The 72,089-nt window shown below is 38.4% G+C and overlaps 1 protein-coding gene and 1 non-coding gene across 2 annotated transcripts; one reads left to right on the top strand and one right to left on the bottom strand.

Annotated features, from left to right (window-relative positions):
- Positions 1 to 39,124: 39,124 nt before the first annotated feature.
- On the top strand, positions 39,125 to 56,098 carry LOC145575521 (uncharacterized). Its single transcript, XM_081633381.1, has 5 exons — positions 39,125 to 39,251; positions 53,801 to 54,075; positions 54,286 to 54,342; positions 54,706 to 54,918; positions 56,042 to 56,098. The coding sequence occupies exons 1-5, from the start codon at positions 39,125 to 39,127 to the stop codon at positions 56,096 to 56,098; spliced, it is 729 nt and encodes a 242-aa protein (XP_081489507.1).
- A 12,283-nt stretch (positions 56,099 to 68,381) lies between these two features.
- On the bottom strand, positions 68,382 to 68,487 carry LOC145577314 (small nucleolar RNA R71). The gene has a single exon (XR_014098759.1). It is a non-coding gene; the product is annotated as a small nucleolar RNA R71 (small nucleolar RNA).
- Between the last annotated feature and the right edge of the window lie 3,602 nt (positions 68,488 to 72,089).

Here is a 72,089-nt window from a genome sequence, read left to right as displayed (position 1 = left end):
TATTGGACCTCTTCAAGATCCAGCACCCGAAAATAGGTCACCTAACTGGGATTCTAACGCTCATTGCAAGTACCATCAAGGTAGGGGGCATACTACCGAGAGTTGTTGGAAGATAAAAGAGGTCATCCAATATTTGATCGATAATAACAAGCTTCCCATACCTCTAGCTGGCAAGAAGACGAATGATGATAGAGCGCAAGACACGAGGTGAGCTTCAATGACAAGATTTCGTGACCTCTTTTTCTATATTTTTAGTCCTCCTTTGCCCAATAAGTTTAGCATAGCATTCCTCATCTTCCTCATTAGATTTATTAAGAGTTTGTTTTTTATCCTTTTTCATTTTAATAAAATAAGCATTTCTTTTCTTGCATATGATCATTACATCGCATTGCATTAAAAAAATAAATAAATAAATTTCCATGTCGAACTAAGCACAAGGTATACTAGTGATTTGAGGCACCACTTGTATCCATATCACATCACTTTCACCTTTCAAATTTACAATCCTTTCTTGATAAAACATTTTGAGCCTTGTCTAACGAAATATCTTTCTTTTTTCAACCCACATCTACCTAACCTTGGGATGGGATGGTGTGCAACTTATGCAAGTACTAAATACAGAAGCTTGAGTGATTTTACATAGATCTCAAAAATTAAAAAGCAAAAAATAATAAAAGTGTGCAAAAGGGCAAGTGTTCCAATGTCATTGATATGAACATGTCTTTGATATGAACACCTCTCAGATTGCGTCTTTTATCGAGTGCTCGGTACCGTGCCTGAGAAACATGAATGCCAAGTGAGTGATAGACCACATGATCGGGATTGCCCACACTTATCACAATAAAAAAAATGCAAAAGAAAAAAAAAGAGAGAGCAAAAATATAAACAAAAGAGAGTTCAAAAGTGAGGGAACCTCAAGCATACAATACAAAGATTCAAAAGCAAGGTTACACACCTTTGGGGGCTTATCTAGGGTCTTGAGCCTTTATCCCCTTCTTCTTAAACCTTTAGCCTAACCGCGTTATAACCCTTAAAAGACCTCTTTGAGGTATACACACACTTTTGTGAGGTTCGACTAGAGCTACATTCGGCTTGATTCCTAACGGATACATAGGCAACCTCACATTTGGGTGCGACTGTAATAAAAATGCATTTACATTCACATTTACATTCATACATGATCATATCAAGGGATCTCCAATGCTCATCCCTATCCATTTAGAGCTAGACATGGGGGTTTGATCCCTACATCATTAGCCTACCCAAACTAAGAGTCACCATCATTTGACTCTTCTCAAATACTTTTCCACACCGTTAGCCTTTGCAGCCTAACTTTAGTGTCACTTTCACACACGTCACAGATACATGACTAAATAAACTTTCCCATAGGAACCCTTTGTCATGAAATCTTACTACAACGTTGAAGCATGCCTTGTCATATCAAAATCACTCATCATCATAATCATCATTGCATCACAAAGTATAAAGTACTTAGCCTCCGCGCCTAAGTTACCCAAATACTTTCATTATCGAGTTGTAACACCCCCAAATCTCCCTCTACGGAAATACTAGTATAATACGTATAATTATACCGTAGAGATAGACTTAGGCGTATTACCGCCGCGTGATTACGCAAGGCTACTCAAACTCACTAAATAAACCAATACTTTGCAGCGGAAAATTTCAAATACTCTTCTCTTATTAAGAATAGACTATAAATAGTAACCATTGTCATGAGTACTCAAAATAAAACACAAGACCAACATTTCCTAATCTAGGTGAAACCATTCCCGGGACACCATATGCTCAATTATTGACTCCACCTGAAATTAGTCAACACTACTTACCATTAAGGTAAACAGGGCGAATCAAAACAAAATAAGGAATACGGATTAGCAAAATATGCTAAGTATGATAAGTGCAAGATAATTAAACTCAATTTATTAGCAAACATGCTTTTAAAATCAATTCCATCCTTTCCAATGATTTAACCAATAATTCCAACTCAAAATTCCAAAACCAATTTCAATAATCAATATCAATAGTCAATTCAATAAACCAATTCCTCTTTAAAACCAATTCCTTTTAATCCAATTCCTTTAAAACCAATTCCTCACCCAAGTGTGCACATCCCCCAAGCTAGTCTCCTTATGTTACAAGGCTATTCTTGAGGAAAGACTCGGTCATACAAAGTCCAAGGCCTTATCAATAAACCAAATCCGTATAGTGGGATTACCAACATGCTTATAAAGCATTAATAATAATAATTCAATGGTTCGATAAATTCTTTTAATATCCAATAAATTCCAATATAATTCAAACTCCTTTTTAATAATTCCACATACTTTCAAAATTAAAACCTTTTAAATAGATACTTGAGAATAAAATCTCATATTAATAACTTTTCAAAATAACTCTTCCTTGAAAAACCTTTTATTTAATTCAATAAACTTTTTAAAATCAATTCCTTTTTTTTTAAACATGATAGATAATCCAAACCATTCAAAACATGATTTAAAAATCAATCATTCAAAATACTTTTATTAAAATCAATACCTTCAAACATAATTTATTTCAAAATCATAATTCAATCCATTTAATTCAATCACCAATCAAATCATGTAAAACATGCTATTCAAACCAATCACTTTCAAAGGTATCTAGCCACCTAAGCGTACCTTGATCCTTGCTTAGCAAAAACACACTAAAGGAACCTCAAGAATCTTGATCGAACACACCCTACAAATAAATATAACCTTAATCAATATAAGGTTAACAAATAATCACAATAATTAAATTTAAAACCCCCAACTATATGTACATGAACCTTTTAAATTAATTTTCATAAACATCAGGAAAAATCTGATATTATATAATTAAAACTACTCATAATAATTTTTATAAATCCCCCATAATAATAATAATAATAATAATAATAATAATAATAATAATAATAATAATAATAATAATTGAATAAGAGAAGAGAAGAAGAAAAGATCAGAAACCAAGGAAAAGAGAAAAATTGGATTTGCGTTGGAAAGAATAGACAGAACTTGTAGAGGCTGTGACTCCTTCGATATAACTCCAAATTGGGTGATTCTTGAGCCTAACCTCAAGGATTTTTAGAGAGGAACAATCTTCTGTGAAACATCAATACCCTAAAAACTGACCAGAAGTGCCAGAAAATTGGCTTTAAAGATAAAGAAGATGAAGAATGTGAGAGGTATGGAGGGGTATTTATAGGCTAGCTCATACAAAAATTATAGCAAGAGAATGTGGGAAGAATTATGGCAAGTAGGGTTTAAGGGATTACTTGGAGAAGTGAATAAAAGAATTAAGGAAGGTTTTGATATTAAGGTGATTGTGTATAATTAAATATGGAAGGTATGTTTGTCATGAAAAATAATAAGGAAATTGGAATTACTTGGGGAATAATTAAGAAGAATGAATGGCAAGAAAATATGATGATTGGATATTAAAAAGATGGAGAAATAGAATTAAGGAAAATAAGAGATTTTGGGAGATAATTAAAAATACAATTTTACTAAATAAATTCCCCTAAAAAAATTCAAAACAGCTGAAAATATTGAGCTTACCATAGCTCAAATTTTCGAATTCCTCTAGATATATTTAGGAAGATTTTGCTCGATTTTTAAGGAATAAAATAATTGTATAAATAATATAGAATAAATAATTAAATAATTAATTAATTAAATACCAATTATTTACCAATAAATAACCAAGAAAATCAGATTTTCCATTCATTGATAATCCGAAATTCCTTAACTCTTTATTAGGAATATTCGGCCATAATAATTAATTAATAAAATATTATTTTGCTTTAATTAAAATATCCGAAATATCTAAATAATCCAGTTTTTAAAATAAGATAAATGGATAATAAATCTTATCCAAAATAATGATTAGTTTTCAAAATACTTTTGGCGCCAAAATTCAAATATCATTTTGGCTCCAAATAATAAATTATTAAAATACCCTTTTTATAAAATAATTCCTAATTAATTAATTAGAAAATATGTATGAAAATACGGGGTTATTACATGAGTCATAAACTAAGATAGTCTAGGATGTTACAATCCTTGCACCATGAGATACAACATTAATCCATACATTTGATTAATCTCATTCAACATGCAACATCCAACACTCTACACTTCTTTCTTTTCACGTGTTTCTATTTCTGTAGAAAGTCGGTACCCTCCAAAAAAATGATGGAAAGTTTTTGCTTTTCTGCATTTTAAGTCGCACGAGCACAAACACAATGCACACACGAGTCTTGTACAATGAGTCATGTCATATCATATTGAGTTGAGTCTACACAGATGTGTCAAATCACCATGAGTCAACCTCAAGTTGACTAAACACAGCGAGTAAAAAACAGCATGCCTTAGGTCAACCCTAAGAAAAACATAAGCAAAGTCCTATAGTCCAAAACATAGATGCAGGTCCACTAAGTCCCAGACGGACAAGTGATCTTTACAAAGATCTAAGGCAAAAGACGCAAGTTTTCAAAGACATGCAAAACTATCACTTCCAAGGTGTGGAGATGAGAAAATTTGACAAGACGGCTCAAGGCATAGTGGTCCCAGCACACCATCGCGCCGTGATGAAGCCATCGCGTCGCGATAGCCCTGTCGCACCGCGATGGCCCTATCGCGCCGCGATGGTTGCACCTTTACTTCGATTGAAATTCGATCTTCCCTGATCGTTTCTGGATGTTTTTCTCTATAAATAGGGTCGCATTTCCCCATTTTTAATCATCAACAATCATCTTTCTATTCTCTCTCTCTCTTAAAGCTAGAATCTTGTTCTTTCTCCCTCTTTTTAAGCCTTCCCTTTTCAAAATATATTATTCATCCATCACGAGATTTAGACACAGGTAGCCAAGCTCGAAGTTGCCTTCGCCCTAGACGTGAAAGGTTGATAGTTCTGAGGGTTTGGTCCCAAATCTTATTTCAATTTTTTGATTAGATTTACTGTTTAACATTTTTATTGAAGTTATTAACGTGTGTATTGTTTTGATAGAAAGAGATACGAGGAAACAAAGTAAGTTGTTTTATTGCTATATATCTTAAGGAATCATCCTTAGATTATATAAATTCCTAGTATCATGTTAGGATGTCTTTATGATTCCTAGTATCATGTTTAGGGTTTAACTAATATTTCCAATATCATCTATGTTTTTAGTATCATGTTTAGGTTGCTTCCTATTTCTTATATCATGTTAGTATCATGTTAGGGCTAAAGCTTTGATCTTTAATACTTAGTGACATGCTAGGATTTGTTATTAATCTTGTTTGTATCATGCCTAAGATCTTGCTAATATTATGCTTTGATGAGATTATTATGACGATTGTTGTCATTTATTATATGTTGCTTGATATTATTGTTATTGCTTGATCACGCCCTCTCTTGCAGATTTAAAGGGAATTTGTACTTGAAATCACGCTTAATAAGATAATTAATAATTTTATTTAGGCTAATGATATTTTAATTCAAGTGTTCGCCAATAATAGATTTGTTTGTGCATTAAAAATCAACCAACATAGATTAAACAGGTTTAGGATTAATATATTGATTGTATGTTAGTCAGAAAGTGCACATGAATATGAGAAGAATAAAGTAGAGGCCTATTTAGGGCAGGTTCAATCTCTTTTAGGTTGGATTTGTACCTTCATCCCCAAATTTCCAGTCATGGTTCCGGACCACTATAGAGTTAACGATCTCTAGGATCGTGAAGGGGTGTAACCTTCACCCTATGAACGGTTTACCAATTCTTAAAACTTGTTGGCGACACTTTTGCTCTAGCTTCCTTCGCTTTCGACGCCACCAAGCTTAAGTGTATGGGGCTCAAGTGTGGGATGCTTGAAATATTCCCTACAACCTCCATGCTTCGACTTCAATGTCATAGGTCTCCTCTTTGTGTACGAGAAAAATGAGTCTAAGCGTGTCAACAACAATTCCACGCTTATCCAAACGGTGTTACAAAGTGAAAACTTTGGCCCTACAAAGCTCATTACTCCGGCGGAAGGATTAGTTCAAGGATGGCAAAAAACTGTGAAGGTGACTACGCCAAGTGGAAAAAGAATCTCCATCACCACGGGATAAGGACTAATGTTCGATGAATTTGAGTCGTCAGAGTCCGAGTCTGAGTCTGAGTCTGAATTCAAGTCTTCTGTAGTCAAGTCTTCTATATCTTTTATAATTGTGTCTCCTCCTATCCTTCCTAATTTAAAACCTACTCCTAGGATAGACAGTAGTCAAGTCCCAACGGACGTATCACTTTTTGATGTAATGGTTTCAAAATTCAATAATATGTCTCCTTCCGCTTACTTCTCGTGTCATTCTCTCATCCAAGATGACGAGCAATGCTTTGCTAACAATGAAAACGATAAAGAAATAATTAAAGTAGTGGAAACACTTGAAAATAAAACACCAATTATTGAAGACATCGAAACAGTTAATATTTAAAGGATCCAACTATTAAAAGAGAAGTTAAAATTGGCTTAACCCTTAATCAAGAGGAAAGAACCAATTTAATAAATCTACTAAAAGAATTTATCGATGTTTTCTCTTGGTCATATGAAGATATGCTAGGAATAAATAGAGAAATTGCTCAACACACTATACCACTAATTCCAGGAATGAAACCTGTAAAACAAAAGTTACGTCGAATGAAACCTGACGTAGCTCTTAAGATAAAAGAAGAATTCAAAAACAAACAACTGTAGGTTTCATTATGGTATCCAAATATCCCGAATGGGTCGCAAATGTGGTACCAGTTTCTAAGAAGGATGGTAGGGTAAGAATGTGTGTCGACTACAGAGATATGAATAAGGCAACACCAAAGGACGACTTCCCTTTACCACACATCGATATTCTAGTAGATAATACAGTAAATCACGCGCTTCTCTTGTTCATGGATAGGTACGCGGGATATAACCAGATTCTCATGGCTGAAAAAGACATGGAAAAAACTACCTTCATAATACCTTGGGGCACTTACTATTACACGGTGATGCGATTCGAGTTGAAAAACGCGGGTGCCACTTACTAAAGAGCAGCAACTGCTTTACTCCATGACATGATGAATAAAGAGGTTGAAGTATATGTGGATGATATGATTGTAAAATCAAAGGACCGTCCAGGACACCAAATACCCTTAAGGAAATTCTTTGAAAGATTAAGAAAATATAACATGAGACTAAACCCAGCCAAGTGTGCATTTGGAGTCACCTATAGGAATAAAGATAGATCCAACCAAAATCAAAGCAATCATGTCAATGCCGCCGCCTAAAATCGAGAAACAGATTCGAGGATTTATTGGCTGATTGCAATACATAAGTAGGTTCATATCTAAGCTCACAATGATATGTGAACCAATATTCAAGAAGCTTAAAAAGAATGTACCAGCAATATGTGATGATGAGTGTCAAAAAGCCTTTAATAAGATCAAAGCCTATCTTGCTAATCCACCTATATTAGCACCTGCGCTTCCAGGAATCCCTCTTCGGTTATACCTAACGGTTACCAAAGAAACAATGGGGGCTATGCCTGCACAAGAGGTAGAAAGTAAAGAAAACGTCATCTACTACTTAAGTAAAAAGATGCTCGAGTATGAAGTATGCTACACACCGCTTGAAAAATTGTGCCTCGCATTATTGTGGGCTACAACCAAGCTAAGACACTATACGGTGTATGTAGTATCTCGAATGTATCCTCTTAAGTACCTCTTTGAGAAATCTACACTTAACGGGCGATTATCTAGATGGATAGTTAACTTAGCTCAATTCGATGTAAGATTTATTCCTCAAAAGATAATCAAAGGATCAGTGGTTTCATAATTCCTAGTGGATTTCCCAATTGAAGATTTGACACCAATGCATGAGAGTGACTTTCCGGACGCAGACTTAATGGTCACTGAAGATGATACTTGGACATTATACTTCGATGGAGCCTCAAACCAGAAAAGATGTGGTGTAGGAGTCCTACTAGTATTACCTATGGAAGACCACGTCTCAATCTCAATAAAGTTAGATTTCGATGGTACCAACAATGCGGCGAAATACGAAGCATGTGTGGTAGGCCTTGAAACTGCTTTGGCATTGGGAGTAAAGAAGCTTTGAATATTTGGAGACTCTTCCCTCATCATCAATCAGATCTCCAAAAGATGGAAAGTAAGGATTGAAAGCTTGGCTCCTTACCAAATATACTTGGAAACCCTTACAGACCAACTCAGGAAGGTAGAATACACATATCTACCAAGAGAAGAAAATCAGTTTGTTGATGCCTTTGCAAGACTAGCCTCGATGGTTAGAATTTCTAAGGAAGTTGAGCAAATGCCTTTGACAATAGAATAAAGACATAAACAAGCTTACATCTAAGCCATAGAAGCTGATGAAATAGTCCAAGAAGAAGAGGAGGAAGATGAACCTTGGTACATTGACATCCTTAATTATCTCACAAAAGGGGAATATCCACTTCATCCTGATAGGAGAGCAAAACGAGCTCTAAGACTTTTGGCTTCACAATACGTGCTCATAAACGATGAGCTACACAAAAGGGTACCCAAAGGCAGAGCTCTCCTATGTGTAGGCAAAAAGGAAACTCAAAGGGTGATGAGAATAATCCACGAAAGTACGTGTGGAACTCATATGAACGGCAAAATGCTGGTCCAAAAGATAATGCGCCAAGGGTATTATTAGACTACCATGAATAGGGGTTGCCACCAATATAAGAGAAGGTGTCCTAAATGCCAAGTATACGCTAACTTACAACATGTCCCTCCATCTCTACTTTACACTTATACATCACCATGGCCATTCTCAACATGGGGAATAGATATCATCGGGAAAATTAGCTCTCCTGGGACAGGAGGCCATGAATACATCCTTGTTGCAATTGATTACTTCACAAAATGGGTTAAAGCAGCATCATATGCGAAACTTACCGCAAAGCATGTAGCACTCTTTATCGAAGGAAATATCATATGTCGATATAGAGTCCCACATGAAATGATAAGTGACAATGGAACTCACTTTCAAGAGGAATGTGAGGAATTGCTGCAAAAGTATGGCATCCAACATCATCACTCTTCTCCATACATGCCTCAAGCAAACGGCGCAGTAGAAGCGGCAAATAAAAATTTAAAGACTATCATCGAAAAGATGTCAGAAAACTACAAGGATTAGCCTGACAAACTCGATTTCGCTCTTTGGGGTTATCGCATGTCAATTCGCTTATCCACAGGAAATACGTCATTCTCCATAGTTTACGGAATGGATGCCGTACAACCTGTAAAATTTAGAAATACCTTCCTTACGCATTGCATTGGAAAGTAAGCTTGATGAAGTCGAATGGACAAGAGCGAGATATAAGGAGCTAATTCTACTCGATGAAAAGCGATTACAAGCTCTACATCACACTCAATGGTATCAAACCCGCATGGAGAGACACTTTAATAAGAAGGTCAAGATAAGAAACATCAAAGTGGGAGACTTGGTGTTTAAAAGCATGAAGGAAAAATGTTCTAGATCCAAGAGGCAAATTTAGGTCTAATTGGTCCGGATCATACATCATCAAAACCATTCTATCAGGAGGTACCGCAAAACTAACTGACATGAATGATAACGAGTTCTCAAATATGACGAATCTTAACCAATTTAAGAAATTCAACCCATGATTGCTTGAGATTATACTCAAAAGAGCTACGTTTGGCCTGATTCCTTAGGAAAAGATATGTAGGCAACCCTTTACGGGGTGTGGCCACTTTAAATTTTACAAATTTAGCATTTTTACATCAGCACGTCGAACCAAAATCAGCATCGCATAAAAATTCAAATGAACGCGCCGCGACAGAAATATCGCGCCGTGACAGGAACATTGCGCCGCAATGGATCTTAATTTTCGACGTCGAAAACTATTCGTTGGTCTAGGCAAGTTTCGGTGAATTTCGAAAATTTTCAACTTCCGTACTCGAATTATTATTTTCCAAATTTTTTCAAGTTGTGTTCCACTGCTTAAATAAAATAAAAGAATTCAATATAAAGAGTTGATTTAATTTTTAAAAGCTGAAAATTGCATTAATAAATAAAGTTAAAATTACATTATTGATGGAATTAAAGAAAGCTTAAATAAATTGTAAACAAATTAATGCTCTAATTGGTCTTCTCTCTTCTAATTCTTTTCCAATTCTTGTTCGCTTCATCTTCATCATCCTCCACTTTCACCAATAGGGATCCATTAAATGATCTACAAACAACTTTAGTAGAGATAGTTTCCCCCTTAGCTAGTACACCAATCTTTTTCTCAACCCACACTTATTTCTCTGTAGGGTTAGCTTTTCTTTTCTCTTTGCCTCTAGATTACTTTTATTTTTAGGCATAATAAGAGTCTTGAATTCAACTCTTGAACCCAGACGATCTTTAGGAGGAATTTTCTTATCACCTAGGCGGTCTTTAATACTCGTTTATTTGTGTTTCGGACTTTGTTTTGTCCTTTTGAGATCTACAAAGTAGTCACTGCTTCACATCTCTAGACAAAGGAGGAGGAACTTTGTGGGAAAAAACTTCCCATAAAGGTCTAGCATACCAATAGTCATCAAAGCTTTCCACATCCTGTGAAACTAGAAATTCATAAGGGCGACGAAGATCTCCTAAAGGAATGGTTTGAGCAATACTATATTGTCTTTTTACCCTAGAAGGGTAATAAAAAGTCAACTTCGATAAGCTTGGAAGACGACAAAAGGGTTGAGCATTGACACCAACCATCTTCTCAATTCTCCACCAAGGAATGATCCATTAAATGGAAAAGTCACGAGTTTCAAAGATTCTACTCCACTCTCGACTGCCCATCTTGATGGAGAAACGCTTCTTCTTTCTTACAAAAAAATTAGGAGTGTATTTTTCAATATTGTCAGGAAGGCTAATTAGCTCTAGCCTTTCCATTAGCCAAATCTGCAAAACTTCAATGCAATAAATTATTATTACTATACAAAGTTATATATTTTTTATTTCTGTAATTAAAATTATTGATTTTCTACCTGTAATAAAATTGGAGAACCTCAGAGAGGTGCCTTTGGATCTTTTTTAGCTCATCTAAGCTAAGAATTGTTTCTCCAACGATTAGTGGCATGGGATTCCTCCGACATCCACTTGTTCCATGACACAAGCTAAAATAGCTTGGCCCTTATGCATACTACCATTAGTGAGAAAATATTGGATAAACATACAAAAAAGGAAGGCTCTTCTCTTATAAACATGAAAAGACTCCGACACGAGCTTATTAAAATAAAAAGATGCAAACTTTTTAAGATCGACTTCGGTGCCTTTAACTATGACTTTCAAATCATTTCCCTTGAGGTTAAGAAACCGCTCAAAATCTTTGTAGTAATACTCATTCAACTTAGGAACTACTACAAGATCTAGAGAAGGAAAACCAAGAATGGCACCAAATTCTTCCGGCAAGAGGAAATCTCATCATCTCCTAGTCTAAAACAATGGGTATCTGGATCCCAATATTCTAAGGTGGTATGGATAAAATCTATGTCAAGATCTACCCCCTTGATACCATATAAACCTCCCAAATAGAAAAAGTCAAGTTCTTTCCTCTCTTTAGCAGTCAGAGAATGACACCACTCACGGGTTGTATCACAAAAGTTCCTAGCCATAACTACTTGTTTGGGAATTAAAAAGCTAAAATTGCTATTAATTCGAACTATGCTGGAATCAGCATATTTGGGGGCTATTTATAAACGGATATCATCGCAAACTTCATCCCAATCGAATTCAGAAAACTTAGAATTATTGCGCTGCGATAGAATTGTCGCGCCGCGACAGCCCAGATATTGTACGATAGAGGAATGCGCTATGCTAGCCGCATTTTTTTCGACTTTGACTCGAATATGTACTTTGGCATTACGGTTTCTTAACCCCTCAACCCTTATTCAATCTTAATTTTTGGCAACTTTTTCAAACACTTCTCCCATATTGATTATTTTAAGTTTAATATAATATTAAGCTCATTTTAGTCAAACTCCATTTTATTTTTCATTTTTCTTTTTGGGGGAGAAAGTCGGATACCCTCCTAAGATATTAAAAATGACGAAAATGTTTGCGCAAAGATTTGTCACAATTTGTTCACACACTCACATGCACATAAAATGAAAAAATAAAATGCAAAAGATAAAACTTACATAGTAATACTAGTATGTATATACATTGCATCTAACCAAAGCATAAGAGTTAATAATATACATATAAAAGCAAAGTCCTACATAGTCAAAAATAAACAAATACAGGCACAAAGTTATGGCGCCGGAGGACGAATACCAAAGGTATCATAAAACTGCAAAGTACACGGAGTCACTTCCTGACCAGCGTCAGCCTATCTAGTCGTAGGAATCGAAAGAGTAGGGCCAGTCCATCCTGGCTCACCCTACTGAGGCTCCTACGGTTACTGGGATGACGAGCCAACCTCGTACGTCCCACCAGCCGTGAAAGGAGCAAGTACCGGCGTACCTTGACCAGGTGGTCTCATCTCTACACCCTCGGAAGAAGAGATCGAGTCGTCTAAAACGACGGTGTGGTCCGACCCCTCTCGCTCGTCCTAGGTCTCCACCGAGGTACGACGGTGCCTCGATCCGGATCTCTCCTTCTTACCCTCTGGCCTCGAACGTGTACGAGTCGGAGGAACAGGTTAAAATGAAACAATAAGCCGAATCAAATAAAAGAATAAAAAAAGAGAAACACAATACAACACAAGAGAGACATACCTCTGTCGCACCACCATCACGATGGCATGATGCCTGATGGCTTAACCTCACCAGCTAATAACGAAAGGCGTCCACAACTCTCGCCATCCTCGCCATTACCTCGCGAGTAAACTACAAAAGTAAAGGATTAGAAACAATCAAGATATACATATAGATCAAACAAGAGATAAATTAACCCAGGTCTGATGTCAAGGGATCGATCTTTCCACTAGACGCCATTCCTTAAGAGCCGGGGGTAACATCTCCTCGACCTGCCATACGATCCCTGATAGGTGATAGACATGGTTAGAGGTACAAATTCTACGGCCGCTGTTGCAGCCTGCAAAAATAAACTCCAACAATTTAAAAATCGTCATGGTATACCAAAAGACAAATCCAAAGATGCAAAACAAACCTCCGCCTCCTCCGATATGCAAGGTGGTGGAGCCAATCGCGGCAAAAGTCTCTCAGCATAATACTGGTTTAGATGGCTAAACCTCTGCCACTCCACAGCGGCTGGCGACGAGTCCATGTGAGTCCTAAGACTAGCCTAGTCCATCATATGCGATGGAGGGCGAGTCGGAATGATGAAATCTTCGAGGAGTGCTGAATCGCAACTCTCTCGCCGAAATACACCACAGTGTCGTACGTCCCCTGGAAATAACGCCGCTGAGCTGTATACTGGACAACCCGCATAGGATCATCCAATCCAACCCGTGGGCGGAAAAGGGGCTCAGGCTCCTGTAAAAGGGACCTCCATAAGTCAGAGTCCTGCAAAGAAGAATAAACAGAAGTAATGATAATGATTCGTACCGCAAGAAGAGACTCTCGCACGAGTCCGGTAGCAACTATGCCAGGAAAACGACCTCCCCAACTAGCAGCAATGGGGAGCCCTCAAGGCAAAGATCTGGCCGGAGCCAAGGTCGGAAGATACTCGTAGAACCAGATCTGAAGTTACAGAGAAGGTTTAAAGATTTGTAAAAATTAGTACGCACGAAACAGTCAACTTTAGTCGACAAAATAGGGTATACCTCTACGACCCTCTAGAAACTAGAAAGGATGACCTCCTCATCATAGCTCCGGTGACGACAAGCGAGTCGCAATATAAGCAGGAAGTCAGCATAAGCCAAGCTAGCCCAATCAAAAGTCTTGACCAGTCAAAGGTCGCGGAGAGCAGGGAGGTAGTAGAGGAACGCTCGGCTACCCTTGTCAAGGGAGAAAGTCCTTGACAAAAGAATCTAAACAAAGATGTGCACCCGCTGCTCTAGGGTGGTCGCATCATCTCGGAAGGTCTCCACTAGCAGAGACCGACAGATGGACCGACTGCTCATCTGTACTGACCTAGACTCAACACGAGCTCGGACAACGATAGGACCCAGCAGCTCGTACACCTCTAGTGAAGAAAGAGTGAGGTCCCTGCCAAGAGGAACTACAGTCAACCGGAACTCCAATCCGGTAATAACAAAGAAGTCGAGGAGAGTGATAGTCATCTCGCCCCAAGGTGAACGTGTTGGTGGTGTCCTAAAAGAACTTTACCAGAGCCCGAATTAGGAAACGGCTCAACTACAAAGAGTAAAGCGCCTGCGTAGTCCGGAGCAGAGAATTAAAGCCACATGACTCCCAAAGCGTGGACGGCTCCACATTGTTGCGAAAGTAGGTGTCATACAGGTGCCCAATGTCGTTGTTGCCTAAGCCATGGCAACGAACTCAATCATCGGCGATGCCACGCCGTACGTGCTTCGAAATGTGAAAAGTAGGCGCGAAATACAGATTGTGCCTATCCCACTCAGAGAACTCCCTAAGACTGGTAGACGTACCCTCGCATACATCGACAGGCTCTTCCTCTCGGTGAACCCCGCGAGAGCATGAGCCAGAACCACGACGTCGAGTCATACTAATTATGTTCCAAGCATGAAAATAGTAAATCAAAGGGTTCTATAGTATCTAAGGTTCTCCTAGCCGCATGATACTATGTTCGAAAAAAACAGAGTACGTAGTACTAAAACAGAGCATGTTTTTTGTTTAAGCAATAGCAATATTTCTGAGCAATCAAACAATTTCTTACAATATTATAGTTAGTATTATGACAAGATAAACACAAAAGCCAAGCAAAAGCATGAAGAACAAGCCACATTTTGTTTACAAACTCAAGGTGTTCAACAATGGAAAATTGTTCGTTTCTTTACCAAATTGAGTCAAACAAGTCTCAAAACAATCCCAAGGTGATATACAAGCATATACAAACAATTTTATGGCAAGAAATTTGACAAGGAAAGCAAATAAAACAAAATGAGTTTCGATTTTTTCGAAAACTCGCGAACAAACATGTGTAAAATTCGTCAAAAATAGGATGAGTTTGAGCAAAACTTACATAGATCGGCAAACTAGATATTGAGGGCTTCTATTTGCAACAAATTTGAGCGAATTCGCTTGAGAAATGAGCGAGAATGGACGACTCGAACTTTTCAAGCGAATTCTTGAGCGAAATGAACAGCAGCGAGAAAATGAGGAAGAAAGGGGTTTTATTCTGAAATCGCGATTTTGTCGCGCTGCGATTAAATTATCGCGTCGCGACAGGACCTGTGCATCGCGACGACACGTGGTAAAATGCGTTGGCTTTCCTTTCTTTAGTAATTCACCTCTTGGGACCCATAAGGAGCTTATGTGGACTTTCAACAGCATTGTGGGTTTCTTGGTATGCCAGTTAGCCCCTATAAGCAAATTGACATGATTAGTAGTCGGCCTGATTGCGATCGCGGTAAGTGATCGGCCTGACGACGATCATCTCACTTTACTTTAGCGCCTAAGTATTGGCTTATCATAAGCACCAAGGTATTGGTTCACAAGCAAGCGTAAGCGCCAAGGTACCGGCTCGTTACATCTACAAATGCACCGAGGTACTGGCACAGCAAAATCACAACAAAGTATTAACACAACAAGCATTCAAGCGAAGCATCAGCAAACTGAGGATCACAAGGCAACGAGGTCTTTGATGACTTTCACTAAGGTGTAAAGTTGTCAATTAAATGATCAAGTCAAGGTATAGATGAGATTTTGGAGACAGCTACAAGAAGCAGCCTTCGACGATGTCCTGAAGCAAGGAGGAGATGTCTACAGCGCCGAGGCACTGCCGTGGCAAGGTACTGCCACAACAACTGAAGATGGCTACAAGCAGCGATCTTCGATGATGCTCCCTAGCTTGTGGACAATTGTCATAATAAAACAACTGAAGATGGCTACAAGCAACACGTTTGGTCCCTAATATTTTATATTTTATTGAAGTTACTAACGTGTTTATTGTTTTGATAGAAAGAGATATGAGGCAACAAAGTGAGTAATTCAATTGCTCTATATCTTTAGAAAGCATATTTAGATATTATTAATTCCTAGTATCATGCTAGGATGTTATTTATTGCTTTCTAGTATCATGTTAGATTTTATTAGTTCCTATTTCTTATATCATGTTAGTATTATGTTAGATTTTATTAATTCCTATTTCTTATATCATGTTAGTATCATGTTAGGGCTAAAGCTTTGATCTTTATTTATTTGTTGACATGCTAAGATTTTTTGCTAATCAAGTTAGTATGATGCCTAGAATCTTGCTAACATTATTATGCTTTCATGAGATTATTATCGTTATGATAATGATTGTTGTGTCAATATTATAATATTGCTTGATATATCATTGTTATTGCTTGATCACGCCCTTTCTTGCAGGTTTAAAGGAAATTTGTACTTGAAATCACGCTTAATAAGATAATTAATAATTTTATTTAAGCTAATATGATTTTAATTCCAGTGATCGCCAATAATAGATTTATTTGTGCATTAATATTCAACCAACATAGATTAAACAGGTTTAGGATTAATATATTGTTTGTATGTTAGTCAGAAAGCGCACATGAATATGAGAAGAATAAATTAGAGGCCTATTTTAGGGTAGGTTCAATCTTTTTAGGTTGGATTTGTACCTTCATCCCCGAATATCCAGTCATGGTTCCAGACCACTATGGAGTTAGCGATCTCATGGATCGTGAAGGGGTGTAACCTTCACCCTGTGCATGGTTTACAAGTTCCTAAAACTTGTTAGCGACTCTTTTGCTCTAGCTTCCTTCCCTTTGGACGCCACATGCTTAAGTGTATGATCATAGTGGGGCTCAAGTGTGGGATGCTTGAAATATTCCCTTCGGTTTTTTGGCGACTCTACTGGGGAGAATTATTTATTTTGGCAATAATTTAGAATGAGTGGATAAGACTTGAAACGTTCAAAGTATTCATGTGCGTAATTTTTATTGAGATTAATGGCATAAGCACAAAAAGGTCCGCATTGGAATGACCATCCGTAATGCATCAGAAACATAGGATTTTTACACGTAAGAAATTTAGGAAATATCTTTCACAACTAGAATCGAAAAAATACTGCGAAAAATCGGAAGATTTTGAGAACACAGAACGCTGCCGAGGCATGTAGGAACTATCGTGAGAAAATAGTGCACATCGCAGTGTGATGGCTCTGTCGCAATGCGACAACTTTGTCGCGTCGCGACAGGGTCATCTCCTCACGATGGTCCCTTTTCTCTAGCGACAAGCTCTTCCAATACCGAGTCAGAAATCTGCCTACTTGCTTCGACCGATTCGAGCACTGTTTGGCCGATTCTCCTTCCTGATTGAGTTTTTCCTTCTTTTTTGAACCCATATGTGTTCTACATCTGGCCATAACCCTCTGGGAATTCACACTCCATCTACCCTAGAAAACGCTCATTGCAACGAAGGGTACATCAAAGTTTGTGAATTAACCAAACCATGGAAGCAAGTTTAACTTGTGAGGTCCCATCCATACGCGTCAACCCTTCCAAAGGTAAGGCTTCCGCGCGATGCATCAGGACTCATAACCATGGACCCTCTTTTGACTACCCCAATCCTTGAACTTTAGAGAACAAGAGCCATGATTAGGTTGCAAACTCATTGCATCATATTGTGACTATTTGACTACTTGTGCATCTCTTGCTTGTGCATAGCTTATCTGTGATTAAATTAACCGCTTGTTTGACGTGTGATCATAAATATGCTTAAATAAACTAACCAATGAATAAGAAACTTTGCTAATTAATTGATTAACTAATTTGAGCTAATAAATAAGTCCAAAATCGAGTCATATTTCCTTTGAGTCAACCCGGATTTTTATTCCCGTATCCTGCACAAGCGTCAACTTGGTTTGGTCATATCCGGTGTTCTAGGAAGAGTTACGTGTGGTACAACATATGGATCTGTAGCCCAGAGTTTTATCTTTCATTTGACATTGGTTTTGTTCAATTCGGAGACACAGATCAAAAGTTATGACTGAAATACTACAGCCTATCCACTTTAGTGCATATACATGAGGTCTTAACTTAGTCTTTACTCGAGTCTAGTCACATAGTCTAGTCGCATGGTCATAACACGAGTCTTAGCATGTCACTTAATTACACTCACGAGTCTTCACGCACTTTGTATATGTGTCACCATGACCATGTCTTAGATTCATAAATGAGTCGTCCTTTCCGTCATTTGAGTTGGGGGTCCACTCTATCCCTAAACTCTCCCATACCTCTCCATCTACATCATCTTCCCACTCTCCACATGCTTTCCTCATACATATCATTCCCCTCATTATTCCATGATCCATTCCCATCTATGCATTTTGAATCGAGTTTGAGTCAAATAATTAACAATAAACATCCATGACTTCCCTTTCCACAGCACTTGGTCAAGGAGAGAAGGGCGATTAATCAAGGATAACACTTTCGTTCAAGTTCTACTCTTCGACAAACCCATTAGACATAGGAAAAAGTTCGTAATAATGGCTTACCAACAAAAAGTTGATGAGTTGAGATAAAACCTCAATAGTCTAACTGAAATGATGAAAACTATTGCTCTTCAAGTCAACGATCCTAGCAAGCAACAACAGCTTGAGCGATGGAAGAATGCCTTAAGAAAGTTTCCAACGACTATAAGTATCAAGGAATTAGCTCGCAAGGGGTCTCAGTGGATAAGGAACTTCTTCCGCAGAAGTTCAATGCCAACGACATCCTTAAGTTCAAACCAACTAATAACCCTTAATTTCACTTGAGAGCTTTCGAGATTATAATGAATATTAATGCAATTGACAAGAAGGTCTTTCCTTCATTATTTCACTATCTCTTGATACTGTTTGTCAACAATGGTTTTTCTCCCTAGAAAAGGAGAAGATCTCTTTTTGAGACTCTATCACAAACGCTTTCATTGATAGGTACAAGTGCAACATCCAAGTTGAAACTGACCATAGAGAACTCAAGATATTGAAGCAAAAAGAAAACGAAGGGTTCACCTCTTTTTTCAACAAGTGGAGGGAAACTTCCGCTAAAATGGTCGAGGTCCCCACTGAAAAAGAATTTGTGAGGATGTTCATTAAGAATCTCCAAGACAAATACCAAAAGCACTTGAAATATCAATGTAATTTAAATACCTTCAAAGCTGTTTACAACATAGGAATTGATATTAAAGATGACCTTTTGAAAGTTGACAATGCGAAAGGAAAGAAGAACGACCATCCCTTTTCTTCCTCTCCCATTAATGAAGTCCATGCTACATACAAACACCTCTAAACAACTAATCCAAAGGTCGAAAATAGTGTTCACTTCACTTGGTATGTGTTACGAGACAGCCTTCGAAAAGCTACACCACAAGGGACTAGTCATGCCCGTAGGACCTATCAAAGACCCAGTTCTAAAAGCCAGGCCACCTAAGTGGGATCCTAATAAACACTGAAAATACCACCAGGGAAGGGGTCACGACACTGAGGAGTGTTGGAAACTCAAAGAAGCTATTCAAGACCTGATCGATGACAATAAAACTTTCAAGCTTTTAGCTATCGCGGAAGATCAAATATCTTTTGAACCTTCTCTCCTTATTACACCCGTAGGTGAGCCCATGATCGAGGTAGTCTATATAACCTCAATTGATGAAGTTACCATGATTGAGGAGGATGAAGGAGTTTTCTTAGATGATACCAAGGAAAACTCGACGAGTCTAAAAGAAGACGTTCACAAACTGCAGGATGTCATTACCATGCTCTTGAATATGGTGGAAGGCCTAACGAATCGGATGTCAGTCATCGAACAACGATATCATCTCAAGGACTGGAAGAATGAAAAGAACAACCACCTTTCATCTTCTTCCCGTCAAGAACACAAGGAAAAACTCAATGCTCCTAAGCCACGGGCAAAACGAACCATTGACGAATATACACCAATAGGAATGACTTATAATGAAGCTTTCGACTATTTTCATGGTCGAGGTCTTATTCATCCCATTGGTCCAATCCAAGATCTAGAACTTGAGAAACGGTCTCCCAATTGGGATCCAAACTCCTATTGCAAATATCATAGAGGCCATGGTCACACCACTAAAAAGTGCTTCACCCTCAAAGATCAAATTCAATACCTTATTGATTCAAATTGCCTTCGTGTTCCTCCGAGCGACAAAAAGGTCAAAATTAATAACAATGATGGCAAGAGCAGGAAGAACGATAATCCTTCTTTTGCTTCTTCCTATCAAAATAGGAGTTACATTGATAAAAATGTCTTAAAGACCAAAGAACTAGAAAGAAAGTTCACCCCAATTGGGATGAGCTACAATATTGCCTTTGATCAACTCCTTGCTAAGGGACTCATCACTTCAATTGGGCCTATGCAAGATCCTCCTCTTAAAAGGAGAACACTAGAATGGAACCCAGACTCCTAGTGCAAGTACCATCAAAGCAATGGTCATACTACAAATCAATGTTGCAAGTTTCAAAATCTCATTCAAGACCTCATCGATGCAAACAAGCTTCCATTCCGTCCAACTGGCAAGAAGACCGAGTGATGATAAGCACAAGACACGAGGCGAGCTTCAACGACAAGATTTCGTGACCTCATTTTCTAATTTTTTTATTCCTCCTTTCCCCAATTAGTCTAGCATAGGCATTCCTCATCTTCGTCATTAGATTTATTAGAGTTTGTTTTTTTTTTATCATTTTTCATTTTAATAAAATGAGTATTTATTTCCTAGCATATAATCTTTGCATTGCATTAAAAATAAAATAAAAATAAAAAATAAAAATCCACGTCGAACTAAGCATAAGGTGTACTAATGATTCGAGGCACCTCTTGTAGCCACATCGTATCACCTTTACTCTTTTCAAATATACAATCCTTTCTTGGAAAATCACTTTGAGCTTCGTCTAATGATTGGCTTTTCTTTTTTCTACCCATATCTACCTAACCCTAGGATGGGATGGTGTGCAATTTATGCAATTTTCAAAAAGAAAAAAGCTAGAGTGATTTTACCAAAATTTCAAAGAGCAAATAATAATAAAAGTGTGCAAAAGGGCAAGTGTTCCAATGTCATTGACATGAATATATCTTTGATAAGAACACGTCTCAAATTGTGTCTCTTATCGAGTGCTCGGTATCGTGCTTGAGAAACATGAGTGCCAAGTGAGTGATAGAATGCATGATCGGGATTGCCCACACTTATCAAAATAACAAAAATGCGAAAGCAAAAAAAGAGAGAGCAAAAATATAAACAAAAGAGTGTTCAAAAGTGAGGAAACCTCAAGCATACAAATACAAAGATTCAAAAGCAAGGTTGCACACCTTGGGGGCTTATCTAGGGTCTTGAGCCTTTATCCCCTTCTTTTTCAACCTTTAGCCTAACCACGTTACAACCCTTAAAAGACCTCTTTGAGGTATACACACACTTGTGCGAGGTTTGGCTAGAGTTACGTTCGGCCTGATTCCTAACGGATACGTAGGCAACCTTACATTAGGGTGCGGCCATAATAAAAATGCATTTACATTCATACATGATCATATTAAGGGATCTCCAATGCTCATCCTTATCCATTTAAAGCTAGACTTGGGGGCTTGATCCCTACATCATTAGCCTACCCAGCCTAAGACTCACCATCATTTGGCTCTTCTCAAATACTTTTCCACACTGTAAGCCTTTGAAGCCTAACTTTAGTGTCACTTTCACACACGTCATAGATACATGACTAAATAAACTTTCCCATAGGAACCCTTTGTAATGAAATCTTAATACAACGTTGAAGCATGCTTTGTCATATCAAAATCACTTATCACTTGTAATCATCATTGCATCGCAAAATATGAAGTATTTAGCCTCCAAGCCTAAGTTATCCAAATACTTTCATCATCGAGTCATCAACTAGGATAGCCTAAGATGCTATAATCCTTGAACCATGAGCTACAACATCAATGCATATACTTGACTAAGCTCATTCAACATGCACCGCAAACGCTCAAACACTTCACTTCTTCCTTTTCGCGTCTTTCTTATTCGGGAGAAAATTGGTACACTAATAAAAATAACGGTAAATTTTTGCTTTTTCTGCATTTTCGAGTCGCACGAGCACAATCACAATACAACGCACACACGAGTCATGCACATTAAGTCATGTAGTATCATCACATCGAGTTGAGTTTAACATATGTGTTAAAACACATTAAGTCACACAAGAGTCAAACATACTAAACCTTGAGTCAACCTCAAGTCAACTAATCACAATGAGTCAAGCACACCAAGCCTTAGGTCAACCCTAAGAGAAACACCGGCAAAGTCCTTTGGCAATCTTTGATTTTATAGGATACACAGCATCAAGCTCTTTGTTTAGAGACGCGTGGACATATCATTCAAAGCTCTTTGTTTAGAGGCGTGTGGACATATCATTCAAAGCTCTTTGTTTAGAGACACGTGGACATATCGTTCAAAGCTCTTTGTTCAGAGATGCGTGGACATATCATTCAAAGCTCGTTGTTCATAGACGCGTGGACATATCATTTAAAGCTCTTTTTTCAAAGACACGTGGACATATCATTAAAAGCTCTTTTGTTCGGAGATGAGTGAACATTCCTCAAAAAAGCTCAATTGTTCAGAGACGAGTGAACATTCTTCAAGAAAGCTCGGTTGTTCAAAGACGAGTGAACATCAACAGCGGCAAAGCACGACCACAACATCAACAGCAGCAAGATGGCGTTCACGTGGCACTTTGGAGGTCATCATAACAACATACAACAACAAAATCGGTTACTTCAGAGACTTGTACCCGACGGTGCAAGATACGCCTTTCTAAACTCTTTTATCTGCTTAACTAACGCTAGTTTGCAGGTATCGGCGTTACAAGAATGATTTAGGATCGCAGAACTTTCTGAATCATTCTCCGTCCCTATCGCTACTTTGACTTTTATTTTCAAAAATTACGTTTCTCCAAACTCAGTCAACGTGGGGGCTTCTATAGACACCAAATTGTGTCTCCCCAAAAACCAAACCCAATGATGAATATCTTTCATATCATCAAATATCGAGCAAGGTGAAATGTTGAAGAGTCTCGTGAATTTCCCCTTTTCTAACCTTTCCTAAAATGTTTTAAGCCAAAATCATTCATTTCGTGCATTTAAGCCCAAAATAATTCATTTCGTGTGCCTTAAAATCTTACTTTTCGTATCCTATTTATAAAAAATTTCCAGTTCAATTTTGGTCAATGATATGGGTCCAATAGTTGTGTAGTTTGATGGGGATCAAAAAGAGCTTTCCAACGATATATTAGAAGCCCAATTCCGATTAATAATGAGGAAGTTATGGCCAAAATACTAAATTGGATCTTAAATGTGTTTTATGGGCGGCCCAATGATCAAGTGGAGGGTCCATTAATTATCATTCCTAAAGGAATTAGGAATTAATTTAATCTTCTAGATTAATCTAGAAGGTTATTTTAAGTTCAAAAGAGATTAGGACTAATAATTATATTTTTATTTGATTTAGAAAAGATAAAGGATTTTAGTTGAAATAAAATAAGTGTTTTATTAGATTTAATCTGATTTTAATTAATGATAAGTACGAACTCTAATTATCCAATTATGTTGGAAAAAGGACTCCGTACAACAATTTTTATCGTACAGCGCCATCTCGTGGAGACAAGCCTATCGCATCGCGACATGCCCGTCGCTGTGCGATAGCCCTGTCGCGTCGCGATGGGAGCAGTTTTACTCAGATTGAAATTCGATCTGTTCTAATCGTTTCCGGGCAATTTCTCTCTATAAATAGGGTCGTTATTTTCCGTTTTCAATCATCAATAATCATCTATTATTTCTCTCTCTCTCTCTCTCTCAAAGCTAGAAACTTATTCTTTCTCCCTCTTTCTAAGCCTCACCCTTTTCAAAATACACCCTACGTCCATCACAAGACTTAGACACACCTAGCCAAGCTCGAAGTTACCTTTGCCCTAGACGTGAAAGGTTGATAACTTCTGAGGGTTTGGTCCTAAATCCCTATTTCAATTATTTAAATGAATTGTTTGATTTAATATTTTCCTTGAAGTTACTAACGTGTGTATTTTTTTGATAGAAAGAGATATGAGGCAACAAAGTGAGTAATTCAATTGCTCTATATCTTTAGAAGTATGCTTAGATTTTATTAATTCCTAGTATCATGTTAGGATGTTATTTATTGCTTTCTAGTATCATGATTAGGTTGCTTCCTATGTCTTATATCATGTTAGTATCATGTTTGGAATAAAGCTTTCATCTTTATTGTTTAGTGACATGCTAGGATTTGTTATTAATCATGTTAGTATCATGCCTAGGATCTTGCTAATATTATTATGCTTTTAAGAGATTGATGTTATGATGATGATTTGTTGTGTCACTATTATTATGTTGCTTGATATATTGTTTTTATTGCTTGATCACGCCCTCTCTTGCAAGTTTAAAAGGAATTTGTACTTGAAATCACGCTTAATAAGATAATTAGTAATTTTGTTTAGGCTAATATGATTTTAATTCAAGTGATCGCCAATAATAGCTTTATTTGTGCATTAATAATTAACCAACGTAGATTAAACAGGTTTAGGATTAATATATTGATTGCATGTTGATTGGAAAGCGCACATGAATATGAGAAGAACAAAGTAGAGGCCTATTTAGGTCAGGTTCAATATCTTTTAGGTTGGATTTGTACCTTCACCCCTGAATATCCAATCATAGTTCCGGACCATTATGGAGTTAGTGATCTCATGGATCGTGAAGGAGTGTAACCTTCACCTTCACCCTGTGAACGGTTTACAAGTTCCTAAAACTTGTTGGCGACTCTTTTTGCTCTAGCTTCCTACCCTTTGGACGCCACCATGCTTAAGTGTATGATCACAGTGGGGCTCAAGTGTGGGATGCTTGAAATATTCGCTACAATTGCACTTGCATTCTCCTTTGGATTTCTCTCTAGAGCTTTCTCACTATGTTAGCTAACTGAGAAACTTGGTTCTCCAAGTTCTTTAGACCACTTCTCTTTTCTTGCTGAAAATTCAAAGTATTGTTAGCCATTGCCTTAACGATATCTTCCAGAGACATGCTACCAAATTGTGATTGAGAAACTTGTTGATTTTGAGGTCGCGGCTAATATTGGTTGTTGATGAAAACTAGGTGGAGGGAAGATGCTTGTTGTTGCTGGAAGGCTAGTGGTCTAAGGTTGGAGCTACCTGTTTGCTGGTGAATAGTGACGGACCCACTCTTGTACATGGTGGGTCACGCGACCCAGCAAAAAACAGAGGTAATAAATGTTAAACATGGCAAATAATAATCATATGTTCCCACTAGTCTAGTGGTTGAGGCATAACATTTCTAAGCAACAAACATGGGTTTGATACCCACGAGTAGAATTTCCTTTGTTTATTTTTTATTTGTTAATTAACTTCATCCCACAAAGGCTCAATCCTACCTTTTTTTTTTTTTTTTTACCTTCTTAGTTCTTACTAGGTAACTTGTTGAAATTTAATTTTTATTTATTAACTTCATCCCTCAAATCCTACCTTCTTAGTTCTCACTAGGTAACTTGTTAAAGCTCATCGTTTTAAATGTTTTTGGTAATTTCATTGGTTATTTGTCATTATCCGTCACAAATCCTCCTTCTCCTCTCTCACAAGATATTTAATATTTTTTAAGTGACTTTTTTATTAGCTTTTAGGATATTTATGTTCCATTAATTATTGATTTGTATGCGGTCGATGGGAGATAGTGACCCAACACCCGTTAAATCCTGGATCCGCCACTGCTGGTGAACATTGTCATACCTCGGATTTGAATGATCTTTCCACCCTGGATGGATTATAAGTTTGGGAGAACGTATCATAACGTCTTTGCCAATGGAGTTCACTTGTTCTTCTTGCGTTGCATAGTGGGGCACATATTAGTTGGGTGTCGTACTATTTAACAGATGCCACATGCTTTTTCTTGCCCTTTTTCGATCATTACTCGCTCCACTAAGGAAGTGAGTTTAGCTACTTGTTGTGCGAAATTAGAACTCACCACTTCATTAACTTGACGTACAGAAGTGTACTTGATATTTTGACGTCCTCGATACTGAGAGTTTGCTTCCATGTTCGCTATCAGCATCTTTGCATTTGCGGGTGTCTTAATAACCAATGCTCCGCCACTTGCAACATCACTTGAATTATAATCATATTAACCTAAACAAGATTATGAATTATCTTATTAAACGTGATTACAAGTACAAATTCCCTTTAATCCTGCAAGAGGGGCGTGATCAAGCAACAACAATAATATCAAGCAACAATAATAACAACAATCATCAATCATAATAATCACAATAAAGCATAATAATAATAGCAAGATCCTAGGCATGATACTAACAAGATTAATAACAAACCCTAGCATGTCACTAAACAATAAAGATCAAAGCTTTATCCCTAACATGATACTAACATGATATAAAGAAAGAATAGGAAGCATCATACATGATATTAGAAATCTTAGTTATTACCCTAAACATGATACTAGGAATCATAAAGACATCCTAACATGATACTAGGAATCAAAATAATCTAAGCATGCTTTCTATATCGAAAGAATAACAATTGAGTTACTTACTTGGATGCCTCGTATCTCTTTCTAATAACAAAATACACTCGTTAGTAACTTCAAGGAAAATATTAAACAACCAATCAAATCAAATAATTGAAATAAAGATTTGGGACCAAACCCTCAGAAATTATCAACCTTTCATGTCTAGGGCGAAGGCAACTTTGAACTTGGCTAGGTGTGTCTAGAACTTGTGAATGTGGAATTTTGTAGGAGGGGAAAGTTTAGAAAAAAGAATAGAGAGAGAATAAGCTTCTAGCCTAAAGAGAGAAAAGAGAATATATGATTGGTGATTGTTGGTGAATGAAAACGGGGAGATACGACCCCTATATTTAGAAAAATAGTCCAAAAATGATAGAAAATACTTCAAGTTCTATACGGAATAAAACTGGCATCTGTCACAAAGCGACAGGCACCAGCGCCAGGCGACAGACATTAGCGCCAGCCGATAGACTCTATCGTCTGGCGCTAATTAAAAGATAAAACGCGCTTTATACGGAATCCTTTTATTAATATGATTAAGCAGCAAATTCCGTGTTTATCAAATTAAAATCAGATTTATCATAAAACACTTATTTTATTCCAAATAAAACTCTGTAAAATATAATTATCAATCCTAATACTATTAGAATTTAAAAGAACCTTCTAGATTATTCTAGAAGACTAAAATCAATCCTAATAACTTTAGGAATAATAATTAATAGGCCCTCCTCCAGATCATTGGGCTGCAAAAATTCATTTCGAGCCCAATTTAATATTTTGACCATAACTTCCTCATTACTCATCGGAATTGGGCTTATAATATATCGCTGGAAAGCTCCTTTTGAGCCCAATCCAACTACGCTATTATTGGACCCTTATCATGGAGCAAACTAAATTAGAATGGCTATTTTCATAAATAGAGCACATTTTCAAAAACAGAAAGAGAGATGTTTTAATAAAAACAACCGCATCACTAGAATTTTCACACTTTCACCTTGTTCGATAATCAAGTGACGTGAAAAGTATTCATCACTGGGTTTGGTTTTAGGGAGACACGTTTGGGTGTCTATAGAAGCCCCCACTTTGACTGAGTTTGGAGAAACGCAAGTTTTGAAAACGAAATTCAAAGTAGCGATAGGGACGGAGAATGATTCAGAACGTTCTGCGATCCTAAATCATTCTTGTAACGCCGATACCTACAAACTAGCGTTAGTTAAACAGATTAAAGAGTTAAGAAATACGTATCTTGCACCGTCGACCACACCTCTCTGGAGTAACCGATTTATTGCTGCATTTTTGTTGTGATGACCTCCACATTGCCTCGTGAATGCCATTGTCGAAGATCGCTGCTTGTAGTTATCCTCGATTGTTTGTGACAATCCTCCATAGTACCTCGGGAACATCGTCGAAGGTGACTTCTTGTAGCCATCTTCAGTGCTTTTCTTGAGTATTTGCTGTGTTGATGCCTTGGGGTGATGACAATCCTCTCTTCTTTAAGAATAGTTGCCAACACAACTCTTGAATGATGTATGACAATCCGATTTAGGGAAAGTTGTCAATGCCACGTAACAATCCATCATAGGAAATGTTGCCACGATGAAGCGACAATCCGTATCTCGGAAATTTTGCCAAAATCCAATTTTGGGAAAAGTTGCCAATGCTTCGTAACAATCTGTCATAAGAACCTTGCTATGGTCGACAATCCACGTCTTGGAATATAACTCTTGAAAGCAATCCACCTTGGAAATTTGCCAATATTAAGCGACAATCCTTTTGGGAAAATATTGCCACAATTGACAATCCGCGTCTCGGAACATTTGCAAAAAAGAGTCTACTGAAAATCCGTCTCAGGAAAATTTGCCACTACTGAAATGAATGACAATCCACGTTGGGGAACCTTTGCCGAAATGTTAAGATGAATAGAGACCTACGACAATCCTTTGGGAATTATTCCATAGGGAACTTGATGCGTGACAATCCAATCTCGGAAATATTGCCAAGGATTTTATGAATGTATGACAATCCGAACTTGGAAAAACTTTCCAAATAGAGAAGGAGCACGACAATCCATACTTGGAAACATTGCCAGTTTGAGATGACAATCCACTCTTGGAAAAGTTGTTGAAGATTTGATGAATGAATGACAATCCAAACTTGGAAAAACTTGCCAAATAGAGAAGGAGTACGACAATCCATGCTTGGAAACATTGCCAGTTTGAGATGACAATCCAATCTTGGAAAAATTGTCGAAGATTTGATGAATGTATGACAATCCAAACTTTAAAAAACTTGCGAAATAGAGAAGGAGTACGACAATCCATGCTTGGAAACATTGCCAAAGGGGAAAATCTAATCTTGGAAAATTTGTCGTTGAAGAATGATGCTCGACAATTCACTCTTGGAAATATTGTCGTTTTGGTGATGTGCTTGCTTTTGAACCAATGCCTTAGTGCTTGTAATGAGCCAATGATTAGGCGCTTTAGCTAAGTGAGATGATCGTCGTCGGGCCGATCACTGATTGCGATTGTAATCGAGTCGACTATTAATCATGTCAATTTGCTTATAGGGGCTAACTTACGTACCAGGGAACCCAATCAATCAATATGACCATTTGACTCTATTTGATTTGCTAAGTTGTTTGCGTCCTTTTGCTTCAAAATTTTTGTGAAGATCACCTGTCCGCTTGGGACTTAGTGTGCTTGCATTTATATTTTGGACTATAGGACTTTGCTCATGTTTTTCTTAGGGTTGACCTAAGGTTTGTTATACTTGACTCATCGTGATTGACTTACTTGAGGTTAACTCAATGTATTTGGACACGACATGACTTAATGTGCATGACTCGCGTTTGCATTGTATTGTGATGTGTTTGATCTAAATGCAGAAAAGCAAAAATTTTCCATCATTTTTGTGGAGGGTACCGACTTTCTCCAGAAAAAGAAAAACACAAAAAAGAATCGAAGTCGGTGTTTGAGGTGCATGTTGAATGAGCTTAGTTAAATGTATATGTCGATGTTGTATCTCATAGTGCAAAGATTAGTTCATCCTAGGCTATCTCAACTGTTGACTCGATGATGAAAGTATTTGGGTAACTTAGGCACGGAGGCTAAGTACTTCATACTTTGTGATGCAATAAGAATTATGATAATGAGTGATCTTGATAGGACAAGGCGTGCTTCATCGTTGTGTTAAGATTTCATGACAAAGGGTTCCTATGAGGAGGATTATTTGTCTATGTATCTGTGATGTGTGTGAAAGTGACACTAAAGCTAGGCTGCAAAGGCTAAGTGTATGGAATATTTTTTTGAAAAGAGTCAAATAGTGGTGACTCTTAGGCTAGGTAAGTTAATAATGTAGGGATCAAGCCCCCAAGTCTAGCTCTAAATGGATATAGATGAGCATTGGAGATCCCTAGATATGATCATGTATAAATGTAAATATGAATGTGAATGAATGCATTTTTATTACAGCCACACCTTAATGTAAGGTTGCCTACGTATCCGTTAGGAATCAGGCCGAACGTAGCTCTAGCCGAACCTCGCACAAGTGTGTGTATACCTCAAAGAGGTCTTTGAAGGCTTGTAACGTGGTTAGGCTAAAGGTTAGAGAAGAAAGGTGATAAAGGCTCAAGACCCTAGATAAGCCCCCAAGGTGTGCAATCTTGTATTTGAAATCTTTATATTCGTTGCTTGAGATTTCCTCACTTTTGAACTCTCTTTTGTTTATATTTTACTCTCTCTCTTTTTATTTTTGCTTTTGCATTTTTTTTTTCTTTTTGATAAGTGTGGGCAATCTCGATCATGCGGTCTATCACTCACTTGGAATTCATGTTTCTTAGGCACAGTACCTAGTACTCGATAAGAGACTCAATCTGAGACGTGTTCTTATCAAAGATATATATTCATATCAAAGACATTGGAACACTTGCCCTTTTGCACACTTTTATTATTTTTTCTTATTTTAATTTTTTGAAATTACTAAAGCTTTTGTTCTTTGAAAATTGCATAAGTTGCACACCATCCCATCCCGAGGTTAGGTAGATGTGGGTGAAGAAAGAAAGGTCTATCGTTAGATGAGGCTCAAAGTGGTTTATCAAGAATGGATTGTATATTTGAAGTGTGGAAGGTAATATGATATGGCTACAAGGGGTGCCTCTAATCATAAGTATACCTTGTGCTTAGTTCGACATGGATTTTTTTATTTTTTATTTTTTATTTTTTATGCAATGCAATGCAATGCGATATGAAGGATTTATGTCTTCGTCGTGTGCAATTACTAGATATATAAATGGATCAAATTATGGAGATAATTAAGTTCGTACATTTGGGTCATTGTTTTATCATAGCTAGAGGTACTAACGATCTTTGGGCTAGTAAAATAGCCCAAAGCCCAATTAGACGGATCCTATAAGGTCACACAAGGGGTCTAGATCGGGCACGAGAGGACAAGGCCCATGATGGGTCTCATCCTCTAGTATGGCCGGCCATATAGAGTAAGTTTAAGGGTTTTGGGCTTCCTAACCCTAGTCTAATTATAATGGGATTATTAATAGACTAGGTGCCTAGGGTTTGCTAAGTTGTATGCAATTATCTGATTAGTGTGATCAAACCCTAATTAGCAAACACGAGACAACCCCTCTTAAACTCTCCTCTCTCTCACGACACTCTCTCTCCTCCTCGGCGCCAGTGTGGTGGTTCGTGGTGGTGGTGGATCGTGGTGGTCGGCTCAGTCCATTAAAGGTGGTGATCGCAGTTTTCCTCAATCACTCGACCAATCTAGTATTGGTGGATGGCTCGTTCGAAGCTCGTGGACTAATTAGAGGAGCAACGCCTGGGGCTCTATTCTCTCCCTGATTTGTCAATCAATTGCTACATGGAATTCACGCTTCAAAGGTATGATTATGTGTCTTGTGTGTTATGCATGTGATCTTGGGAGTAGGTACTTTTATGAATATGATTCATAATTTTCTGTTGTGTAGTACCTATAAACTCCTACAATGGTATCAGTTAGCCTCTTGCGTGAACGCTCTTGATCATATTAATACGATTAATTTGAAGTCCATGTTAATTTTATAATCAATTAAGAGGGAGAAATTAATTTAATTATGCATCAATTGTTATATTTAATGTGATTAAACTTTTGGAATCGATTAAATGCGATTTAATTATGCTCAAAATAGCCATGAAGAGGACCGAATTAAGCCCTAGGTCATTCGAAATTTTCGAACCCTAGAACCCTAGTTTCGGATTTTCGAAAACCCTAACCCTAATTTTGAATTATTTCGAAAATTCCTAGCCCTAAAATGTGATTTTTGTGCTTGATTTTGATTTAATTCAAATTGTTTTATGCTTCATAATTTTAATCGAATTGATTTATGTATAAATATGTTTTGTATATGATCATCGATTTCATTTTAAGAGTTAAAATTAAATTGGGATTAATTTTATGATGAACCCTAATTTTAAAATTGAATGATGATTTAATTTTAATTTTTGGACTGATTTGATTTAATTTTGATAAAAGTTATTTTAATTAAATTGAAAACCAATAAAAAAAATTGTTTTAAGGTCGGCAGCCGCAGCTGGGTGGCGCAGCCACGGCGGCTGCCGACCTGGTGGCAATCCAAGAGGGAGGGGAGGGGAGGGCGGCGGTCCAAGGTGGCTGGGGCAGCAGCTGTGCAAGTGTTGCACGCTGCTGTCATGGCTGCCACTGCTACAGGGTGTTGCTGCCTTGCGGCAGTGGCTGTTGCGAAGCAGCCAGCCACCGTGGCTAGCCTCGCTAGCCAACCATGGTGGTCAGCAGCCGTGTAGTACGGTTTTTAAAAAATAAATAAATAAATAAATAAAATAAAATTTTGTTTTGAAAAATATTTCAAGATAATACAAAATTATTTTATTTGGATAAAATCTTTTATTTTAGGATAAAATCAAATCTTGCAAAAGTTGTTATATTCGATATTATCCATATTTAAAGTTGTTAAATTGGTACTTATCTATAGTGAAAGTGGTTAATTTTGGATAAGATTGATTAGGATATTCTGAGCATATTCCAAAAGGATAATAATTTCCTTAAATAATGTGATTATCCCATAATTAGATTAGGATATAATTGATTTTAAAATTATTTGATTGGCTAGTAATTAGGATAGAATCTCCTAAAGTTGTTAGGATAATCATGAAAGATTAAATATGATTTATCTTTCTAGATTAAAATAAGATTTGATTCTATCTCATGCCTAAATTAAAATATATGATATTTTTTGATTGGTCATGAATAATATGTGATATTATCTAATTATGATTTTAAATATGAGATATTTTAGAAAATGCGTTGCCTTAATTATGAACATTCGATGTTGTAGTTTAGACAAGCATGTTGAGCGATTTATTATATGGCATTTTTATAATATATGATATTATGTTGCTATATATAGACTAGTATGGCGCATAGATTCTAAAATACGATCTGCGCATCGTGATGTATTTTTGTAATCTAAATACGGTCTGCGTACCGTTAAGTATTTTTGTAACTTTTATTTAAAGTAAATAGATTAGTTATTTAAATAGTGTTAGTCCAAAGAAGCTCATGAAGTGAAGGCCCAAAGGAGCAAGGTGGATGGAGATCCATGATGATTCAAGTGGGAGCTTTTCATTTCTAGTTTTCTTAGGACTAAGGGGCCATGCTATGTCATGTTTTATTGCATTAGTAGATTATGCATGTTACATTTTATTTATGTTGATTGATGATGCGCTAGAGTTCACTAAATAATCACAACATAAATGAATCTAGGTCCCGGTAATATTGAGATTGCTTTTCCAATTAGATACCTAACAATCCTTTAATAGTAAGTGATGGGTCGGCCTTAGCAGAGCGTCACTTGTTATTTTAGGTAATTTGGGGTGGATCACGTTCTACATATTTAATTGGTTACGCTCAAAGAGGTTACCTAAAGAGTTTAGAACCTTGAAGCAAAGGGTAATAATTAAACATGTGATGGTTAATTATTCAGCCAAGAGTTACAAGAGTTGTAATCAGTAAAGAGTTTACTCACCTTGAAAATGTAATGCTTGATGGTAGGGCCTTAGTCCGGTCAACTATTACACAAATAAAGGATCTTGGAATCACTTAAAATTCAATTGGGATCATTTAATTATTGAATAAAGTGCTTTAAAGATACCTATGTAAATAGTTTATGGTACTTTAAATGTTAAATTAAACATAATTATTAAACTTTGCCTTATTTTGACATAGATGGGTAACCGTAATCACAATGACAACAACATTTACAATCTTCGACCATTCCTTGAGAAGGATAGGTTGACAGGAGAAAACTTTTCCACTTGGGAAAGAATGCTAAGGCTCGTTCTGAAATCTGAAGGTAGAGATGATGTCATTGACACCCCATTACCAGGACCTCTGCCAGAAACTACAACTACAGCAGAAGCCAAGAAGCACAAGGAAGCTCATGATAGAGCTGTACCTATCACTTGCTTGATGATTGCTACCATGGAACCTAGTCTTCAAAAGCGTTTTGAAGATCAGGATGTGTATACAATCATGCAAGAACTCAAAGCTTTTTTTAAGAAACAAGCTAGAGTTGAAAGGTACGAGCTCCATCGTGAGATTCTGGATTGTAGGATGGAGAAGGGTGTCACAGTTCATGATCATGTTTTCAAAATGATCGGCCTTATTCAAAATATGGAGAAACTGGGGCACCCATACAGTGATGAGATGGCAACTGACATCATTCTCCACTCACTTCCAGAAAGTTTTAACCAGTTTATCATGAACTTTAACATGACTGCGACTGCAAAGACTATGAATCAATTGCACGCAATGCTGGTTAGTGCTGAAAAACAAATCCCTAAGGAACCTAAGAAGGAAGTTCTTATGATTCAAAAGGGAAAGGGGTTCAAGAATAAGGGGCAAAAGGCTAGTGCCAAGAGCAAGGGCAAGCAAGTTGCTAAGGCTCCTGAGAAGCCTAAGGCGAATCTAAAACCCAAGGCTGCAAGTGAAAGTGAATGCTTTTACTACAAGAAGAAAGGGCATTGGAAACGCAATTGCCAGAAATACCTTAACTTCCTCAAGAAGAATGGAGCATCAACCTCAAGTATTATGTTATAAACATTTTAACTTTCACTTAGGTATGTGATACCAAGTTGTAGTGCATAACATTATGAATGTTGCGCAGGAACTGCAAACAAGTGAGGCTAGAATGGAAATGGAGCTTAAAGATGCGCTAGAAGTGTTCGAGTGACCAGAGATAGCTTCATAGTTTTATTTTCTGATCAGTTTATCATGATTTTAGAACAATTTCTAGTTTTTGATGAGACAATTTTTAGTGTTAGTTTGAATACTGATTTGTTTTTACTTGGCTTTGACAAGTGTTGAACCATGACCAAGGTAATAAATTGTTTTCATTTTGCTAGATACGAGTTAAATTTTGTTTTATGACATTGATAAAAGTAGATCCCAAAAGCAAAATTAGATGATTTAAAGTAAACTTACTTATAACAAAGTAAGATTAGGTCACATAAACCATTTTGCACATCCAAAGTTATATTGGGTGGACTCTTATTCTTATATGATTATGAATCACTTGAGAATTAGAAGTCATGCTTGATAAGGTAAGATGACCAAGTTGCCTTTTAGTTGAAAGGGTAAAAGAGCTAATGACCTTTTGGAACACAAGCATATGATGTGTGTGAACCAATAAGGTCAAGAATTCGCAAAGAGATTTAACTATTTCATTGCTTTTACTAACGATTTAAGTAACTATATCAATAATTACTTAATGAAGTAAAAGCTTGGAATCATTGAAAAGTTCAAGAATTCCAAAATGAAATGTAAAATCAGTTTGAGATAAGCAATTTAACACCACAATATGATTGTTGTGATAAATGTTTAACTCAAAATCAATGATCATCTAAAAAGGGATTGTTGAATTAGTTCACAATCCAGAAACATTACAATGTATGTTTATGAAGAAGGAATCAAACTTTGCTTGCCATGGTTCAATCCTAGATTAGCTTTAATGATTTACAAATATCGTTTTGAGGATATGCATTTACAACAACTATTGCGAATATACTAAATAGGAAACTTAACCAAAGCAGTAGAAAAGATGTCATAAGAGTTATGATTTGGAAATGTTCCAAAAGTTATCCTTTCTAAACAGTATTAAGGGTTATGAAATCGATGTAAAATGTTTACAAAGATGACATAATGCATCCTAAATCAGACAAATAGCTCTTCATGAATTATCCCATGGAAACTAAGAGGTATTATTCCTACAATCGCGAAGAATAACAAAGTGTTTGTTGCTCACGATAGTGTCTTTATAGAAAGAAATCTCTTCCTACAAAGCCAAGTGGGAGTAAAGTTAGATCTCGATGAGATTCCAGACGAGCAACAAATGGATATGGATAACACTACATCAGAGACGAAGGCATATGAAATCAGTTAATTTGATAAACCATATGTCGAAGCAAGCTAATTCCACTAGCGAGGCTTCTATCGTCCCACTTGAATGAAAGGCTTCAAAGAGTTGAAGAGAATAATTCTATTGTTGCTCATACCTATTGTAGGTTACTTGGGATCAAAACAAACAGTTTGTTAAAATCTTGAGAAAAGGTGGATTATAAAATTTTCCTATTAGAATGGTTAGAACCCATGCCCTACAAGCAAGCTTTGGATAAGTGCCAACTCAAGAAATGGCTTAAAGCCAAGAAATCTAGTATGGATTCCATGTCTGTAAAGATGTATTAGTCCATGATAGTCTTACAAATAAGGTCAAACCTATCAGTTGGGTAAGCCTATTCGGATTATTCTAGTTTTGGAGATCAAAAATCACCTTCATGAAATGTTCTTGATGGATGGATATGTATATGAAACAACCTAAGAATTTTGAAATCCAGAATTCACAGAAATTTTTGTTAACTTCAAAAATTCATTTAATGGATTGAAGTAAGCATCAAGGAGTTGGAGCATTCATTTCGATTAGGCAATCAAACAGTTTGATTTCCTTAGAAAACGAAAAGGAATCTTGTAGAGACAAGAAGTTTAGTGGGAGCAATTGATATACTTAGTCATGTATGTAGATGACATACAGTTCATATGAAATAACATATCAATGCTTGAATTAGTCAAGCAGTGGTTAGAGAGTTGTTTCAATATGAAAGACTTAAGAGATGTTGAGTACATATTGGGAATCATGATCCATGAAGTGAATCTTGAAGAATGATTGGAATGAATCAAGAGACTTATGTTTATAAGGATCTTGACAAGTTCATGAAGCAAGACTCTAAGAGAGGATGTTTTCCCATGTTTCATGGTATTACACTCAGTAAAACTCAGTTCTTTCAAAAGCTAGTAGAGTTGAGTTGTATGTATAATGTGCCTCATGCTTTTGCAAAAGGGTCCATTATATGTACTATGATATGTATAAAGCAAAATGTTACGTATGACTAGTGCATGTGTAGCAAGTTTTCAAGTACATTCAGAATAAGCATACTGAAAGTTGCCAAGAGAAAATCCTTGAGTACTTGAGAAGGACTAAAGGAATATTTCTAGCTAATAGTGTTAAAAGTAAATAAGTTGTGAAAGGTGCAAGTTTACCAAATAGGCAAGATGACTCTAGATGTTGATCTAGATGCATATTCGTGTCTGTATGAAGAAGGACAGTAAGCTTGAAGAGTTCAAAGCAGAGTACTGTTGCATACTCAATGTCAGAATATGTGTATTTAGCTACAGTAAGAGTAGTTAAGGAGGAAGTTTGGATCAAATTGTCTTGTGACTAAAAGGACACCTTTGCCAAAACAAAGGAGTTAGGGTCACATCACAAATCCAAACAAATAGATATGAGATATCACCTCATTTATGAGATCAATGACAAGCGGAATGTTGTGATCTGCAAAGTTTTATTATGAGTGAGAAATCACTAAACCCCTTCCATAGACTAAGATATGAGAGTCATATTAAAGACTTGGATTGAAGCAAGTTATGTAATTCAAGTTGTATATGTTTTGAGAAAACATGTCACATAAGGAATGCATTAATTTGCAGAATTATGTTTAAATAGAAATTATTATTTCTCTTATTAATTATGGTTTTGGAAATTAAATAAAATGTCCAAAATAATTATGAATTGATGGGCTCATCAGGTTGATGATCTGGTGAATGAAACCCCACAGGTGAACAAAACTGATATATTATTTAAGTTCCTAGTTAGAAATCATTAAAGTGGACATAAATGATTTCAATGAATGGACTAGCATGTAAGATTGATTGGATAGCGCAGTTTCATGGGCTATAGGGGCATAGTGATGCTCGGTCAATCACTTGTGTTTTGGGTGTTTTTGTCCCTTGGGAGAGTTACAACTCGAAGACTGGTCCTGCTGAATCTGTACCTGCAAAAACAACGGAGACACCGATTGGGTGGTGCTACGCCTCCAACGCTCAAGTTAGTAACTTGAAGGAAAATAAAAAGTGCGGAAATTTAGGTGGGGATCTGCTTGGATTCCAAGCTCAGGATTTCTCTGATGAGAGAGAAAGTAGGATGTAATAAATGATAGTAAATTTCTGAATGTCCCCCATTTTGGGGGAATATCTCTCTATTTATAGGGTCATTGGGAAAAGTGCCCCTCCCTAGGTCATTCTGACCTAGGACTGATGGGCTGCGCCGCCAAATAGCGAATTTTGGGGAATTGGGCCCTTGAAGGCCGCAATTCTAAGGAAGTATCTGGAGAGGCCACGTGTCAGCTGGAGATTGGCCAAGGATGACCTGCCAGCCTCTGACACGTGGCACCCCCTCATTGGTCCACTTGTCTAGGGTAAAAATTCCCTAAACATTTGCCCCTCACAGGTGGCACGTGGCGCCTGTGACACGTGTCATCCCATGAAGGGTGAACAGTGAAAACGGCTATTTTTTGACAGAGGTGACGGGGATTCGTGCCGTTTCACCCCTATAAATAGGGATTTACCCCCCCTCTCCTCTTCACATTTTTACAATCCTTGACTTTTTAGAGAGAAATAGAGTTTTCTAGAGAGAGGTGCGCTGATCCCGGCTGCGTTTAAGCAAGTCCAAGATTTCCGTGTGCTCTTTCGAAGTCACCCGGTCACTGGTTACTTTGCCGTTTTCAGATTTTCAGAACTCAAAGTAAGGTAACTATTCGTTTCCTTCTTTAAGTTTTCTTCTTTTTCTTTTTCTTTAGCCTGTATACACTCGTTTCCGGCTGTATACATTAATTTTTCAAAAAATAAAATGAACTCTCCATTTGCACACACGGCACTGCCTAGGACGCTCAGCCGGTCACCAGGGATGGCTGAGTCTAGAACCGGGGGTGCCTTGTCTGGAGTTTCTGGAGTACTTTGCTCATCTCCGGCTTCTTCCCTCTCTGTTCCTGTGCAGGACACAATGGCCAGAACTAAGCAAACGGCTACCAAGCCGGATGCTACTGAAGCATCGAAGGATGGCGAGCCATCTAAGGCTGCAGGTGGTGATGCAGTCGCAGGGGAGGAGCTGACGAGGGTCGACTCCAAAGGTAAGATAGAGATTCCTTGGCCGCTTGATTTTATGCGCGCCAAGACTATAACTGACCCTTCCGGGGGTTCCGTGAGTAGCCAGCAAAGAATGAATGCCAAATACGCTGCTAGTCTCTCAGCAAGTCCTTCTTATGCTGCAGATGCTACTTTTGGGCCCCCAGACCTGGCGGGGTTTTGCAAATGGATGGTGAGGACTCTCACCCAAACGGAGAAGAACTCCATACCCAACCGCCATGAGGTCGACTTCGACCAGATTCTGGGGCAGCTGGCGGAGGTAAATGAAACTTGCCCCTTATCTTTTTCTTTTCAATTCATTTCATTTTTCTTCATTTTTACTAAGTATGTAATTTCCCGGATGACCTTGCTCAGGTTATGGTCCGGGTGGATGGGCTCCGGGTGCCATTCCGGAAGAAGTAAGAAGAGGTAACTGATGCCAAGAAAAGGGCTCAAGCCAACCTCAACTCTACTGAATATGCATATATTAACTTTTATCTTGAGATTAAAGCCCTAGAGTTGAAACAGGAGGAGCTGGTAAAGACCTTGACGGCTGCTAATGATGAGGCTAACAGCCGGATCAGCGACCTGGAGCTCCAGCTGAAAACTGTCGGCTCAAACCTCAAAGCCTTGGAAGGAGCTGACAAAGAAAATGCTAATCTAAGGAAGGACAAGTCCCGACTGATTGCTGAGCTTGCCACTCTGAAAATTCAGCATGAAGAAGAGCTCAAGGCTAAGCAGGGACGGCTCATCAAGGAGAATGAGCGGGATAATGAGATCCGCCTCCGGATGGCTTGGGGGCTTCTCTACCCTGAGGTAGACTTTGAAGTCTACAAACTGAGGTACAACTACGCCACTGAGGCATATGATGCCAAGGTTCTTGGGGATCCTGCTCCGCCTCGCTTCAAGGACAGGGCCTTGGAAAATGGTGCTGAGGTTTCGGACGTAGAGGAGCCAGACTTAGATGAGATAATGAAGGAACTGGGCACCAAGGACAGCCAGCCTGAAGAGGCTGTGGTTCCGGATGATGTTCCTTCTACCACTCCAGCCCAACCAGAACAGCCGCAAGCGTAGCTCCCCTCCTTCTCTGCGGCAGTATGCCAACCACTTTTTTTTATTTTTCAGCGGCTGTATGCCAACCTTTGTTTTTCCGGCCTGTGCGCCGAGTATTTTTGTAACTTCTTTTTTTATGTTTCTCTGTATACCGGATGTGGATCCGGCTGACAATCATTCCTGGCCTTGAGCTAGTTTAATTTATTGAAGTGTACCGACTCAGTCGGTTTTCTTATACTTGCACAATTTTTCAATTTTTTCAGTTCTTTTTACTTTTGCATATATACTCAATATATACTTGTGATTTTGCCTATCTTATGAAAAGCATGCGGAAGGTACAAATCCGGTTGTCCTTGCCCCTAGACGGCTGTGTGGTTGGTTTAATCTAAAAAAGGATTGATTGTCTTGGAAACTTCTCATACTTTAAAGAGTATGGGATTTTTGTAAGACAATCAATCACAATAGTGATTGCTCCAAACCAAGTATACAGCCGGTCAAATGACAGGCATACAACCTCTGCCCCAGTCGGTATCAAACCGCCTGGGTATTCTTTATAGCTATTACGCAAAAAAGGGTTTGCCCTATAAGTGCGCAACTCGAAGAAAATTTTACTAAGTAAAAACTTATGATGGTACTCTGGCTGATACTTGCAGGCAGCCGGAGTTTTCACAACCAAAAATTACTTAGGAGAAATAACATGGTCAGACAGCTATGAGTTGGCTGGTCTAGCCACTCAATCTTTGCCGCCTGCATGGGTATATAGAACGAGCAAGATGGTTGTTCTCTGCGATGATTGCACCCGGAGGGGTGTCGCCGGACGCCTATATCCATAACAGGATAGACAAATTTGTAAAAAAGACAACCATCTAGCCTTTGGCTTCTGGTCTAGTTGGATAGCCACTAAAAGGTTTTGTGCTTAGCTTAAGGATCCGGCCATTGGCCTCTTGTCACTATGGAATTTTGATTTTATATACTAAGTATCAAACTTAGTTTTTTATCTGGCCATTGGCCTCAAGTTATTCACATATTAGATTTGCTACTAAACTTCACAACATTTGTATGGGTAAACCCAGACGGAAATAAAAAGATAATAAATGAAACAAAAGCATTTCTCATTAATACTTCTTGTTACAAAAAACTTTACAATACTCAAAAGTAGTACTTTTTTAAGTTATCTACATTCCAAGTTCTAGGCAGGCGTTTACCGCCTGGGGTTTCCAGGCGGTATGTGCCATCCCTAACTTCTTCATAGATCCGGTAGGGGCCTTCCCAATTAGGAGTTAGCTTTCCAAGCTCATTGGCCCTACCGGTTGCCTCCATTTTCCGTAACACAAAATCATCCACTTTCAAAGGACGTTTGTGCACTCGTTTGTTGTAGGCTCTCGTCATTCTAAGATGGTATATCTCATGTTGAAGGGCAGCATTTCCCCTGCGTTCCGGGAGGGAGTCCAATGCCAGCCGCATGGCCTCCCAATTTGCCTCTTCATCATAGAGCATCACCCTGAGCGTAGGCTCATAGTGTTCAATGGGTAAAACGGCTTCAGCTCCGTATACCATGAGAAATGGGGTTTCTCCGGTTGACCCCTTGGCAGTTGTCGGATGGCCCAAAGGACATGAATTAACTCTTCAGCCCATAAACTATAGGCTCTTTCAATTTTCTTTTTTATGCCGTCTAAGATGAGTTTGTTGAATGCCTCAACCTGACCATTTGCTTGAGGACGGCCGACTGAGGCAAAGTAACTAGAGATACCCTGATCTCCTAACCAAGTCTTGAGCTGAGGCGTCTCAAACTGAGAGCCGTTGTCAAATACCATAGACATAGGTACCCCAAACCGGGTGATAATATTCTTCCAGATGAAAGAGATGACATCCTTTGTCTTGATATTCTTAACTGCCTCCGCCTCCACCCATTTGGTGAAATAGTCCACAGCCACCAAGATATAGCGCTTTCCGCCTGGAGCAGGCGTATAAGGACCCAAAATGTCCATGCCCCATTTAGCAAACGGGACTGGGCTGTGGATTGCCGTCAGATCAGTAGCCGGGCGATGTATCAGCTTGCCAAACCTCTGGCATTTATCACATCTCTTCACAAATTCTTTGGCGTCTGCCTCAAGGGTAGGCCAAAAATAATGCCGCCTGGCTCTGACGGCTAGGGACTTGCCGCCTATATGGGAGGCGCAAAATCCCGCATGAAGCTCTTCGAGTACCTCTTTCCTCTTTTCTGGGGTAACACATTTTAACAAGGGCTTGAGAAAACCAGCCTTGAAGAATTCTTCGTTTCTCAACTTGAAGTTAGCTGCTCTCTTTTTCAGGACGGCTGCCTCCTGAGGTGAATCAGGGAGCGTGCCATCTGCAAGATACGCCCGGATGCCATCCATCCAAGTAGAACTTCGATCCAGGATTCCAATGGGCTCTTCATAAATGCTTCTTTTTTCAAGAACTTCCCAAAAGACTGACCGAGGCGTATCATGGCAGGCGGATGATGCCAACTTTGACAGCGCATCCGCCGGGTGGTTATCTGACTGGGGCACTTGATTCAATCTGAATTCCTCAAGTGTCCCATCCTCATCTTTGACAGCCTGAAGATATTTGATCATAGCTGGATGGGTCGCTTCATAAGTGCCCTCATACTGGCTAACAACCAACTGAGAATCAGAATGGGCGTTAATCTTTGTTGCCCCTGCTGCCTTACACATGCGGATTCCGGCTAGCAGGGCTTCATACTCCGCCTCGTTATTTGAGGCCTGAAACTTGAACCGTAGTGCATACCCATATTTATCACCTTCTGGAGATTCACATACAATACCTGCACCACAGCCGTTCTTTGTAGAGCTCCCATCTACATACACCTTCCAAACCTGATCAACATTATCCGGGAGAACCGGACGAGTCATTTCAACAATGAAGTTGGCAAACGCCTGACCTTTCACTGCTTTCCTTGGTTCGTAGGAGATTTCAAGACTTTGCATTTTAATAGCCCATTTCAACATTCTGCCGGATGACTTCAGAGTGGACATTGGCCGCTTGAGGGGCTGATCGGTGTAGATTACAACCGGATGTGCCAGAAAGTATGGCTTCAACTTTTTAAAGGCCATATATAGAGCAAGACCAAATTTCTCCACCATGGGGTACCGGAGTTCAGCATTTTTTAACACATGGCTAATGAAGTATACTGGGAGCTGAGTACCGTCTCGTTCAACAAGGAGAACGGCACAGAGGGCATGGTCTGAGACGGCTAAGTACATGTACAACTTCTCTCTAGGCAAAAGACTAACAAGCCTTGGCAAAGAGTGCAAGTGTTCTTTCAATTTTTGGAATGCCGCCTCAGCATCATCCCCCCATTCAAATCTAGTCTTCTTCATGATTGCTTGGAAGAAGTAAAGGCATTTGTCACCTGACCGGTTGAGGAATCTCCCCAAGGCGGCCAGGCAACCGGTGAGTCTCTGAACTTCCTTAACAGTGCGGGGTGACTTCATGTCAATTACCGCCTGTATCTTCTCAGGGTTAGCCTCTATCCCCCTTTGATCAATCAGGAATCCGAGAAACTTCCCAGACTCAACACCAAAGACGCATTTCTTAGGATTTAACATAACCTTATGTCGCCTGAGTGTGGTGAAGGTTTCTCGGAGATCAGCAAGGTGTTCCGCCTGCTGCTTGGATTTGACTATCATGTCATCAATGTACGCCTCTACGTTCCTCCCAATTTGACTAATGAAGACTGTATTAATCATCCGTTGGAACGTAGCCGGCGCATTCTTCAAGCCAAACGGCATCACAGTATAACAGAATAACCCCTGATCAGTGACGAAGGTCGTCTTTTCTTGATCTTTTTTCCACAGAGGTATCTGATGGAAGCCGGAATAGGCATCCATAAAACTCATCAAGGCATGACCAGCTGTTGAATCGACCAAGTTGTCAATTTTTGGAAGTGGATAACTATCCTTTGGGCATGCCTTGTTGAGATCTGTGTAGTCTACACACATCCGCCAGGTACCATTCGGCTTCTTTACAAGCACAACGTTTGCCACCCAGTCGGGGAAATTACAAGGCCGAATGAACCTGACATCCAACAACTTTTTTACTTCGGCAGCTGCCGCCTGACTTCTTTCCTCACCGTGGTTCCTCTTCTTTTGCCGGATGGGCTTCATTTTTGGATCCACGGCAGCAACCGTCCCAACCTTAACAGTTCGCTCTGGACGGCTATCGTCCAGAACAAGATCAATACTTTCACCAGCCGGTTGGGGACGGAGCTCCTCTGACCGTTCACCGGTCAGTGATTGCTATTTATTTTCTTTCTTCACCACCACCAGCTCTGCAGCTTTTCTCTTTTTACTGGCTGCTGGTGGGGGTGAAGGAGCATCCTTGACATTGTAAAGGTCTATTGGTTCCTTCCCTTGGCCGTCTGAGGCCACAGTATCCTTGACGGCTGAGAGGTAGCACTCCCGGGCCGTCTTCTGATCCCCGTTCAGGGAACCAACAGAACCATCATCCTTCTCATACTTGATGAGCATGAGAGACGGGATGATTACCGCCTTTGCTTCGTTGAGGGTTGGCCTCCCAAGAATGATGTTGTAGGCGGTCAACTCCTCAACGACCAAGAATCTGATGACAATATGTCGTCCCTGGCCTTTCTCACCCAACCGGATGGGTAAGTCAATTCGTGCGGCTGGATAGACCATCCCACCCCCAAAACCAACCAAGGGGTGGATGACCGGATGCATGCTGCTGGAGTTGTATTTCAGCTTCTGCAAGCACCGGAGGCTGATAATGTCCGACGAGCTGCCGGTGTCAATAAGGATCCGTCCAACCAACTGGTTGGCAACCTTACATTCAATGACGACCGGGTCGTCATGCGGACGGCGGACGCTGCCCCTGTCCTTCTTAGTTATGAGGACGTCTGGGAAGGTGGAACTGGCAGACGCCAGCTCATCATCATCATCCTTGTCCATCTTTCAAAGATGGCTCTTGGTGCCCCGGATGGTAGGGCCACCACATGAAAATCCTCCTGCTATAGTGTAGACCGGATCCTTGTCGGTATCCGAACTACTAGTAGGCTGGGGGGTTGCCTTGGAGGACTGACCCTTGTTCTTCTTTTTTGCCCCAGCTGGGGACTTAGAAATGTAGGACTTTAGAAGTCCTTTGTCAGCCAGACGGTCCAACATCCGCTGTAAACTGAAGCAGTCGTTGGTGTCATGGCCAACCTCCTCATGAGGTCCTTCACCTCCATGAGGATGGAGTTTCAGTCTTTGTTAAACTCATACCGGGGAACGTATGGTTTAAACTCTTTTTTCTTCTTCTGGGACGGCTGCTCAGAATCACTGACCGCCCAGACTTCTTTTCTTTTCTTGCTCTCTTCTTTTTTCTTTGCCGGCTGAGCAGACCGGCTCTCTTTTTGCTTGTCAGACTTCTTGGAGTCCGACTGGCTACCAGGCGTGCAGAGGTCGGTTGCTTATATATAGCTTTCCGCCTCCCTCAGGGCCGCCTGTAGCGTAAATGCCCCTTTTCTAACAAGGTCGAACTTAAAAGTCGACTCGTCTCTCAGACCCTTGAAGAAGTCTATAAATGCTACCTCGTCAGACAGCCCTTGGATCTGAATTCTGACCAGGTTGAACCGTCTGACATATGAGCGTAGCCCTTCTCTCTCTCCCTGCTTAATGGTGCTCAAGTCTAAACTTGTTTTCTCAGCAGGGATGTTCATTGAGAAGTTGGTGGCAAACAAGAAGGCTAGCTTCTTGAAGCAGTCAATAGATCCGGCTGGCAAGTTGCCAAACCATTTTTGGGCAATGCCCTTCAATGTAGCCGGAAAACAGCGACACCAGGTGGCATCGTCCCAACCTTGTAAACACATTAGGTTGGTATATGCCATCAGGTGGTCTTCTGGGTTGGTGGTGCCATCATAAGCACCAACCAAAATATTCTTAACCTTGGTCGGCTGAGCCGCCTCGGTTATATTGGCTGCAAAGGCAGACGGCTGTTCGCCTAGCCTCATCAGCCGGAGCTGCCAGTCCAGTGGCTGGAAATTGGTATATGCCGCCTGACCTCCGAATGGGGGTGGCTGCATGAACTGGAGGCCATATTGCCCATACTGCGCTTGGGGTGCGTATGGCATAGACCCTATCATCAGCTGAGGTTCGGTGTTGAAGGATTTACCGCCTGTCCGACTCTCATGCAAGGACATAGAATTCCTTACAGAAGCTTCCTTGAAGCTGTCTGGAAAGCTTGAGGTAGAAGCTGACTCAGACTGTTGCTGCCTCCTTCGATTGATGACTTCTCTAGCATCGAAGGTAGGCGTCTTTTTGGCCTCCGGCTGGGGTTGCCGAGGCTGCCTCTGGGGCATCAGAATCTTGGACCAGTCAAGTTTTGCGGCTGCCTTCTCCTTTGGATGAGGAGTTGGCTGCCTGTCCTTGACCGGCTTCTTCTTCTACCCATCATTGGGAGTCTTTTTAGCCGGCGGACTCTTGCTAGAGCCTGCCTTGTTGTTGATCATCTCCTTGATTTCACCCTTGAAGGAGTTCATGAATTTCATGAGCTCATTCCGGGTGACTGGGGCTTCTCCTCTGGTCTTCCGGGTTTCCCCGTCTGACCTCCCAGTGGGCCGGCTGCTTGGACCCACCTGGTCTAGATTTCGCTCCAGTTGATCTCTGGAACGAATGGATTTAGAGATGAGGGAGCCATCTTTGGTTATGTAGGTCTCCACATCATTGTCTTCTTCTTCTTCCTCCTCCTCAGTGAATACCTCTGGCTGAGGCTGAGGCGGAGGCTGAGGGATTTCAAAATTTTCCGGTTGAATAACCGGTTGCAAGTCTTCTTGGTTACCCGTCTGAGTAACCGGACGTAGAGAAGTTGAATCGAGAATTGGTACAGAATTTTGGACCATCTTGAGGTACTCTCCCCACAGACGGCGCCAAATGTTTTGGGTGTTTTTGTCCCTTGGGAGAGTTACAACTCGAAGACTAGTCCTGCTGACTCTGTACCTGCAAAAACAACGGAGACACCAATTGGGTGGTGCTCCGCCTCCAACGCTCAAGTTAGTAACTTGAAGGAGAATAAAAAGTGCGGAAATTTAGGTGGGGATCTGCTTGGATTCCAAGCTCAGGAGTTCTTTGATGAGAGAGAAAGTAGGATGTAATAAATGATAGTAAATTTCTGAATGTCCCCCATTTTGGGGGAATATCTCCCTATTTATAGGGTCATTGGGAAAAGTGCCCCTCCCTAGGTCATTCTGACCTAGGACTGATGGGCTGCGCCGCCAAATAGCGAATTTTGGGGAATTGGGCCCTTGAAGGCCGCAATTCTAAGGAAGTATCTGGAGAGGCCACGTGTCAGCTGGAGATTGGCCAAGGATGACCTGCCAGCCTCTAACACGTGGCACCCCCTCATTGGTCCACTTGTCTAGGGTAAAAATTCCCTAAACAACTTGGATATGCATGAATAATGCATGATCGAACTATTGACCTACTTTGAAGTTCAACTGTAGAGCTTCCGGATATATTAGTGGATTCCTTTGACATGAGTGGAACATTGATTCCATTTAATGATTGATTTAACCGTGGTACACTCAAACGTCTACCCGTAACAGAAGATTATAAAGTGTGTTTCCCGGTTATTTCAAAAGTATAGTAGGAGCTTTGGTTGCTACAAGATTGGATTGAGTCTACCTATTAAATTAGGAAATGTGTCATGGCCGCTTGAAGAGGGAGAATTCAGAAAATACGTGGCCGCGTTCAAATGCATTACTCAATAATCATTTGGTTTTGTAATTCTAACTCGGATTTCAAGAAATGATATGTAGATTAATATGATCTCGAAATGTAATGCAATCATATTATCAAATGGACACGTATTGACTTAAGGAATTTGAATATTGCACACTTGTCTCAGACAAGTGGGAGATTGAAGGATTTATGTCTTCGTCGTGTGCAATTACTAGATATATAAATGGATCAAATTATGGAGATAATTAAGTTCGTACATTTGGGTCGTCGTTTTATCATAGCTAGAGGTACTAACGATCTTTGGGCTAGTAAAATAGCCCAAAGCCTAATTGGACGGATCCTATAAGGTCACACAAAGGGTCTAGATCGGGCACGAGAGGACAAGGCTCATGATGGGCCTCATCCTCTAGTATGGCCGGCCATGTAGAGTAAGTTTGAGGGTTTTGGGCTTCCTAACCCTATTCTAATTATAATGGGATTATAAATAGACTAGGTGCCTAGGGTTTGCTAAGTTGTATGCAATTATCTGATTAGTGTGATCAAACCCTAATTAGCAAACACGAGACCAACCCCTCTCAAACTCTCCTCTCTCTCACAGCACTCTCTCTCCTCCTCGGCGCCAGTGTGGTGGTTCGTGGTGGTCGGCTTAGTCCATTAAAGGTGGTGATCGCGGTTTTCCTCAATCACTCGACCAATCTAGTATTGGTGGACGGCTCGTTCGAAGCTCATGGACTAAGTAGAGGAGCAACGCTTGGGGCTCTATTCTCTCCCTGATTTGTCTATCAATTGCTACGTGGAATTCACGCTTCAAAGGTATGATTATGTGTCTTGTGTGTTATGCATGTGATCTTGGGATTAGGTACTTTTATGAATATGATTCATGATTTTCCGCTGCATAGTACCTATAAACTCCTACACGATAATCATATGCAAGAAAATAAATGCTCATTTTATTAAAAGGAAAAGAAAGATCCTACAAAATAAATCTAATGGAAAATAAAAGGTGCCTATGCTAGACTTAATGGGGATAGAAAAAAAAGAAAAAGAGGTCATGAGATCTTGTCGTTGAAGCTCGCCTTGTGTCGTTTGCTTGATCATCACCCGGTCTTCTTGCTAGCTAGAGGCAATGGGATCTTGTTTACTGCTATGAGATCTTGAATGAGATTTTGAAATCTGTAACATTCATCCGTGGTATGACCATTTCCTTGATGGTACTTTCAATAAGAGTTAGGATTCCATCTTGAACATCGCCTTTCTGGCATTGGATCTTCAGTAGGGCCAATAGGTTTGATTAATCCTCGATCATGCAGACGATCGAAAGCAGCATCATAAGTCATTCCAATGGGCGTGAACTCTCTTTTTGGTTTCTTTTTAGATCCTTGATTATCCATAGCTAAGACATCATTTAGGTCAAAGGTACTAACATTGTTACTAGAGTGGGTGTTTTTAGAAGAAGAAGGATTGTCGTTCTTCTTTCCTTTCCAGCCACTGTTGTTGCTAGTGTTAGTAGCTTTTTGCTTTGCAAGGTCATCTTCGATTTCAATACCTATGTCGTAGACGGCCTTGAAAGTATTCAAATTATGTTGATATTTCAAATGCTTCGAATACTTGTCTTGAAGGTTCTTGATGAACATCCTTACAGACTCCTTTTTAGTAGGGACCTCGACCATATTAGCGGAAGTTTCCCTCCACTTGTTAAAGAAAGAGGTGAACCCTTCATTTTATTTTTGCTTTAGCATCTCAAGTTGTCTATGGTCTGTTTCAACTTGAATGTTGCACTTATATCTATCAATGAAAGTGTTTATTATTCCATCCCAAGTAGAGGTCTTCTCTTTATCAAGAGAAAAGAACCAATGTTGACAAACGGTTTCTAGAAATAGTGAGAACAAAGAGTGAAAAATATTCCTATCAATTCCCTTAATGTTCATATAGTTTCAAAAGCCTTTAAGTGGAAATAAGGATTGTCAGTTGGCTTAAACTTAGGGATGTCATTGGCATTGAACTTCTGCGGAAGAAGCTCCTTGTCCACTAAGACCCCTTGTGAGCTAATGCCCTGGAACCTATAGTCATTGGAGAGTTTGCTCAAGCTTTCTTGCATGAGCTCCATTTGTTGTTGCTTCACAGGGTCATTGATATGAAGAGCCATAGCCTTCATCATTTCAGTTATGTTAGCCACGTCCTTCCTAAGTTCGTTGACTTCATCTTGAGACGCCATTATCTTCTTAGCTTTTCTCTTTTGTCGAATAGATTTATCAAAAAGTAGTACTTGGACAAAAGTGTTATCCTTGATTAAACTCCCTTCTCTCCTTGACCAAGTGTTGTGGAAAGGGAAATTGGGGTAAATTTTATTTTTGACTTCAAGCTCTATTCAACATGCAATAAATGAGAAGAGATCAAAGAAGAATGATATGGATGAAAAAATGATGTTGATAGAGAAATATGGGAGAATTAGGAATAGAATAGGCCCCCAACTCAAATGACGGAAAAACGACTCATGCATGAACCTAAAACATGGTCATGGTGACATATACACAAAGTGTTTGCTAAGACTAGTGAGTGTGAGTGACATGCTTTGACTCTTGTGTGAAACCATGGGACTATGTGCTTAGACTCAATTAAAAACATGACAACTGTCATTAATAAACTGGTTAAACCGATTAAGTAAACTGATTAATTAGACTCGTCATGAAGACTCGAGCAGAAAACTGAAGTCGCCGGAGCAACAATACTGTCGCCAGACGCTAAAGACCAGCGCCAGACGACAAAATTGTCGCCTAGCGCTAATCACTAGCGCATGGCACTATAGCCCAAACTTTTGCGCCATTGCTGGAACATTGGTCTGGGAGTGTTTCTAGTATTTTACTCTAAAGGGACAAGCCTAAAGTCGTACTAAGTCAAGTTTGATCAATTTATTTAGACTTTAATCATTTATATTAATTAATTAATTAATTTTGCAAAGTCCTTTAGTCATTAATTAGTTCATGTAGACTCATTCACAAGTCAAACAAACGGTTAGTGTAAACACATATAGGTTATGCACAAGCAAAGAATGCACAGGTAGTCAAGTAAGCACGATATGATGCAATGAGATTGCAACCTAACCATGCCTCTAGTTCTCTAAAGTTCAAGAATGGGTTAATCAAAGAGGGTCCATGGTTATGAGTCCGGATGCACTGCGCGGAAGCCTTACCTTTAGAAGGGTTGGCGAGAGTGGATGGGACCCCGCGAGTTAAACTCGCTCCCAAGGTTTGGTGAATTCAATAAACTCGAATGTACCCTTCGTTGCCAGGAGCGTTCGATTGGGTAGATGGAGCGTGAATTCCCAGAGGGTTATGGCCATATGTAGAACACATATGGGTTTTAGAAAAAAGGGAAAAAACTCAATCCGGAAGTAAAACCGAGCAAACAGTGCTAGAACTAGTCGAAACAAGAAGGTAGATTTCTGGCTCGGTATTGGAAGAATTTGGCGCGAGACTACAGTGCCCGTTGCCAGACTATGTCTCGGTCGCCAGACGACAATTACTGTCGCCAGGCGACAGAGCCATCGCTTGGCGATGGCGCTGTTTTCTCAGCGCTAATTCCTACATGCCTCAGCAGCTTTCTGTTCTTGAATTTTCCAGTTTTTCGCAGCGTTATTTCAATTCTAATTGTGAAAGATATTTCCCTAATTTCCTACGTGTAGAAATTCTATGTTTTTGACGCATTACGGATGGTCTTTCCAATGTGGACCTTTTTATGCATATGCCACAATGTTAATAAAAATTACGCACATGAACACTTAGAACGTTTCGAGTCTCATCCGCTCATTTTAAATCATTGCAAAAATAAATTTTAGGAATTAAAATAGAAGTCCTCCCCAGTGGAGTCGCCAAAAAACTGTAGGGAATATTTCAAGCATCCCGCACTTGAGCCCCACTGTGATCATACACTTAAGCATGGTGGCGTCCAAAGGGAAGGAAGCTAGAGCAAAAGAGGCGCCAACAAGTTTTAGGAATTTGTAAACCGTTCACAGGGTGAAGGTTACACCCCTTCACGATCCATGAGATCGCCAACTCCATAGTGGTCTGGAACCATGACTGGATATTCGGGGATGAAGGTACAAATCCAACCTAAAAGAGATTGAACCTGCCCTAATAATAGGCCACTACTTTATTCTTCTCATATCCATGTGCGCTTTCTGACTAACATGCAACCATTAGGTTAATCCTAAACCTATTTAATCTATGTTGGTTGAATTTAATGCACAAACAAAAGTATTATTGGCGATCACTTGAATTATAATCATATTAACCTAAACAAGATTATTAATTATTTTATTAAGCGTGATTACAAGTACAAATTCCCTTTAATCCTGCAAGAGGGGCGTGATCAAGCAACAACAATAATATCAAGCAACAATAATAACAACAATCATCAATCATAATAATCTCAATAAAGCATAATAATAATAGCAAGATCCTAGGCATGATACTAACAAGATTAATAACAAACCCTAGCATGTCACTAAACAATAAAGATCAAAGCTTTATCCCTAGCATGATACATGATACTAACATGACATAAAGAAAGAATAGGAAGCATCATACATGATATTAGAAATCTTAGTTATTACCCTAAACATGATAATAGGAATCATAAAGACATCCTAACATGATACTAGGAATCAAAATAATCTAAGCATGCTTTCTATATCGAAAGAATAACAATTAAATTACTTACTTGGATGCCTCGTATCTCTTTCTAATAACAAAATACACGCGTTAGTAACTTTAAGGAAAATATTAAACAAACAATCAAATCAAATAATTAAAATAAAGATTTGGGACCAAACCCTCAAAATTATCAACCTTTCACGTCTAGGGCGAAGGCAACTTCGAACTTGGCTAGGTGTGTCTAGAACTTGTGAATGTGGAATTTTGTAGGAGGGGAAAGTTTAGAAAAAAGAATAGAGAGAGAATAAGTTTCTAGCTTAAAGAGAGAGAAGAGAATAGATGATTGGTGATTGTTGCTGAATGAAAACGGGGAGATACGACCCCTATTTATAGAAAAATAGTCCGAAAACGACAGAAAATACTTCAAGTTCTATACGCAAAAAAACTGGCATCTGTCACCAAGCGACAGGCACCAACGCCAGGCGACAGACATTAGTGCCAGGCGATAGATTCTGTCGTCTGGCGACAGACTCTGTTGTCTGGCGCTAATTAAAAGATAAAACGCGCTTTATACGGAATCCTTTTATTAATATGATTAAGCAGCAAATTCCGTGTTTATCAAATTAAAATCGGATTTATCATAAAACACTTATTTTATTCCAAATAAAACTCTTTAAAATATAATTATCAATCCTAATACTATTAAAATTTGAAAGAACCTTCTAGATTATTCTAGAAGACTAAAATCAATCCTAATAACTTCAAGAATAATAATTAATAGGCCCTCCTCTAGATCATTGGGCTGCATTTAAAATTCATTTTGAGCCCAATTTAATATTTTGACCATAACTTCCTCATTACTCATCGGAATTGGGCTTATAATATATCACTGGAAAGCTCCTTTCGAGCCCGATCCAAATACGCTATTATTGGACCCTTATCATGGACAAAACTAAATTGGACTGGCTATTTTCATAAATAGAGCACATTTTCAAAAACAGAAAGAGAGATGTTTTAATAAAAACAACCGTATCACTAGACTTTTCACACTTTCACCTTGTTCGATAATCAAGTGACATGAAAAGTATTCATCACTGGGTTTGGTTTTGGGGAGACACATTTGGGTGTCTACAGTCTATAAGACTAAGTTCAACTCTAATGGAAGTGTGAAAAATTGCAAAGCTAAAATTGTTGCTAGAGGTGATAAACAGATTGAAGGAAAAGATTATAAACACACTTTCAGTCCTATTGCTAAATTTACTACTGTGAGGGTTGTCATTTCCTTGGTAGCTACTTTTGGTTGGGATATACAACAAGTTGATTTGAACAATGCTTTCTTACATGGATATATTAATGAGGAGGTTTACATGGCACCACCTCAAGGTTATTCTAAGGCCACTCTAGGAAAGGTTTGTATGTTGAAAAGGTCTAATTATGGGCTTAAGCGAGCCCAAGGTGCTGGAACAAGGAATTGAGTAAGTTTTTTCTTGATTTTGGCTTCACTCATTCCCAATAAAATTATTCCTTGTTTATTATGAAGAATAGTACCTCTTTATACAATAGTGGTTGCTTATGTGGATGATCTTTTGATCACTAGAACTGATGTTGCTGTAATATAGACTCTAAAGACTGCTATGCACAAGGTTTCCATTATCAAGGATCTATTGGGGATAGAGGTTTCTAGATTTTAATCTAGGATTCTTTTGAAATAGAGAAAATATATTCTAGATTTGTTAAGAGTGCTCATATGGAAGGCTGTCACATAACAAAATTTCCTTTGCCAAAAGGTTTGAAGAAACTAAGTAAAGATGAAGGCACATTGCTTGATGATCTTGAGAAATACAGGAAGATTATAGGGAATCTTATCTATTTGAATCTCACTCGGCCAGATATCAGTTATGTTGTTCAGCAATTGAGTCAACCATATATAGCCCTAGGGATCCTCACCTTTCTACTGCAGTGCATGTGTTGAGATATCTTAAGGGTACTCTTCATTATGGATTTATTTTATCCTGCACAGAATAACTCAAAAATTACAGGCTATAATGATATACATTAAGGCACATGTTTTGATTCAGCCAGGCAGGTCCTTATCTGGTTATTGTATCTTTCTTTACAATGCTTTGATATCTTGGAAGACCAAGAAACAGAAAGTTGTGTCCAAAAGCTCTACAAAGGCAGACTATAGAAGTATGAGTTATACAACAAATAAGGTTGTTTGGATGGAAAGATTACTTCATGATTTGGATATGGTATTTCTACACCTATTCCCTTATATTGTGACAATATTTCTACACAACACATTGTAGAAAGTCCTTGTTTTCATGAGAAAACAAAGCATTTGAGGTCTAAGTCACAAAAATTGAATGTTCATTTCATCAAAGAAAATTTTCAATTTGGTTTTGTTAGTTGAAACGAACACAACAAGAGGGAGGGGTGAATTGTAGTTGAGTTCCTAGTGACTACTTTTTCAAAATATAAAACTAAATATAAAGGAACTTTGCAACACACACAGGATTTTACGAAGAAACCTTCCAGGGCCCAACTGGAAGTAAAACCTCGACCCTTCTAAGGGATTTCCAGATAAAAACCAATCCACTATAATAGGGCAAACACCAAGTTACAAACCTATTATATGACAGACCTTTGCTCACAAGTTCCAAATAGAACCTGCTACACAGTAGGACCCTATCCTACCCAACTCAAGTTCCAAACTTGAATTCTCTCGTCCTCTCACAGTACTATTTCACAGCTTTTACACTCAAAGCTATCTTACCTGTATGCAATATATTTTTCATACACACACACCCAATAACCCAACCAATTACAGAAAATATAACACCTAGAATATGTTAGGCAAGCAATGCACGAATCTCGAAACAACTATGACAAGATTAAAGCTTGGAAAACTTACACAAATTAACCTCAGAGATTTCTTCACGCAAAACACACAAAAAACGTATGAAAATATGATCTCTACTATATATACAAGATTAACTCATATAGCAAGTAGGGTTTTTCAAAAGATAAATAAGTTAATTTAACTAAATCACAAAATAAAGTTTTATGTAAATCTTTTAAGAGAAAATCTTTTCGGAAAATAAGATAAGATAAGTTGTAGCAAAACGAATAATATCTTTTGATAAAATCAGATTTTAAGAAACAAATTATCTTGAAGATCTTTGCTTAAAATCTTTCTTTTATCTTTTTCCGTTTAATTAAATTTGCCAATTATCTTGTCATGCCTCTAATAAGTTTCGTGCATATCTACTTAACATATTTAACAATAAATCTAGAAGATAAAATCTTAACTAAATTAATATTGATGTGCCGCGTTTCTGTAATACTGAATTACTTGGGCTTCACGCAGACCAGGATCAAGTTCCTGCTGTCACTCGTTCTTCAGTCTTCAACTGGAACTTCGCAGACTAAGTTCCTTCCAGAACTTACTGTCTTCAACATGCATCATCCAAGTTCCTGTTAGGGAACATTCCTGTTAAGGAACTCAGTTCTTGTTAGAGAACTCTTCTTCTATATTGTTTGACTTTTCTTCAAAGGTCTCTTCATGTCTTCTTAGCCTAAGTTACTCTTCCACCTCCAAGGGCAACTTCACCTGTACTAATCAAACACTTATAAACCTTTATTAATTGAGTTTGCTTTAGTTTAAGGTCATCATCATCAAAACCTTTAAGCTTCAACAATTTCCCCCTTTTTGATGATGACAAACTTAAGCAAACTCTTTTGAAAAGTTAAAACAAATAGAAGGACGTATTTTTGGATTTTTGTTTATTGACAAGAAGTAAACACACAACTGAAATTAAAAACAGAAACAAGAAAAACAAAAATAAACAGAACAGAAAATAAAACTAAGCTACTGGCACCATATCAGAAGAAAGTTCTAATACTTTCTCAACTGGAACCCAGAACATCGTCAGCCTTCAAGTTTGCCTTTTCTTTTCCCCGTTTTGGCATCATCAAAAAGTCCTGCTTTTTCAAGTTATTAAGCATCTAGCCACAGCCCCACAAGCAATTCATCGAGTGTGGGAAACTGAAGGCAGCGCTGCTAACTTCCCTTAAGTTAGTTCCACTTTCCTGCTCAAGTTACTTTTCATAACATACATATACACACATGTTTCTGCCAAGTTCCAAAAATATTCATTAAAACCAAGAAATGAACATCCTGCTGAACAATTAAAAATATTACAAACCAAAATGAATTGTTCACAAACTAAAACAGAAATTAAACTTGTCCATGACTGAAATAGAGAAATAGAGAAGTGGCTAGGCTAAGGTAGGCTGAAAGATTTGAAGTGAGGTTGGGCGGAGTTAACTCTGAAGGAGTTCAAGAATCTTCTTATTGTCTTCAATGTTTTGCTTCACATACTCCTCCAATTTATCTTGAAGACTCTTGAGATCCTTCTAGAACTCCAACTTTTGCAGTTTGAGACTGCCCTCAAGACCTTGTACCTTCCTCTCAAGTTTCTGCACCTGTTCTGTAACTGCCTTAAGTTGTTTTTCCGTAATTTCAACTCTATCCATAAGTTCAGCCACCTGTCCAGCAGTCACATTTTCTTCATCATCATCCAGCTCTAGAGGCTTCTTCATACTTGTTTTAGGAGCAGTGCTAGCTGAGAGACTCGTGCTTTTCCTTACAGGTTTAACAGGAACTTCTTTCCCTTTTCTCTTCCCACCTGCTGCCTTTTTCTCTTCTACTCTCCTAAAATTCCCATTCACTACCTCCAGGCTAATACCCTGTAGTGTCTCACCATTTATCACATTTTCTGGTTTGTCCTCCAATGCCTCATAAATTCCTTTAAGCTTCACACCTAGAAACTCAAACACAGTAGAGAGCACAGCCCCATAGCCCACTTTGTTCTTTCTAGAAACACAGTGTGCTAGATGTTGATACATCAGAGAAGGAAAATTTATTTTGATCTTTTTAGAGAGACAGAAGATGATAGCCAGATCCATTAAACATGCTTGACTCTTTTTTTGAGTTCTAGGTAAAATTGTTTTTCTAACAAAGTTAAACAACAACTTGTTCAAAGGGCTTAGATCATTATGACTCATAACATTCTTCCCCCTTTCTCCTCCCAAGGACTCAACTATATCACCACTTAAGTAATCACCAACCTTCACAGTTGTTTTTCCTTTGACATACAATTCATAACCCCAAGTAGGTACTCTCAGAATTGTCCCTAATTTTTCAACATCAAACTCAATTTTCCTTTTATTAACTACGCTAGAAATCTTTCCTTGTTTAACTTGGAACTTGCTACAAAACTCATTCATAGCAATTGGATACAGAACATTATTAGATGCAGTAGTTAACAAGTATTCCCACCCTTGAAATTTGATTAAATCAAGAAATTCTAAAAACCTAGACTTCTTGCACCAGGAAACATCGAGTCTATGTCCAACAACATACCTTTCGGCACTTGCAAGAAGTTCCAATTGATCATCATTCTCTTCTTCCTCTCTCTCCTCCGTCTCGTTTTCATCACTTTCCTCTTGATCATCTTCTTTCTCCTGCTGAACCCCTTGTTCCAACTCCTCAACTTCCTGTATTTGCTCCTCAAGTGATTTTTCTTTTTCTTTCTTTTGTTTCCATTCTCGAACTCTTTCAAGCACACTTGAATTAGCAGTTTCTTCCTTTTCATTCTTGCTTTCTTCTTCTTTAGGGTTTGAAGTCAGGGGGTTGGGTTTTTCAGCGGGCTTGGGTGTTTCGGAAGTGGTTTTGTTTGTTTCGGAAGAGGGTTTGTAATTCACCATTGCTAGAGGAGAAGTTTCTTCTTTAATTGTAGTTTCCAAGTTATGTGAGTTTTCTGAAGATACAATTTCAGCAATGATAACCATGGTTTTAGATGGTGGTTTTGAGCTTTGATTGTTTTTACTGGAGAGGGTTAAAGTGATTTGACAGTAGAGTAAAAAGGTGGGTGAAAGATGCTTTTATATTGAATGAAGCGGTGTGATGGAATTTGATGGGTTTTACTGTTTAGTCATTTAATGGAACAAGTTCAATTAATTTTTGCAAATTAATTTTGGCAGGATGTATTTTCCAAAAATCGTTTTCTTTCCAAATTCATTTAATTTCCAAAATGAGTTTTATTTTTAAAATACACGTATTGGAACACGCTTTCAACACACATGCAATGTACATTACTAATCTCTTAAGAAATTAAGTGTTTAATGAACTAACCTTCAGTGATTAACAACGGTGATACTTCAGCTATGTTCAACACACCAAGATTGCGCTATATGTTCTTTTTGCTTTATTTACATTATTTTTTATTTTGCCATATCTTGGAACTTCAAAAGCAATCAAGTCAGCTTGATCATCTCAAGTTCCAATCTCAATTTCTCAAGTCTTTCTCTGTTCAAGGGCTTGGTTAGAATATCAGCAATTTGATTTCAGTTTGACAAAATTCTAACTTAATATTCCCTTGCTCCACATTGTCTTTTAGAAAGTGATGCCTAATGTGGATATGTTTTACCTTTGAGTGTTGAATTGGATCTTTAGAAATACAAATAGCACTAGTATTATCACAGTAAATAGGAACACATTCAAAAATAATACCAAAATCTCTAACCTGTTGTTTTATCCATAAAACTTGTGAACAGCATGCTGCTGCTGCCACATACTCAGCTTCAGCTGTGGATAATGCAACTATATTTTGCTTCTTGGAACCCCAAGAAACTAAACAAGGTCCTAAAAATTGTACCATACCTGAAGTACTTTTTCTATTAACCAAATCACCTGCAAAGTCGGCATCAGTAAAGCCATTTAATTTAAATGAATCACTTCTAGGATAGAAGAGACTCAAGTCATCAGTTCCTTTCAAGTAGCGAAGGATTTTCTTTACTGCTATCAAGTGGGATTCCTTTGGATTTGCTTAGAACCTGACACATAGACCTACACTAAAAGATATGTCAGGTCTACTAGCTGTTAAGTAAAGTAGAGAGCCAATCATACCTCGATACATAGTTTGATCTATGCAAGTTCCAGTTGGATCTTCATCCAACCTAGTTCCAATACCCATAGGAGTCTTATTGGTTTTTGCATTGTCCATCTTGTACTTCTTGATCAGTTCCTTGATATATTTTTGTTGATGGATCATGATTCCTTCTTCAGTTTGTTCGATTTGCAAACCGAGGAAGAAGTTTAATTCACCCATCATACTCATTTCAAATTGTCCACTCATTAGGTCAGCAAAATACTTGCATAAAGATTCGTTAGTTGCACCAAACAAAATATCATCAACATAAATCTGTACAACTAGGATATCAGTTCATTTGATTTTAAAAACAAAGTTTTGTCAATTTTACCACGTTTAAAACCATTTTTCAAAAGGAACTTAGATAATCTTTCATACCATGCTCTAGGAGCTTGCTTCAACCCATAAAGAGCTTTTTCAAGCTTGTAGACATGGTTTGGGAACTCTTGATTCTCAAATCCAGGAGGTTGTTCCACATAGACTTCCTCATCGAGAAATCCATTTAAAAACGCACATTTAACATCCATCTGGTACAGCCTAAATCCCATGTAAGCAGCAAAAGCAATAAGTAAGCGTATAGCCTCTAACCTGGCTACAGGATCAAACGTTTCTTTATAGTTGATTCCCTCCTATTGATTGAAACCTTGTACAACAAGTCTAGCCTTGTTCCTGACAATAATACCATGCTCATCTAGCTTGTTCCTAAACACCCATTTTAAACTAATTGGCTTCTTCTTGTTAGGTCTAGGTTCCAAATGTCAAACTTTATTTCTTTCAAACTCATTAAGTTCAGCTTGCATAGCATTAATCCAGTCAGCATCAGTTAAAGCTTCAACATAGTTTTTAGGTTCCATAGAGGAAAGGAACGTATAGAATGCACAGAAGTTCCTAAGTTGAGATCTCGTCTGAGTTCCTTTTGTGATATCGCTCACGATTGCATCCACTGGATGTGACTTCTGATGTTTCCAAGGCTTTGGTGTGAAGTCCTTGATTGGATACAGTCTTTCTTCATTGTTATTGACTGGTTCTTCAGTAGGAACTCCAACTTGATTCTCAGTTTGCACTTCTGCAGGAACTTCCTCATTCAATATATTCTGTTCTGGAACTTGTGGAGTTCCTGCTGCATTCTCCAATGTAGGTCCTTCATTTGCTTCTGTATTTGCTTCATTTTCACCTTGCTACTTCTGTAATGATGTTGATTCCTCATCTGGATCCTGTTTTCGCACAAGACCAATTTCAAAATCATCATCACAATCCTGTACATCAATAAATTGTTCAGTTTCATCAAATATAACATGTACAGATTCCTCAACTCACATTGTTCTCTTATTATAAACTCTATAAACTTTACTATTAGAGGCATATCCTAAGAAAACTGCCTCATCACTTCTTTCATCAAACTTTCCCAAGTTCCTTTTTCCATTATTGTGAACGAAGCATTTACAACCAAAAGATTTAAAGTAAGAAATGTTAGGTTTTCTCCCTTTCATGAGTTCATAGGGAGTTTTGTTGGTGATGGCTCTAACAGATACTCTGTTAAGGATATAACATGCTGTGTTCACTGCCTCTGCCCAGAAGTTCCTAGGCAGTCTGCTTGAAATTAGCATTATTCTAGCCATGTCTTTAAGGCTTCTATTCTTGCGTTCCACAACTCCATTTTGCTGTGGAGTTCTTGGTGCTGAGAAGTTATGATCCATTCCATGCTCTGTACAGAAATCATCAAACTTGGAATTTTTAAATTCTGTACCATGATCTGATCTGAGATGTACCAATGGATTACCTGTTCTTCTATGTTCTTTCTTTACAAAAGCAACAAATTCATCAAACGTTTCATCTTTACTGACAAGAAAGAATACCCAAGTATACCTTGAAAAATCATCAACAATTACCATAACATATTTCTTACCACTTCTACTTTGGATTCTCATTGGTCCATAGAGATCCATATGAATAAGTTCCAAAGGCCTTTTGGTGCTTACCATCTTTTTGGATTTAAAGAAACTCGAGTCTGTTTTCCTCTAACACAAGCATCACATACCTTATCATATAGGAACTTAATGCAAGGAAGTCCGTCCACTAATTCTTTAGATCTCAGTTTATCAAGTAAAGAAAAACTTGCATGACCAAATCTCTTGTGCCACAATAGAGGATCATCCTCAATAATACTGAGACATGTCAGACTGCTATTAGGAACCTCATTAAGATCCACAACATATGTGTTCCCTTTTCGAGTTCCTTCTAAGATTGTATTCCCAGTGTCATTGTGGATGATTCTACACTTATTAAAAATAAAGCTAACAGAGTTACCTTTGTCACAAAACTGTGAAATACTTAACAAGTTGTGTTTGAGGCCCTCGACTAAAAATACATTATCAATAGCATGGGAACTAGACCTTCCTACTTTGCCAATAGCAATTATATCGCCTTTCATATTATCGCCAAAGGTCATAGTCCCACCATAGTAGGCATCCAGTGAGAGAAATCTAGATTTATCCCCAGTCATGTGCTTAGAACAACCACTGTCGAGGTACCAAGTGTTGTTCCCCCTCCCTGGAACCTGCATGAAGAATCAAACGTTAGTGTCAGGAACCCAGGTTTCCTTGGGTTCCTGTGTAATAGGAGTGGGATTAATTTTCTTAACCCAAATCTTCTCTACAAACTTTTCATTCTTCTATGTACTCTTTTCTTTCTTAGGACATTTAACCTGCTTATGTCCTGTATTACCACAGAAGTAACAAACAATACTACTAGGAAAATTAACATACTTCTTTTCTTTCTGGAACTTCTTCTTAAAACCTAAACCCTTTGTTCTTTTAGTCAGAGCATTATTGATCCAGTCAAGAACTCTATACTCAACAGGTTGTTTTCCTTTTCTAACCTTCTCAAGTTCCCCCTCAAGTCTAGCTTTCTCCATTCTTATATTTTCCAAATTAAATTTCAATTTTTCAAAATTAGCATACTGAGCTAGTGGAGGAACTTCAGAGTTAGGAGTATCAATACCAAGTTTTAACAAGGACATTTCCACGTTCAAAAGTATATTATCATGTTTCAATTTTTCTATAGTCTCTTTTAAAACGATGTTATCATCAAAAAGACTAAAGAACCTGTATTGAATGTCAAACTTCATATTATCAACCCACTCACTATTTTCTCTGTAAGTAGTTAAAGCTTTGTCACTTTGCTGTTTAGCTCTATGTAATTCTTTAAGTTCTTCTTGAATGTCTAAAACAACACATATTAGTTTCTCCTTAGAAAAATGTCTTAATTCATTTTGAGAGAACCATACCTCAGCCTCAAGCTCCTTTAGTTTGGCCTTTTCATCAGTTTTGGCCATTACACATAGATGCGCAGTTTCTTCATGAGGTTGGTCTTCTTCCTCTTCTGAATCTGTGTCTCCCCAGGCAGCTAGCATTGCCTTCTTCGCATTGTCCTTAGTAAAGTGTGGCTTATAGACTTTGGACTCCTTGGATTGCTCCTTTCCTTTAGTCTTTCATTCCTTAAATGGACAGTCCTTAATGAAACAATCTTTTGCTCCACACTTGTAACAGGTAGTGTCTCTAGAACTTGTGAACTTCTTGTTCCTATCAAACATCCTGTTATTCATCATCTTTTTAAATCTTTTGACTAGCATCGCCATCTCTTCTTCATCAACTTTCGAGTCCTCTGAATCTTGAGCCTTTAGAGCAAGGCCTTTGTTTTTGGAACTTTCAATATTGGAACTCAGGTGTAGTTCATGAGTCATCAACGATTCTGCTAGCTGTTCCATATTGAACTTGGTGAAATCCTTTGCTTCCTGCATGGCAGTAACTTTGGATCTCTAACGTTCATCTTGCGGTAAGCTTCTTAAGATCTTTCTAGCCTGTTCATCAATAGGAATGTGCCTGCCAAGGGAACTCAGTTCATTAATTATATCATTAAACCTAGTAAACATTTCTTCTATGGTTTCCTTTGACTGCATTTCAAACCTTTCATATCTAGACATTAATAAATCAATTTTAGAACGTTTTACCTTATTTGTGCCTTCATGAGTTACCTCCAGTAGATCCCAAATCTGTTTAGCAGACTTACATCCCATGATACGATTATGTTCATGAGGTCCAAGTCCACAGTGTAAATATTTTATTGCTAAAGCATTCAATTCAAGTTTCTGATAGTCCTCTTTGTCATATTCAGAAATGAGTTTAGGAACTACCTAGTTTTTATCATTGGTCGCAATTACCTCAAAATCACCAGCTTCAATAACACGCCAAACCTGGTAATTTTCAGCCTTGATGAAGATCTCCATTATGTTCTTCCAGTAGGTGTAAAACTTACCGTTGAACATAGGTGGACGTTGGGTGGAATACCCTTCTTCAAGTTTCTCCTTGTAGTTCATTTCTCCTCAGGAACTTACTCAGCAAAATTATAAGCTTACACGTGAGAACCTTGCTCTGATACCAATTGTTAGTTGAAACGAACACTACAAGAGGGGGGTGAATTGTAGTTGAGTTCCTAGTGACTACTTTTTCAAAATATAAAATAGCAACACACACAGGATTTTACGAGGAAACCTTCCAGGGCCCAACTGGAAGTAAAACCTCGACCCTTCTAAGGGATTTCCAGATAAAAACTAATCCACTATAATAGGGAAAACACCAAGTTACAAACCTATTATATGACAAACCTTTGCTCACAAGTTCCAAATAGAACCTGCTACACAGTAGGACCCTATCCTACCCAACTCAAGTTCCAAACTTGAATTCTCTCGTACTCTCACAGTACTATTTCACAGCTTTTACACTCAAAGCTATCTTACCTGTATGCAAAATATTTTTCATACACACACACCCAATAACCCAACCAATTACAGAAAATATAACACCTAGAATATGTTAGGCAAGCAATACACGAAACCCGAAACAAGTATGACAAGATTAAAGCTTGGCAAACTTACACAAATTAAGCTCAGAGATTTCTTCACGGTAAACTCACAAAAAACTTATGAAAACATGATCTCTACTATTTATACAAGATTAACTCATATAGCAAGTAGGGTTTTTCAAAAGATAAATAAGTTAGTTGAAATAAATCACAAAATAAAGTTTTATGTAAATCTTTTAAGAGAAAATCTTTTCGGAAAATAAGATAATATAAGTTGTAGCAAAACGAATAATTAATATCTTTTGATAAAACCAGATTTTAAGAAACAAATTATCTTGAACATCTTTGCTTAAAATCTTTCTTTTATCTTTTTCCGTTTAATTAAATTTGCCAATTATCTTGTCATGCCTCTAATAAGTTTCGTGCATATCTACTTAACATATTTAACAATAAATCTAGAAGATAAAATCTTAACTAAATTAATATTGTTGTGCCGCGTTTCTGTAATACTGAATTACTTGGGCTTCACGCAGACCAGGACCAAGTTCCTGCTGTCACTCGTTCTTCATTCTTCAACTGGAACTTCGCAGACTAAGTTCCTTCTAGAACTTACTGTCTTCAACATGCATCATCCAAGTTCCTGTTAGGGAACATTCCTGTTAAGGAACTCAGTTCTTGTTAGAGAACTCTTCTTCTATATTATTTGACTTTTCTTTAAAGGTCTCTTCATGTCTTTTTAGCCTAAGTTACTCTTCCACCTCCAAGGTCAACTTCACATGTACTAATCAAACACTTATAAACCTTTATTAATTGAGTTTGCTTTAGTTTAAGTTCATCATCATCAAAACCTTTAAGCTTCAATAGGTTTTCTTAAAACTGTTCATGTACAATTAGCTTTGCAACTTGTTGATCTGATGACTAAAGCATTAGGTTTTGATCAACATAGGTTTCTTAGCTCGAAGATTGGTACTGTTTGTCAGCCTCTAGTTCAAGATTGGATCATAGCTGCTCCATCTTGAGAGGGGGGTGTTAAGATGTTGATATTTTTTATACAGATATGAAGTTGCTGACTAGAAAAAGTTTGCTACAGTTAGCCGCATTTCTAGGAAGTTTGTTAGAAGTTAGTTGTTGTAATAATGATGTATTTGAAAGGTTGTAACACCTCATAATAAACTAACTAAACATTTTCACAATTTTCTGCTTTCTCTCTCTTAACAGAACCTTTCTTCTTCTATTTCTCTCTCTAAAATTCTCAGATAATTATGAGATTTCACATTTTTACTGAATTGAATTTATTTTTACAGAATTGAAATTATTTTCGTTAAATATTATTTTTTAAGATGAAGTAAACAGAACCTTAATAAACTATTTTGTACTTAAATAAAATGAACTAAGCACAATCTTACTACTTGTAGTTTAATACTACGTAGGACCTAAGTTATCGGGTATAGCCGTATAGCATACTTCATAAAAAATGATGTGTCGTGGGACCAAGAAATGCTTTGTTTCCTTTGTATGAATGGTCATATATTGTGCACATTTTAGATTAAACTTTCTAGCCTCTCACCCTTTTGCCTTTCTTAAAAGCTTTGGCTTTTGTTTTGGTCGCCACCACCCAACATGCAACTAAAAAGGTTCCATTTAAAAGTTCCTTCAACAATCTTTGGTTATTAAAAGATAAAAGGAATAACCTTTGCTATTGTATTACTACTATTTGATGAGTGACATTTTTGGCACTCATTTGGTTCCTTTTTGGATGATTTTTATTTCTTTTTATCTTTCTTTTCTTTAGTTTCCCTTAGTTTTATTCTTGTTTTCTTCATTTCGTGCTTTTTGTAGTTAGTTTCTCTATTTCGTGCTTTTTCTTGTTTACTTGCTATTTTTCCTTTTTACTTGCTTTTTATCCTTTGATTGTAGGTTGTGATTGATTATCCAAGGATTCCCGGGCTTCCTTTCCATAGTTTTCCATTGATTTTCATGCCTAAAGCTTGTGCAAGAAGTTTCAAGTCAATGAGAGGTTCAAGGAGCATGCTTCAAAGTCTTGTTTATGCCTTCCTCATGGCTCATTTTCTTCAAGAAATTCAAGGAAGTTGCTGCCTACCTTGTCCTCCATCATCATCATCTAGGATGCGTGCACCTCGTGAGCAAGGGCAAAGAAGAAAGGAGGAAGCTGCAGCTATGTGCGGGCGCACTTGAGGAGTGTGCGGCCGCACATCTGTCGTGTGCGGCCGCACATCAGGTGTGTGCGGGCGCACATTCCTGGGTACACTCCTTCGAGCGCCCGCACCAACGTGGGTCTATTTTTGGACGTCTTTCCCAACTTCCTTTTGGGATTGTTAGTTATTTCATTCCTTTTATAGAGAGAAGTTTGGATCTTCATAGGGAGAATTAGATTAGATTAGATTTTAGAGAGAGAAAACATTAGTTCTTAGCATTTTTAGAGAGAGAAAGTGTGGTTTTGATGATTGATGATTGAAGATTGCTTCATTTGATTTGATTTCTATCAAGTTTGTAAGGATTCTTTACTCTTTAATGCAATTCAAAGTTTGATTTCATTAGTATTGTTGTTTGATTTGATTAATTGATAGTTGATTGATTTTGTTTGTTTCAATTTGATTTCAATTGATGAATTTGGGAATGATGATTAGTTTAGCTTTGATTTTGTTGTTCTTTATGGATTGTGAGTAGTTTATTTGCTAGGGTAGTGGTGAAACATGTATTGATGATTAATTGAGGTTAATTTGGGGGAACATTGATTGAGTTGATGATGTGATTAAATTGGTTGATTGATTACGTGCATGTGTGTGTTTGATTTAGGCTTGATCACCCTAGTTATTCACACTAGATTACATTGTAAGCTTGCTATGATACGGACCATTGATTAGTAAACTTGCAATTTCACGATTGAGGTGCTTTGTGACGTTCCCTAGGTAGTGTTTAGCGTAGTTGACGCTAGTTAGACCTCTAGGTGAACCATCTTAGTATGCTCTTTTGGATACATGATGATTTTCCTTCATATCGCTTGACTTAGTTGGTTTACCCTCCCAAATTACCGTTTCCATTATGATTGCATGTGGATCCATTGCTCTAGTGTCTTAGATTGATTTTATACAAGTTTGCATTACCTAGTTTAGCCTTAGCTCTACCTCAAACCCCTTCTTGATTCCGAAATAGCTTGATTTAGACATCGTGCACTTGATATCCATTCCCTTGGGTTCGACCTTGACTTGCCACTACGCTAAATAGGGGTTAGTTAAGCTATAAATTTTATTTGATTGGGTGGGGTGGTAGCCCAACGACCTACCGTTCTCCTTCCCATCAAAATGGCGCCGTTGCCGGGGAATGGTGCTTGAGTGCATGTTGTTTTTGAGTCTATTTCATTTTGATAAAATACAAAAAGATTTTACATTTAGGCTACACTTGTAGCCGTGCTACTAATATTGTCTTTGAGTTTTGTGTGTGTAGATCCCAAGTCATGGGAGGTAGTTCAAGAGTTACCTTGAAGGAGCTTGGAGTGCCCGGGGCTTATAGGTATGAGAGCGCCATAGCTCCACCTATATCACCGGAGAATGACTTTGAAATAAAGCCGGCAATGATCACTCTTATTGAGAGGAGACAATATGGTGGGGCGAAGAACGAGAGCCCATTGAACCATCTTAAGGAGTTTGAAAAATATTGTAACACAATCAAGATTAATGGGGTGTCTCAAGAATTCATCCGCCTTAAGTTGTTCCCTTTCTCCCTCATAGGAAGATCTTTGGAATGGCTAGATAAAGAGATGAAGCCCAATTCATTGAAAACTTGGGATGATGTCACCAAAGCTTTCTTGTTCCGTTTCTATCCTCAAAAGAAAACGGCGGAGGCAAGAGCTTTGATTCAAGGGTTCAAGCAAAAGCCTAATGAAAGCCTTTATGAAGCATGGGAAAGATTCAAGGATTATCAAAGGGAGTGTCCACACCATGGGATTCCTACCTATCAAATCATACATATCTTTTATGGTGGGTTGAGTTCTCATGGGAGAGCAAGTTTGGATGCCGGAGCCGGAGGCCCAATCATGAACAAGACGGAAGAAGAAGTGGTTGATGCTATTGATGAAGTAGCTCGTCATTATATGAATTGGCAAGAAGTGGAAAGAGAACCAACAAGCAAGGGTTACTCGATCGAACAACTTAGTGTCATTAATGATTTGACCACTTTGATTGCGGATTTAGGGAAAGAAGTTATGTCTCTCAAGGAAAAGCTTGAGAAGCCTCCTTCCCAAGCTCCAATTCTTCCCTCCCAAATTAAGGGGAGAGGTACATCTTCTCACTCTAACTCCAATCTTTCAACTTGTTGCATGATTGTGGAATGTTGGCCATGTCAATTATGTGGAATGAATGATCACAATGCTTCTATGTGCCCAAATGTTTCTTGTAGTGAATGTGATGCAAGTGAAATGGAACACATGAACTATGTCAATAATCATGCTTGTGAACCTAGAAATGATGTTCAAAGGAATATTGGAAATAGAAATTATCATATGAATCATGATGATTATAACCAATATGGAGGTTATAGGAATCATGATTGCCAAGAGATTCATGGTAACTATAACCATCATGGTTGTAATGGTCATGGTCATGGCTATAGACATGGGGATCATAACCAAGGTTATGATAACTATGGTCAACAAAGGAGCCAAAATGAAACTAGGGGTAATTGGAATAATCAAGCTAGGGGATATTTTCAAGCAAGTTTTCAAGATGGTTCCCCAATTGATTTAGTTCCAAATGCTCAAAGTTTAAATGATAATTCCCATGACCAATCATTTCCTTCTAGAGAATTTTTGGAAAGTGTCATTGAGAAACAAGCCAAGACTTTGGAAATGTGTATGGTTTTGAATGAAGAGAAGTTTAATTACATGTTGGCTTATAACAAAGATTTGAGTGAAAAACTTTCTCAATTGACTAGTATATTCAAGGAATATGCGCACTCTTCTTCTTTGATTCCACCTAGCCTAGATTCTAGGAACCCTATGGATGCCATTGTTACTAGAAGTGGTAAGGTCCTTGAGGGAGGTGTGCCTAAGAAGAGTGTTGCTAATGAGAGAACTAGTAAGAATTCCATTGAAATTGAAGGTGATGAATGCCCCTTGAGCGAAAATGTCGGTGAGGAACAAGTAGAGAAGGTGATAGAGAAAGAGAGAGAGGTTTGCAAACAAAGGCTCCCCTATCCTCAAAGATATAATAGATATAAGTTGGATGAGCAATTCGGGAAATTTGTAGAGATGCTCAAGCAACTTCATTTAACTCTTCCTTTCACCGATGTTGTTGAACAAATGCCAAATTATGCTAAGTTCCTTAAGGAGATTTTGAGTGGAAAAAGGACTTGTGATGTGGTGGAGACCATTAGCCTTACCGAGCATTGTAGTGCAATCATCATGAATAAGATGCCTCCTAAGTTGAAGGATCCCGGAAATTTTTCCATCCCTTGTGCTATCAACAAGACCCAAATTGATAATGCCTTATGTGATTTAGGAGCTAGTGTTAGCCTTATGCCATATTCGGTTTATCAAAGATTAGGTCTAGGAGAACTTCTACCTTCAAAGATTACCTTGCAATTAGCCGATAGGTCAATCAAGATTCCTAAGGGAAAGGTAGAAGATGTGCCTTTAAGGGTTGGAAAATTTGTTATTCCGGTTGATTTTGTAGTGTTGGACATGGATGAAGATGCTACAATACCTATCATCTTAGGTAGACCTTTCCTTGCTACATAGGGGGCTATGATAGATGTGAAAAGTGCTAAGATATCTCTTAAGATAGGAGAGGAAGTAATTGAATTTGATTTGAATGAAGGAATGAAATATCCTTCCTCTTCTTTAGAAAATTGCATGAGAGTCGAAGTGCTTGATAATATTGTGAATTCCATGCATGAGCACTTGCTCACATCTGACGATCCTCTTGAGTGTGTCTTGTTGAACAAGGAAAAGATAGGTATCTTAACCAAGGAAGAGCAATTGTATGAAAATTTGCTTAATGAAGGCGATATAGGGAGTGGAGAAGAAACTTGCATGGGGATATCAAGTCAAGATGCTTTGCAAGTGGCCTCAACCAAAGAAGGTAAAGGTGTTCCCATGGTAGAGCTAAAACCTCTACCATCACACCTTAGGTATGAATTCTTAGGCCCTAATTCTACATATCCCGTTATTGTTAGTGCATCCTTGAGTGAAAGCCAAGCTCAAGCGTTATGTGGTGTTTTGAGAAAGCACCAAGGTGCTTTGGGGTACACAATTGATGATCTTAAAGGCATAAGCCCCGCCTTGTGTACACACCACATAACACTTGAGGAAGGCACCCTTCCTTCTATTGAACGACAAAGGAAACTACATCCCCAAATGGGAGAAGTAGTCAAGAAAGAGATCACCAAGCTTTTGGATGCGGGAATTATATTCCCCATTTCAAGCTCAAGGTGGGTCTCTCCCGTGCATGTCGTTCCTAAAAAGGGGGGTATGACCGTAGTTGAGAATGAGAAAGGTGAGCTCATTCCAACTAGGACGGTCACCGGTTGGAGGATGTGTATAGACTATAGACGTCTAAACACATCAACCAAAAAGGATCATTTCCCTCTCCCTTTTATTGACCAAATGCTTGAAAGGTTGACTAGGCACAAATTCTACTGCTTTCTTGATGGATATTCGGGATTCTTTCAAATTCCTATTCACCCTGAGGATCAAGAAAAGACAACCTTCACATGCCCCTATGGTACCTTTGCATATAGAATAATGCCCTTTGGATTGTGTAACGCTCCGGCGACCTTTCAAAGGTGTATGATGAGCATTTTTGGGGACATGCTTGAAGAGGAAATGGAAGTCTTCATGGATGATTTTTCCGTGGGAGGTGTTTCATTTGAGGATTGCCTCAAAAATCTTGAAAGATGCCTAGAGAGATGTGAAAAGGTCAACTTGGTGCTTAATTGGGAAAAATGCCACTTCATGGTGGAAGAAGGGATTGTTCTAGGCCATAAAATTTCCAATAAAGGCATCGAGGTTGACAAGGCTAAGATTGAGGTAATAGAGAAGTTGCCTCCCCCGGTCAATGTGAAAGGGGTAAGGTCATTTTTGGGTCATGCCGGATTTTATAGAAGGTTTATCAAAGATTTTTCTCTTATTGCTAAGCCCTTAAATGATCTTCTCCAAAAAGATGTTGATTTTGTCTTTAATGATGCTTGCTTGGAAGCTTTTAATAAATTGAAGAAAGCTTTGACTTCTACTCCTATTGTCCAAGCCCCTAGATGGGATTTGTCATTTGAGCTCATGTGTGATGCAAGTGATACGGCTATAGGAGGTGTGTTGGGTCAAAGAATTGACAAGAAGCTCCATGTCATCTATTATATGTCAAAGACTCTCAATGGTGCTCAAAGAAATTACACAACAACGGAAAAGGAATTCTTGGCTATTGTTCATTCTTTTGAGAAATTCTGTTGTTACTTGTTGGGGTCTAAGACTATAGTTTTCACCGATCATGCGGCTTTGAAGTATCTCTTTGGGAAAAAAGAATCCAAACCGAGGTTAATTCGTTGGGTCCTTGAGC

Source organism: Chenopodium album, chromosome 13 (genome assembly GCF_948465745.1).
Source record: "Chenopodium album chromosome 13, dcCheAlbu1.1, whole genome shotgun sequence".
In the NCBI taxonomy this organism is placed as follows: domain Eukaryota; kingdom Viridiplantae; phylum Streptophyta; class Magnoliopsida; order Caryophyllales; family Amaranthaceae; genus Chenopodium; species Chenopodium album.
This window is presented reverse-complemented; position numbering and strand designations above follow the sequence as displayed.

What these genes read in the sequence shown, in the direction of transcription:
- LOC145575521 (XM_081633381.1), top strand. Translation starts at nt 39,125, where the DNA reads ATGGCCAGAACTAAGCAAACGGCTACCAAGCCGGATGCTACTGAAGCA. An exon ending in GACGAGGGTCGACTCCAAAG is followed by an intron (nt 39,252 to 53,800) that starts GTAAGATAGAGA and finishes GGGTGTCTACAG; the next exon opens with TCTATAAGACTAAGTTCAAC. An exon ending in TACTTCATGATTTGGATATG is followed by an intron (nt 54,919 to 56,041) that starts GTATTTCTACAC and finishes CACGCAGACCAG; the next exon opens with GATCAAGTTCCTGCTGTCAC.